The sequence below is a fragment of the Platalea leucorodia genome, assembly GCF_965183815.1.
Source record: "Platalea leucorodia genome assembly, chromosome: 22".
Lineage (NCBI taxonomy): Eukaryota > Metazoa > Chordata > Aves > Pelecaniformes > Threskiornithidae > Platalea > Platalea leucorodia.
Window position 1 is genome coordinate 1,592,055 of NC_138844.1, and position 61,848 is coordinate 1,653,902.

General features: G+C 55.8%; 10 protein-coding genes across 10 annotated transcripts; 5 read left to right on the forward strand and 5 right to left on the reverse strand.

Annotated features, from left to right (window-relative positions):
- Positions 1–1,745: 1,745 nt before the first annotated feature.
- LOC309599962 (feather keratin Cos1-1/Cos1-3/Cos2-1-like) lies at positions 1,746–2,051 on the forward strand (the record flags this gene model as incomplete). The annotated part of the gene is made up of 1 exon (XM_082331905.1): positions 1,746–2,051. The coding sequence occupies one exon, from the start codon at positions 1,746–1,748 to the stop codon at positions 2,049–2,051; it is 306 nt and encodes a 101-aa protein (XP_082188031.1).
- Positions 2,052–10,351: 8,300 nt separating this feature from the next.
- Positions 10,352–10,657, reverse strand: LOC309599859 (feather keratin 1-like; the record flags this gene model as incomplete). The annotated part of the gene is made up of 1 exon (XM_082331725.1): positions 10,352–10,657. The coding sequence occupies one exon, from the start codon at positions 10,655–10,657 to the stop codon at positions 10,352–10,354; it is 306 nt and encodes a 101-aa protein (XP_082187851.1).
- Positions 10,658–16,654: 5,997 nt separating this feature from the next.
- Positions 16,655–16,960, forward strand: LOC309599964 (feather keratin Cos1-2-like; the record flags this gene model as incomplete). Its single annotated transcript, XM_082331907.1, has 1 exon — positions 16,655–16,960. One exon carries the CDS (start codon positions 16,655–16,657, stop codon positions 16,958–16,960), a length of 306 nt encoding a protein of 101 aa, XP_082188033.1.
- Positions 16,961–20,205: 3,245 nt separating this feature from the next.
- Positions 20,206–20,511, reverse strand: LOC309599813 (feather keratin 1-like; the record flags this gene model as incomplete). Its single annotated transcript, XM_082331645.1, has 1 exon — positions 20,206–20,511. One exon carries the CDS (start codon positions 20,509–20,511, stop codon positions 20,206–20,208), a length of 306 nt encoding a protein of 101 aa, XP_082187771.1.
- Positions 20,512–26,507: 5,996 nt separating this feature from the next.
- Positions 26,508–26,813, forward strand: LOC309599783 (feather keratin Cos1-1/Cos1-3/Cos2-1; the record flags this gene model as incomplete). The annotated part of the gene is made up of 1 exon (XM_082331586.1): positions 26,508–26,813. The coding sequence occupies one exon, from the start codon at positions 26,508–26,510 to the stop codon at positions 26,811–26,813; it is 306 nt and encodes a 101-aa protein (XP_082187712.1).
- Positions 26,814–30,059: 3,246 nt separating this feature from the next.
- On the reverse strand, positions 30,060–30,365 carry LOC309599931 (feather keratin 1-like; the record flags this gene model as incomplete). Its single annotated transcript, XM_082331834.1, has 1 exon — positions 30,060–30,365. One exon carries the CDS (start codon positions 30,363–30,365, stop codon positions 30,060–30,062), a length of 306 nt encoding a protein of 101 aa, XP_082187960.1.
- Positions 30,366–36,362: 5,997 nt separating this feature from the next.
- Positions 36,363–36,668, forward strand: LOC309599775 (feather keratin Cos1-2-like; the record flags this gene model as incomplete). The annotated part of the gene is made up of 1 exon (XM_082331577.1): positions 36,363–36,668. The coding sequence occupies one exon, from the start codon at positions 36,363–36,365 to the stop codon at positions 36,666–36,668; it is 306 nt and encodes a 101-aa protein (XP_082187703.1).
- A 3,246-nt stretch (positions 36,669–39,914) lies between these two features.
- On the reverse strand, positions 39,915–40,220 carry LOC309599860 (feather keratin 1-like; the record flags this gene model as incomplete). Its single annotated transcript, XM_082331726.1, has 1 exon — positions 39,915–40,220. The coding sequence occupies one exon, from the start codon at positions 40,218–40,220 to the stop codon at positions 39,915–39,917; it is 306 nt and encodes a 101-aa protein (XP_082187852.1).
- A 9,549-nt stretch (positions 40,221–49,769) lies between these two features.
- On the reverse strand, positions 49,770–50,075 carry LOC309599850 (feather keratin 1-like; the record flags this gene model as incomplete). The annotated part of the gene is made up of 1 exon (XM_082331706.1): positions 49,770–50,075. One exon carries the CDS (start codon positions 50,073–50,075, stop codon positions 49,770–49,772), a length of 306 nt encoding a protein of 101 aa, XP_082187832.1.
- Positions 50,076–60,403: 10,328 nt separating this feature from the next.
- On the forward strand, positions 60,404–60,709 carry LOC309599816 (feather keratin Cos1-2-like; the record flags this gene model as incomplete). Its single annotated transcript, XM_082331648.1, has 1 exon — positions 60,404–60,709. The coding sequence occupies one exon, from the start codon at positions 60,404–60,406 to the stop codon at positions 60,707–60,709; it is 306 nt and encodes a 101-aa protein (XP_082187774.1).
- Positions 60,710–61,848: the final 1,139 nt, after the last annotated feature.

Below are 61,848 nucleotides of genomic sequence, written 5' to 3' on the forward strand. Positions count from 1 at the left end.
GTTAAACACTGTTGGCCTCAGTCTGGACGCCTGCAGTGCACTAGGCAAACTCTCTGCCAGCTGGACTTCGTGCCACTCATTGCAGCCCTTGGAGAGCAGCACCCACTGCAGATTTCAATCCCCTGCACTGCCCTCTTCCCTAGCCTGTATTTCGTCAGTTAGCCTCTAAGGATTGTGACAGGAGACAGCGTCAAAAGCTTTGGTTAGAGGAAACTAACAACATTTGCTGCACATCCCTCACCCACCGGAGGCAGGCACATCATCAAAGAAGGCTGTGAGGTCGGTCAGGCCTGCTTTCCCCTCCATAAATCCATGCTGACCACTCACAAGCACCTTCTTGTCCTTTCCTTTTGGGAAAGGGCTTCCGGGATGATTTGCTCCATCACCATTGCTGGGATCGAGATAAGGCCGACCAGCCCATCATTCCCTGGCTCCTCCTTCGTGCCCTTCTTGAAGACAGGAGGCCCACTGGCTTTCTTCCAGTCCTCAGAACCATTCCCTGACTGCGGTGACTTTCAAAGGGAGCTGAGAGCATCCTTGTAGTGACACCAGCTAAGTCCCTTGGCTTCATGGCATCAGGTTGCATGCACTCATGTCAGTCCAATCGGTTTAAATGTTCCCCGGCCTGATGCTCTCCTAGTGCAGGTAAGTCTTTCCTGATCCAGACTTTCGAGGAATTTCAGAAGCCCAATCGCTCGACAGCAAATCCTGCCAATAAAGACCAAGGCCAAGAAGCCTTGGAGTGCCTCCCCCTTTCCTGTAAGCCCTGTCCCCAGGGAAGCTGCCCCATTCAGCCTTTCGCCAAGCCTCCCTTTTGCTGCTGACCCACCTGGGAGAAAACTTTCTTGTTGCCCTCCACATGCTTTGCCTGGTTCAGTGCCAGGTGGGCTTTGGCTTTCCCTGCATACTCAGACAGCCTGGCAAATAGTATTCCCAGAGCAAAGGGCATCAGGAGGAAGACAGCTGAAACCTCTTCCTGCAAAGGGAGCTGCAAACAATTGCCCCAAGCCAACATCCCCTGCCTGCACGGGACCCCTCCACCACCTGGGGGCATATCTTCTGTCTGCCCAGACACGATCTTACGCGGGATATCCTTGGGCCTCTCATCCCAGCGCAGGAAAGGAGCCTACATGGCAGACCAGGCACATCAGAAGCAAGGAAATGAAACAGCGGCGTTGACGGAAACCAAAACCCAACCTGTGCCATTAGGTAGGACAGTTTGCTTTGGAGGTGAGTCTGCTGGAAAATTACTGCCCGCGTGCAGTGACTGTGGGCCTGGGGCGGTGCAGGAGCAGTATAAAAGCGGGCCCTTCTCCTCACTCTCTCATCCACTCCTCTCGCCTCCATCTGCTTGGCAAGAAGGTGGGTCTGAAGCCCTTTCTCCTCCTCCTCCTCGTACTCCTCCAGCATCTCTCAGCTCATACCTGCCCCTTTGTCCTACGCTGGGTCTTGGAACTGCTTGCCATGGGAGAGGGAAGGGGGCAGAAGGTGTGGCATGGATAGAGGTGGAGGCTTGGCTGAGTGTCTCCTGAGCTATGGGCTAGGAAGGGATGTCCCTGGGCTTGGTTGCTCTTTGCAGGGCGCTTTTGGGCTGAGGGGAAGGGCAATGCCTGGGCCTCCCTACAACACCTCCAGCTCTCAGCTCCAGCTCGTGGCTTTTCTCCCTCACGTAGGGGTGACAGACCATTCCTTATCCACTGCTTCTGCTCTACTCTCTCTCCCAGGTGCACCTCCAGCCCCAAGACATGTCCTGCTACAACCCGTGCCTGCCCTGCCAGCCCTGCGGCCCCACCCCGCTGGCCAACAGCTGCAATGAGCCCTGTGTCAGGCAGTGCCAGGACTCCACCGTTGTCATCGAGCCCTCCCCCGTGGTGGTGACCCTGCCCGGACCCATCCTCAGCTCCTTCCCGCAGAGCACCGCCGTGGGATCCTCCACCTCCGCTGCCGTTGGCAGCATCCTCAGCTCTCAGGGAGTGCCCATCTCCTCCGGGGGCTTTGGCCTCTCGGGCTTCGGCAGCCGCTACTGTGGCAGGAGTTGCCTCCCCTGCTAAAGCTGCTGGCGATGGCCCTGGGGAAGGCCCCCAGGGACCCACAAGATGGTACCAGACTGGGGACAGAGCATTGGCTTCTTGCTTCCAGAGGGGCTGAGCAACCCCAGCAGCCCTTGTAAAGGGACAGGGCCAGCCTGGGCTCTCCGAAAGCATGGCCCATGCCTGCCTTTCCCCTCTTCCGCTCTCTCCTTTCCCTCCCATGTACTTGTTCTCTTGTGCTCCCCCAGGCCGTGAGCCCCACAAAGCCAGCCTAGGGCAGAACTGCTGGCCCTGCTCCCTCTCTGGGTCAGGCCAATGCACACATGGCGGGAGCTCTGCCACAGCCATGGGGTTCAGACTCTTACCTGCCCCAGTGCTCCCTCCACTGGGACCTCCACTCAGAGCAAGCTCTTTCCCTCTTTTGCCTCATTAAAGTTCTGCTGCATCCCAGCCTATGCCTCTGTGTCATCCTTTGCCCTGCAGCCGCTTTCCCCAGATGCCCAGAAAGAGAGAGATGTTGCTCAGAGGTAATTCTGGCAGGGTGCTCTTCGGGATGGTTGTGCAGTGCTTGTTAACACAATTGTGTTGGGTCTGTCTGGGATGAAGTTAACTTTCCCCATAGCAGCCTTCATAGTGCTGTGCTTTGAAGCTGTAGCTAGAACAGTTCTGATACAACACATAAATGTTTTGGCTTTTGCTGAGCAGATCTTGCACAGCAGCAAGGCTGTCTCTCCAACCCCACTCCCAAAGGCCCGTAGGCTGCAGTTAGGCAAGAGGCTGGGAGAGGACATAGGCAGGACAGCTGACTCAGACTGACCAAAGGGATATTCCATATCATATGACGCTGTGCTCAGCAACAAAAGTCATGAGAAATAAGGAGGAGGCAGAGGGGGCATTCAATATGAAGGCGTTCGTCTTCCAAAGCAACCACTAGAGGTACTCTGGCCCTGCTCTGCAGGAAGTGTCTGAAAATCACTTGCTGATGGAAGGCAGGGAATACTTCCCCCCAGTCTTTTTGTTGCTTAACGTGGGGCTCGAGATAATGGTGGTTTTGAATTGAGCACGCCGTTGCTGTATTAGCAGTTACGAACTGGCAGGCTTCTGTGCAGTTCAGGGAGTTTGCTTGCTGCACTGCTTGTCTCTTTATTTGGCTGAGCTCGAGAACGTGTTAATAGAAGCAAAGGCTACGTGCTTTGCCCTGGCATTGAGGCCCTTGCTGTGCTGTCTTGTGGAGAGGATGAGGGAACACACCTGCCTCTTCCCATCCAGGACTGATGTGGGTTGTTCCGTTGCGTAGGCTCCTGAGGTCCTTGTTCACCCTTACGTGAGGTGTTGAATACTGCTAGTTAACACTGCTGGCTTAATGTGGGCTTTGTGGCATCTGGTGTCATGCTGGCATAAGAGGAGACACCTTTTAGGTGCAGCGACAGTGAAACATGCCCTGAGGCGGCTGGTCCCTGCGTGGCAGCTTGTGGCACCATACTGGAGCTTGACCTGTGCCTATCGAGCCACGATTCAGTACTATCAGAGGACCGTGGTTAAGACAGGGACCCAAACCACCTCTGAGAATGCCATGATTGAGCCAGGCATCCAAAGTACATCTAAGAACATGGTAGTTGAGGCAGAGACCCAAACCACATGTGAGGACACCATGGCTGAGATAGATAGGCACCCAAACACCACCTACAGTAATCGCCCCAGTAGGGAAAAAGAAATAGCGGGCCATGAGGTGGACGGGTCCATCTCATCGATTAGTAAGGGAGTGAGGAGGAGGAGGTGGAGGAGAAGGTGGAGAAGAAGGAGGAGGAGGAGGAGGAGGAGGAGGGGGAGGAGGAGGAGGAAGAGTCTGGTTGGTAAGCCAGTCCTTCAGCAAAGAAATGGGAGGCAGAAGTGAGAGAAATCACTCGAGACAGAAAGCACGCAGTCCGTGACCTCGAGAGATCTTGGAGACGTGTGTAAAGATTACAGGCACCAGCCAGGTAAGCGGATTACTGCCTGGCAAGTCTGATGCTGGGAGAGCAGGGCCAACAGTCAGGAACCGGAAGGAAAGGAAGCCCAACAGCTGGGATCCCTCACTAGGGACTGGGGAGTTGACAGCGGAATTGGAAAAGAGGCAATGAGCTGCAGTCTCTGGAGGCGTCACCTGGCAAGTGTGAGGGCAAGATAGCTGTTCAAGGAAGACCTTGTGATTTGGCGAGGCAAGTGGACTACCGCTTAGGAAGGCATCCAGTACCTGAGAGAATTAGCGGTGCCAGAAGTCATCTACGGTGACCTCGATGAAAATGAGGGCTCCAAAGGTCTGGAGAATGCCCTGTGTACATGGGCCATGTGAAAAAGGTTGTCCAAAATGCACCAGTGTCATATTCTAATGGCTTGGCAACAACGCATTGCCCAGGCGTGGATACACCAACTGTGGGGAGAGCATCTTCCTGTCTCTGAAATTTGAAAGAAAATCTCTCTCCTTCCTTGTCACCACAGGCCAGCACCTGAGCTGTGAGGGGCAACCCATGGAGACAGCCCTCTCCCACCACGGTCAGTGGGAAAGGGAACCCCCAGAGCACGCTGCGTGGCTCTCTCTGGTTCTTCCTGCAGGACCGGGGGAGAACTGAGGAAGTGGGATGGGGAGCCCACCTTTAATCTGGAAGCCTGTGTACGCGAACTGAGGGGAAAGACAGCTGCTAAGAAGGGGCCACGCAAGAAGGCTGTCAGTTTAGTTGCCCCATCCTGTGGGGCAAGAACGGAGAAGAAGGGTGTGAGAAGGGCAAAAGAATAATTCTGACTCTTCTTGAAGGTGGATTGGCCATAAAAAGAAGCAAGGCCAAAGGACCTGCACAGGAGAGGCGTTTCTTGGGAGTAAAATGGCAGGGTGGATGTCGTCACATCCCTATGGGTGTGATCAATAAGACAACAACTATGTCTCCACCACCTGGTAGAGGTGTGCCCTGGGGAAGTTAGGGGTGAGCGGGGCACCTGGGGAGCCTTCAGCATTCACAAAAGGAAGGGAGGGTGGGACACAGTGCAGCGGGTCCCCTTTGGGTACTATCACTGGCAGGTTTGGAGGGCATCCAGGACTCCTGCAGAGCCCCTGCTCATCAGAGCCAGCTTTGCTGACCCTCTGCCTAGACGTTCTCTCTTGGCCTCGGTGCACATGCTACGGAAGGGGCATGCGGCCACTGCTGGTGGTGGTTGAGGGGCCTGGGCTGTGGGAGGCCCTGGGAGGGCAGCAGCCCCACAGATTCCTGGGACATGTCCAGGAGGGGAGAGGAGGAGAGGGGAGAGGAGGGGCGGCAGTTCCTCTTGCCCTGGCTGCCACTGTGCTGGGGAGGGAGGATCAAGCAGGACATGGCCTCGAATGGTTTACCCAAGTGGACGAAAGAGCTGTTCCATGCCATCGTGCTCAGCAGTAAAATTGTGGGCAGTCTTTCCACAGTAGCAGCTCTTTTGAGAATACCTGGGCATCGGTCTGCTGGTGCTAGGGAGTGGAGGATTGCCTTTGCACCACTTCTTTTTTTCTCTTTTGTCCCTTCCTCTCTTAGACCGTCCTGGTTTTGACCCAAGGGTATTTTGCTGTCTTGCTCTTCCAATTCTGCCCCCATCCCACTGGGACAGCAGAGCGAGTGAGAAGGGCCCGTGGGTGCTTAGTGCCGGCCGGGGTCAATGTACCACACAGACCCACAGGCAGTGCACATCTCATTCTCACCTTGTTCCTTCCCTGTCTGTGGCCAGGGCTTCCTGGGAAAATGTCTGGAGAGAGGGAGGCAGGGAGAAACTCAGGGCAGTAAGAGAGGCAGCAGGTGTGGGCTGAGTGCCTCGAAGGGCTGTCCAGGAGCTCTCCAAAGCAGTGTGGAGACCAGCTGCAAAGGCTGCAGAGAGGCTTGCAGCTGAACTGCAGCGGAACACAGCTGGGCACGATGACACATGCCTGCCCAGAGCCCTGACTGGACGCTGGCTTGGTAGCAGCCAGCCATCCTTCAGCCCCTGACAAGTAGCAGCCCAAAAGCAGGGCCAAGAAAGGTAGTTTTTGCGGCAACCCCATCAAAACAGGTGCGACTCCCAGCACTGTTCCCGCACACCAAGCACTGTCATCAACATCTGGGGCTATATGAGCAGGAGTGTAGCCAGGAGATCGACGGGAGCGACACAGGGACTCTGCTCAGCACTCACCTGACGGCATCTAGAACACTGTTTCACGTTTTGGGCTCTAATGCAAGAAAGATGCATCTACAAGTAGGGCTGGAAGGAGGCTGCATGAACTCCAGGCCCATCAGTCTGACCTTGGTGCCGGGGAAGGTTACAGAGCCCATCATCTTGAGCGCCATCATGTGGCATGTGCAGGAAAACCAGGTGATCAGGCCCAGTCAGCATGGGTTTTGTGCAAGGCAGGTCCTGGTTGACTGACCTGACCTCCTTCAATGATGAGGTGACCCGCTTAGTGGATGAGGGAAAGGCTGTGGGTGTTGTTTACCTGGACTTTAGTAAAGCCTTTGACACCGTTTCCCATAGCATTCTCCTGGAGAAACTGGGTGTTCCTCGCTTGGATGGGTGTACTCTTTGCTGGGTAAAAAATTGGCTGGATGGCCAAGCCCAAAAACTTGTGGTGAATGGAGCCAAATCCAGTTGGCGGCCAGTCACAAGTGCTGCTCCCCAGGGCTCAGCATGGGGACGGTTCTGTTTACTGCCTTTATCAACGATCTGGAGGACGGGATTGAGTGCACCCTTAGTCAGTTTGCAGACGACACCAAGTTGGGCGGGCGTGTTGATCTGCTGGAGGGTAGAAAGTCTCGACAGAGGGACCTGGCCAGGCTGGATCGATGGGCCGAGGCCAGCTGTATGAGGTTCAACAAGGCAAAGTGCCAGGTCCTGCACTTGGGTCACAACAAGCCCATGCAACGCTACAGGCTGGGGGAGGAGTGGCTGGAGAGCTGCCTGGCGGAAAAGGAGCTGGAGGTGTTGGTCGACAGCCGGCTGAATATGAGCCGGCAGTGTGCCCGGGCATCCCAGAAGTCCAAGAGCACCTGGCTTGTATCAGAAAGAGCGTGGCCAGCAGGACTGGGGAAGTGATCGTTCCCCTGTATCAGCACTGGTGAGGCCGCACCTCGAATCCTGTGTTCAGTTTTGAGCCCCTCACCACAAGAAGGACATTGAGGTGCTGGAGCATGTCCAAAGAAGGGCAACGAAGCTGGTGAAGGGTGTAGAGCACAAGTCTTAGGAGGAGCAGCTGAGGGAGCTGGGGTTGTGTAGCCTGGAGAAAAGGAGGCTGAGGGGAGACCTTATTGCTCTCTACAACTACCTGAAAGGAGGTTGCAGCGAGGCGGGTGTCGGTCTTTTTTCACAAGTAGCAAATGATAGGAGGAGAGGAAACGGCCTCAACTTGTGCCAGGGCAGGTTTAGATTGGATATTAGGAAAAGTTTCTTCACCGAAAGGGTAGTCAGTCATTGGAACAGGCTGCCCAGGGCAGTGGTTGAGTCCCCATCCCTGGAGGTATTTAAAAGACGTGTAGATGTGGTACTTAGGGACATGGTATAGTGGGACTTGGCCATGCTAGGTTTATGGTTGGACTTGATGATCGTAAAGGTCTTTTCCAACCTAAATGATGCTATCATTCTATGCAAGACCTTGACCAAGTGGAGCAAGTTCAGCAGAGGGGGGCCAGGATAGTGAGGGGGCTGGAGCACTTGGTTGGGGGGGAGATGCTGAGGGCGTGGGGCTTGCTGAGCATGGAATAGAGAATGCTTTGGTGGGAGACCTAAAAGCATCTCTGGAATAGCTATGGTCATTGAACTGCGTTGGATAATTCTATCCATCCCCAGAAGGGCAGAGAAGTGTAGAAAGCAGAGGGTCACCCTAAGCGTAACTAAGCACGCTCAAAGCACGCCTGCGTAAACAGTCACTGCAAAACCACTCCAAACTCTCCCAACACCTGAGCAACATCTGTGTCCCTGGGCGTCTCGGGAAAGCATGTGCAGGGGAAAGGATGACACAGAGGCGTGGGTTGGGATACAGCAGAACTTTAATGAGGCAAAAGAGGGAAACGAGGTCACTCTGAGTGCAGGGAGCACCAGGGACAGGTGGGAGTCTGAACCCCATGGCTGTGACAGAGATCCCACCAGGTGTCCAAGTCCTTCTTTGCAGGACTGATATGGAGGATTACCCCAACGCAGGTGCAGGACCTTGCACTTGGCCTTGTCCAAGTTCCTGAATTTCACATCGGACCATTCCTCAAGCCTGTCAAGATCCCTCTGGACAGCATCCCTTCCCTCAAGCGTACCAGTTGCACCCCTCACCCTGGTGTCATGCACAAACTTGATGAGGGTGCACTCAGTCGCACTATCCATGTCATTGGTGAAGGCAGGAAACAGTCTTGGTCCCAGGACGGACCCCCGAAGGACACCAGTCGTCACTGGTTTCCACTTGGACCTGGAGACGTTGACTGTAACTCTTGGGATGCAGCCAAAGTGCTGTGCTTCAAATGTGTGCAGAAACAGCGCAGACAACACACCAAAGCTTTAGCTAGTTCTGCACAGTGCTTGCTCACCATCAAGGCCGTCTCTCTTTCTCACTCTGCACCCCCCACAGCAGAGGCTAGGGGTGGGCAAGCACCGGGGAGGGGACACCACCAGGACAGCTGACCTGAATTGACCACAAGGCTATTGCATGCCACATAACATCACGCTCAGCAATAAAATCTTGCGCAGTCTTTCCGAAGGAGCAGCTCTTGGGAGAATGCATGGGCATGAGTCTGCTGCTGCTAGGTGGTGGGTGATTGCCTTTGCACCACTTGGTTTTCTCCCTTCTTTCCCCTTCCCCTCTTAGACTGGCCTGATCTCAGCCCGAGGGTATTTCGCTTTCTTGCTCTTCCAATTCTCCCCCCATCCAAATGGGACAACGGATTGAGAGAGCTGCTGCGGGGTGCTTAGTACTAGTCAGGGGCAGCACACCACACAGGCCCACGGGCAGCGCATGCCCTCCTTGCCCTGCTCCTTCCCTCTCTGTGCCCAGGCTTTCCTGGGAATGTTTCTGCAGAGAGGGGAGCAGGGAGAGACCCGCGCCAGGAAGAGAGGCAGCGGGTGTGGGCTGAGTGTCTCAAAGGGCTGTCCAAGAGCTCTCCAAAGCAGTGCGCAGACCAGCAGCAAAGGCTGCGGAGAGACTTGCCGCCGACAAAGGGGAGCAGCTGAACTGCTGCAGGACACAGCCGCGCGAGATGATACTTCTCCACCCAGAGCCCTGATCAGAAGCTGCCTTGGTAGTAACCAGCCCTGTCTCCCCACGAATCCTTCGGCCCCTGACAAGCAGGGCCACGAAAGGTGCTTTTGCGGCAACCCCATCAAAACAGGTGCGACTCCCAGCACTCTTCCCGCACACCAAGGACTGTCATCAACATCCTGGGCTATATGAGCAGGCGTGCAGACAGCAGAGCGATGGGAGTGGTGATCGCCCTCTGCTCAGCACTCACCTGACGCCATCTAGAACACTGTTTCGCGTTTTGGGCTCTAATGCAAGAAAGACCTTGACTGAATGGAGGGAGTTCAGCGGAGGGTGGGCTGGATGGTGAGGGGGCTGGAGCACTTGGTTGGGGAGGAGAGGCTGAGGGCACAGGGCTCGCTGAGCACGGAGAAGAGAAGGCTTTGGTGGGAGACCTAAAATCATCTCTGCAGTAGCTATGGTCATTCAACTGCCTCGGGTCACTCTGTCCAGCCCCAGAGAGGCACAGAAGTTCAGAAAGCAGATGGTCACACTGAGCATGGCTAAGCATATTCGAAGCAAGCCTGTGTTAACAATCACGGCAGAACCACCTCTAATGACCTCCTCCCAGACCCACCCCTGAGCAACATCTCTCTTCCTGGGCACCTTGGCAAAGTGTCTGCAGGGGAAAGGACGAGGCAAAGGCATGGGCTGGCATGCAGCAGAACTTTAATGAGGCAAGAGGGAAATGAGGTCAAGACGGGTGCAGGTCCCCGTGCAGGGAGCACCAGGGGCATATATGAATCGGCGCCCCATGGCTGTGGCAGAGGTCCCGCCAGGTCTCCATCTGCCTGCCCCAGAGACAGAGCAGGGCCAGCAGTTCTGCCCTAGGCTGGCTTTGTGGGGCTCACAGCCCACGGGAGCGCAACAGAACAAGGACACAGGAGGGAAAGGAGAGAGCGGAAGAGGGGAAAGGCAGGCATGGGCCGTGCTTTCGGAGAGCCCAGGCTGGCCCCGTCCTTTTGCAAGGGGTGCTGGCGTTGCTCAGTTCCTCAGAAAACAAGTCGATGCTCTGTCCCCAGTCCGGTACCATCTTGTGGGTCCCTGGGGGCCTTCCCCAGGGCCATCGCCAGCAGCTTTAGCAGGGGAGGCAACTCCTGCCACAGTAGCGGCTGCCGAAGCCCGAGAGGCCAAAGCCCCCGGAGGAGATGGGCACTCCCTGAGAGCTGAGGATGCTGCCAACGGCAGCGGAGGTGGAGGATCCCACGGCGGTGCTCTGCGGGAAGGAGCTGAGGATGGGTCCGGGCAGGGTCACCACCACGGGGGAGGGCTGGATGACGACGGTGGAGTCCTGGCACTGCCTGACACAGGGCTCATTGCAGCTGTTGGCCAGCGGGGTGGGGCCGCAGGGCTGGCAGGGCAGGCACGGGTTGTAGCAGGACATGTCTTGGGGCTGGAGGTGCACCTGGAAGAGAGGGCAGGGGGAAGCAGGGCAGGGGCGATGGGTGAGGAGCAGCCTGTCACCCCACTGCGAGGGAGAAAAACCATGAGCTGGAGACAAGAGCTAGAGGCATTTTAGGGAGGCTCACGGGCTTCACCTTCCCCTCAGCCCAAAACAGCCCTGCCAAGAGCATTCAAGCTCATCGAGGTCCCCGTCTAGCCCATCGCCCACTTCAGCCAAGCATCAGCCTCTCTCCATGCCACACCTTCTCTTCCCTTCCCTCTCCCATCATAGGTAGCCCCACGACCCAGTGTAGGACAAACGGCAGGTACACACTGAGAAAACCCAAAGGAAAACGCAGAGGAGGAAGAGAAAGGGCTTCAGACTCACCTTCTTCCCAAGGAGATGGAGGTGAGAAGAGTGGATGAGAGAGTGAGGAGAAGGGCCCGCTTTTATACTGCTCCTGCACCGCCCCAGGCCCACAGTCACTGCACGCGGGCAGTAATTTTCCAACAGACTCACCTCCCAAGCAAAATAGCCTACCTAGTGCCACAGGTTGTGGTTTGGTTTCCATCGGTGCTGCCATTTCATTTCCTCATTGCTGACATGCTTGGTGTGCCATGCAGGCTCCTTTCATGTGCTGGGATGAGAGGCCCAAGGATACCCCGGGCAGGGTCATGTCTAACTGCTGGACAGGTCCACCTGGCATTGAATCAGGCAAAGCATGTGGAGGGCAACAAGAAGGTCTTCTTCCACGTAGGTCAGCAGCAAAAGCAAGCCTTGGTCAAAGGCAGCCCCAACCCTGAAGGGGGCAGCTTCCCTGGGGACAGGGCTTACAGCAAAGGTGGAGGTAACTCCAAGGTTTCCTTGCCTTGGTCTTGCTCTGGCAGGGTTTGCCGTCAAGAGATCGCTCTCCTGACATTCCTAGGAATATCTGGAACAGGAAAGACCTGCAGCAGTGGAGGATCGGGTCTGGGAGCATTTAAACCGATTGGACTGCCATGACTGCAAGCGACCTGCTGGGAGGCACCCGAGGGAGTCGGTTGGTGTCACTACAAGGTCGCTCTCAAGTCCCTTTGAAAGTCACAGCAGTCAGGGAATGCATCTGAGGACTGGAGGGAAGCCAGTGAGACTCTTACCAATGGGTAAAAGAGCTGACGGGAGGGAGTCAAGAACGTAGAGCCAGACTCTTCCGAGTCCTATCCAGTGAAGGAACAAGAGGTAACGGGCACATATTGAAATAGGGGAAATTCCAGGAAAACAGAAGAAACCACATTGTTAGTGTGAGCATGGTCAAGCACCGGCTGGGGGTGCCCGGATAAATTGTGGCTTCTCCATCCTTGTAGATATTCAGAGCTTGACAGGACTTGGCCCTAAGAACCTTCCAAAGGCTGACCGTGCTTTGAGCAGGGGCGGTTGGACTAGACGATCTCCAGAGGTCCCTTCCAACCTCAAGGATCCTGTGATTCTGTCATGGGCAAAAGAGAGGTGATGCACAGCTGCCACTGACAAGGATAAATTGCTTAGGAACATTGGAATCAAGGGCAGCCTTGGCTGTCACACCTGAGAAGCAGCGGAGTTCACGATGTGAACACAGGAAGGAAAGCCAGTAGCAGAGTGCTGTCCCTGGCTTTCAGGCATGCCAAATTGGGCCTAGTCAGGCAGCTGGTAGGTAGAATGCCATGGAGGCAGCTGTGAAGGGCAAAGGAGCTCAGAAAAGCTGGCAGCGCCTTAGGCACCTCATGGTCCAAGAGCAAGAAGGGTCCAGCCCGATACTCAGGAAAACAAATTCAATGTCTCAGCAGATCACCTTTGCCTAAGGTGGGACTCAAGGTGGGGAAGCAATGTCAAAAGGCAGCATCCTGGAGGTGGAAGGAGGAACGAGCTGCAAAGGAGGAATTTGGAAATAATTCCTAGGCATGTTGGGATGCTGTTAGGAAAGCCAACTCAGCCTGCATTGAGTCTTGCAAGGGGCATGAAGAGCAACAGGCAACAACCATCAAGAGCAACACAGAATCATAGAATCCTAGAATCGTTTAGGTTGAAAAAGACCTTTAAGATCATCGAGTCCAACCGTTAACCTAGCACTGCCAAGTCCACCACTAAACCATGTCCCTTAGCACTATATCTACCCATCTTTGAAATACCTCCAGGGATGAGGACTCAACCACTGCCCTGGGCAGCCTGTGCCAGTGCCTGACTACCCTTTCAGTGAAGAACTTTTTCCTAACGTCCAACCTAAACCTGCCCTGGCGCAACTTGAGGCCATTTCCTCTCGTCCTATAGCTTGTTACTGGGGAGAAGAGACCGACCCCCCACCTCGCTGCAACCTCCTTTCAGGCAGTTGTAGAGAGCGATAACATCTCCCCTCAGCCTCCTTTTCTCCAGGCTAAACAACCCCAGCTCCCTCAGCTGCTCCTCCTAAGACTTGTGCTCTACACCCTTCACCAGCTTCGTTGCCCTTCTCTGGCCACGCTCCAGCACCTCAATGTCCTTCCTGTAGTGAGGGCCCAACACTGAACCCAGTACTCGTGGTGCAGCCTCACCAGTGCCAAGTACAAGGGGATGATCACGTCCCCAGTCCTGCTGGCCACACTATTTCTGACGCAAGCCAGGATGCCCTTGGCCTTCTGGGCCACCTGGGCACACTGCCGGCTCATATTCAGCCGGCTGTCGACCAACACCCCCAGCTCCTTTTCCGCCAGGCAGCTCTCCAGACATTCTTCCCCAAGCCTGTAGCGTTGCATGGGCTTGTTGTGACCCAAGTGCAGGACCCAGCACTTTGCCTTGTTGAACCTCATACAGCTGGCCTCGGCCCATCGATCCAGCCTGGCCAGGTCCCTCTGTCGAGACTTTCTACCCTCCAGCAGATCAACACGCCCGCCCAACTTGGTGTCATCTGCAAACTGACTGAGGGTGCACTCAATCGCCTCCTCCAGATCCTTGATAAAGACAGTAAACAGAACTGGCCCCATACTGAGCCCTGGGGAGCAGCACTTGTGACTGGCCGCCAACTGGATTTGGCTCCATTCACCACAAGTTTTTGGGCCTGGCCATCCAGACAGTTTTTCACTGGATACGAAGAGTATCCAAGCCATGAATACCCAGTTTCTCCAGGACAATGCCACAGGAAACAGTGTCAAAGACCTTACTAAAGTCCAGATAGACATCCACAGCCTTTCCCTCATCCGCTAAGCGGGTCACCTCATCATTGAAGGAGGTCAGGTCAGTCAAGCAGGACCTGCCTTTCATAAACCCATGCTGACTGGGCCTGATCCCCAGTTGTCCTGTACGTGCCGCGTGAAGGCACTCAGGATGATCTGCTCCAGAGCCTTCCCCAGCACTGCTCCAGTGCTCCCCCACCCTCTGGGTGAAGAACCTTTTCCTAATATCCAACCTAAACTGGGACCTCCCTGGTTAGCCAGGACTGCTGATAGACGATGGAAAGTGGCCTGGTGAGCACCTCCGCCAGCTCCCTCAGTACGTCTGGCTGGATCCCATCCGGCCCCATAGACTTGTCCGTGTCTAAGTGGTGTAGCAGGTCACTAACCATTTCCCTGGGGATTACGGGGGCTTCATTCTGCTCCCTGTCCCTATCTTCTAGCTCAGGGGGCTGGGTACCCCGAGCACAACTGGTCCGACTATTAAAGACTGAGGCAAAGAAGGCATTAAGTACCTCAGTCTTTTCCTTCTCCTCTGTCACTAGGCTTCCCCCCGCATCCAATAAAGGATGGAGATTCTCCTTAGCTCTCCTTTTGCTGCTAATGCATTTGGAGAAACAATTTTTGTTGTCTTTTCCAGCAGTAGCCAGTTGGCAGCAGCCAAAGATTGACAGAGGAACCTGTGGGCCCGCTGCTGACGTGGGTAGCTGATTTCCTGAAGAGTGGACAGAGAGCAGGTTGGGGGGAGTCAATGCCTTCTCGCTCTCAGTATTCACCTACAAGGGCTCCCAGGCCGCTGTGCCCTCTGAAAGAGTTGAAGGAAGGAGGGGGAGGCCTCCCAGCAGTGGGCGGGCTTCAAATCAAGGACTGCCTGAGTCAAGTCAACCCGTACAAGCCAGCTGATGCACTGCAAGGCAGGGCTGCTGTAAAGGGCGACTTAGATGTGCTGGAGGACTGGGCCAAAGGAGTCTCAAAGACCTCACCTTCCTAGCCAAAGAGACCAGGCTGTGGTGAGGAGCTCTCTTGAATACTCCGTGGAGGGAAAGAAAGAGTTGCAAAAAACACCTCCCCACTGTCTGGGAATCATCCCCAGGTCTCAGGCGATACATCTTCTCCTGGCAGTAGTGCTTCAGCATGCCTTCTTTCCCATGCCCCAAAGGCCTCCTCAGCCAGGAGCACAACCCAGCACCATTGGAGAGGCAAGGAAACTTGCCCCAACTCCCTGAGCAGCGAGGGCTGGCGGGACCCTGCAGTGCCACGTGCCTGAGGATGCTCAGGCAGGGGATGTGCTCACAAGGGCCCTGGCTACAAAACCAGCTCTCAGACTACATCAAGGAGGCAATGCACTTCCCTGCCCTGCAGACATGGAGGCAGCTGGGACACGGCCCAGGAGGGCAAGGCAATGCCTTCAGTAGGCAAGCTTCCTGGGACAGACTCTCCCTCCCCATGGCGAGTCACACTCTAATTTCGGAATGGCCATGTGTCAGCCTTTTGGCGTGAGGCCAAGCCAGGAGTGCGTGTTGTCTGCAGGCCCGTGTCCCACGCACAGCTGAATTCCCCTCCGGCCAGGGCTGTTCCCTCCCTGCCTCAGGAAAATGAGCTCTGAGCACTGGGCTGTAGTCGAGTACACAGCTCCAGGCCAGGCCATTATGTATCATGCAGGTCAGGGTCCAAAGCGTGTGAACAAAACACATGGTGGGGTGAGGAGAGTGGGAGGAACAAGGCGCTGTCCCGACCCCCAGCACACCCTTCTGGTAGTGAGAGGGGAGGAACCCAACTCCACAGGGCTTGCTGAGGAACCAGGGTTTTGGGGAGGGCAATGGTCTCCTTCCACAAGCCTGCTGATTGCACTGCTTGGGGACCCCCAGAGACTGCCACGAGAGGGGACGCCTTTGCCAAAGAAACCAGCAAAAGTCTTCCCAGAAGGAGAAGCTTTCCTTGGGCGCAGGCGTTTGAAACCAGTAGCGCAGCCCACCTGCCTTTCAGGACGCTGCCAGGCAGTGCTCAGGGACTGCTGGAGCAAGCAAGGAGGCAGGCAGGGAGGGGGAAGGATGCAGCATGTCCTCATTCGCAGAAGCCTCTGGGCACCCAGGAGAGCACTGCATTGGTGGGAAGACATGCCCACCTTCCTGCACAGGCGTTGGAAAACAACCTCACCAGATTTCTCCAGACCCATGTCTTCCATCTGCACAGACACCTCCAGCACTTGCGGGCACATCTTCTGCCTGTACACCCATGATGCTGCTCAGGAAATCCTTGGGCCTCTCATCCCAATACTTCAAAAGAGCGTCCCTGGCCTACTGGTCATGGCAGAAATGAGGAAATGAAATGACGGTGTTGATGGAAACCAAAACACAACCTGTGCCATTAGGTAGCATATTTTGCTTGGGAGGTGAGTCTGTTGGAAAATTAGTGCCCGCGTGCAGTGACTGTGGGCCTGGGGCGGTGCAGGAGCAGTATAAAAGCGGGCCCTTCGCCTCACTCTCTCATCCACTCTTCTTGCCTCCACCTCCCTGGGAAGAAGGTGAGTTTGGAGCCCTTTCTCTTCTTCCTCCTCCTCAGCCTGCTCCTCCTTCTGCTGGGTCCTGAGGCTGCTTGCCATGGGAGAGGGAAGGGAGCAGAAGGTGGGACATGCAGAGAGGCTGATGCTTGGCTGAGGTATCTCCTGAGCTATGCGCTAGGTGAAGACCTCCCTGGGCTTAGTCACTTTTGGTGAAGCTCTTTTGGGCTGACGGAAAGGGGCGGCCTTGTGCTGGGGGGATAGGCTGCTCTTCAACCACCCCTCCTCCTCTCATTCCCCCTGCCCTCTCTCTCCCAGGCGCACCTCCAGCCCCAAGACATGTCCTGCTACAACCCGTGCCTGCCCTGCCAGCCCTGCGGCCCCACCCCGCTGGCCAACAGCTGCAATGAGCCCTGTGTCAGGCAGTGCCAGGACTCCACCGTCGTCATCCAGCCCTCCCCCGTGGTGGTGACCCTGCCCGGACCCATCCTCAGCTCCTTCCCGCAGAGCACCGCCGTGGGATCCTCCACCTCCGCTGCCGTTGGCAGCATCCTCAGCTCTCAGGGAGTGCCCATCTCCTCCGGGGGCTTTGGCCTCTCGGGCTTCGGCAGCCGCTACTGTGGCAGCCGGTGCCTCCCCTGCTAAAGCTGCTGCCTGCACTGAGGCCTCCACTCGGATCGACCTCGTTTCCCCCTTTTCACTCATTAAACTGCTGCTGCATCCCAGCCTGCGCTTCTCTCTCATCCTTTCCCCTAAAGATGCTCTCCCATGATGCCCACGCAGAGACATGTTCCTCAGGGCTGGTTCTGGGAGGGGCGTGTTGGGGATGATTTTGCACTGATTGTCAACCCAGGCTTGCAGTCAGCATGTTTAGTTGCGCACCGGGTGATCCTCTGGTTTCTAAAATTGTCTGCCTTTCTGCATCGCGGTGGAATTACCCGACATCGTTCAGTCACTACCATCCACTTTGTTGTGCACACCTCTTCTTTTTCCTTGGAAAGCTCAACACTGTGATGCGAGTAGTCAGCAGGGAATGTGGTATTGACAAGACATAGGCACTAGCTTCCCAGGAGAGGCCAGGACAACCCATCCTCACCATAGCATTCTCAAAGGAACAGAGGAACACAGTGCAGTGGGCTGCCTTGACAGCCGACCATAGTAGAATACAATCAGAGAATGGTTGTGCTTGGAAGAGACCTTGAAAGATCATCTAGTCCAAGCCCCCTGCCATGGGCAGGGATATCTGGCACTACCTCACGTCCCTCAAAGTTCCGTTGAACCTCACTTTCAACACTGCCAGTGATGGGGCAGCCCATCATTCTCGGGGCAACCTTTTCCAGTGTCTCACCACCCTCATCGTAATCCATTTCTTCCTTACGTCCAAGCTGCATCTACCCGATTTCAGTTTAAAACCTTCTCCTGTCCCTACAGGCCTTGATAAAATGTCTCTCTCCAACTTCCTTATAAGTCCCCTTTATATATTGAAAGGCTGCAATAAGGTCTCCCCAGAGCCTTCTCTTCTCCAGGCTCAACAACCCCACCTCCCTCAGCCTTTCTTCATAGGACAGCTCTTACATCCCCCAGATCATTTTTGTAGGCCTTCTCTGGACCTCAACTGGCATGCTCATGCACAATTTTTCAACCACCAGTGTCTCCAAGTCCTTCTTTGCAGGGCTGCTCTCAGCCGTTTATCCTCCAGTCTGTATTGATATGGAGGATTGCCCCAACGCAGGTGCAGGACCTTGCACTTGGCCTTGTCCAAGTTCCTGAATTTCACATCGGACCATTCCTCAAGCCTGTCAAGATCCCTCTGGACAGCATCCCTTCCCTCAAGCGTACCAGTTGCACCCCTCACCCTGGTGTCATGCACAAACTTGATGAGGGCGCACTCAGTCGCACTATCCATGTCATTGGTGAAGGCAGGAAACAGTCTTGGTCCCAGGACGGACCCCCGAAGGACACCAGTCGTCACTGGTTTCCACTTGGACCTGGAGACGTTGACTGTAACTCTTGGGATGCAGCCAAAGTGCTGTGCTTCAAATGTGTGCAGAAACAGTGCAGACAACACACCAAAGCTTTAGCTAGTTCTGCACAGTGCTTGCTCACCATCAAGGCCGTCTCTCTTTCTCACTCTGCACCCCCCACAGCAGAGGCTAGGGGTGGGCAAGCACCGGGGAGGGGACACCACCAGGACGGCTGACCTGAATTGACCACAAGGCTATTGCATGCCACATAACATCACGCTCAGCAATAAAATCTTGCGCAGTCTTTCCAAAGGAGCAGCTCTTGGGAGAATGCATGGGCCTGAGTCTGCTGCTGCTAGGTGGTGGGTGATTGCCTTTGCACCACTTGGTTTTCTCCCTTCTTTCCCCTTCCCCTCTTAGACTGGCCTGATCTCAGCCCGAGGGTATTTCGCTTTCTTGCTCTTCCAATTCTCCCCCCATCCAAATGGGACAACGGATTGAGAGAGCTGCTGCGGGGTGCTTAGTACTAGTCAGGGGCAGCACACCACACAGGCCCACGGGCAGCGCATGCCCTCCTTGCCCTGCTCCTTCCCGCTCTGTGCCCAGGCTTTCCTGGGAATGTTTCTGCAGAGAGGGGAGCAGGGAGAGACCCGCGCCAGGAAGAGAGGCAGCGGGTGTGGGCTGAGTGTCTCAAAGGGCTGTCCAAGAGCTCTCCAAAGCAGTGCGCAGACCAGCAGCAAAGGCTGCGGAGAGACTTGCCGCCGACAAAGGGGAGCAGCTGAACTGCTGCAGGACACAGCCGCGCGAGATGATACTTCTCCACCCAGAGCCCTGATCAGAAGCTGCCTTGGTAGTAACCAGCCCTGTCTCCCCACGAATCCTTCGGCCCCTGACAAGCAGGGCCACGAAAGGTGCTTTTGCGGCAACCCCATCAAAACAGGTGCGACTCCCAGCACTCTTCCCGCACACCAAGGACTGTCATCAACATCCTGGGCTATATGAGCAGGCGTGCAGACAGCAGAGCGATGGGAGTGGTGATCGCCCTCTGCTCAGCACTCACCTGACGCCATCTAGAACACTGTTTCGCGTTTTGGGCTCTAATGCAAGAAAGACCTTGACTGAATGGAGGGAGTTCAGCGGAGGGTGGGCTGGATGGTGAGGGGGCTGGAGCACTTGGTTGGGGAGGAGAGGCTGAGGGCACAGGGCTCGCTGAGCACGGAGAAGAGAAGGCTTTGGTGGGAGACCTAAAATCATCTCTGCAGTAGCTATGGTCATTCAACTGCCTCGGGTCACTCTGTCCAGCCCCAGAGAGGCACAGAAGTTCAGAAAGCAGATGGTCACACTGAGCATGGCTAAGCATATTCGAAGCAAGCCTGTGTTAACAATCACGGCAGAACCACCTCTAATGACCTCCTCCCAGACCCACCCCTGAGCAACATCTCTCTTCCTGGGCACCTTGGCAAAGTGTCTGCAGGGGAAAGGACGAGGCAAAGGCATGGGCTGGCATGCAGCAGAACTTTAATGAGGCAAGAGGGAAATGAGGTCAAGACGGGTGCAGGTCCCCGTGCAGGGAGCACCAGGGGCATATATGAATCGGCGCCCCATGGCTGTGGCAGAGATCCCGCCAGGTCTCCATCTGCCTGCCCCAGAGACAGAACAGGGCCAGCAGTTCTGCCCTAGGCTGGCTTTGTGGGGCTCACAGCCCACGGGAGTGCAACAGAACAAGGACACAGGAGGGAAAGGAGAGAGCGGAAGAGGGAAAGGGAGGCATGGGCCATGCTTTCGGAGAGCCCAGGCTGGCCCCGTCCTTTTGCAAGGGGTGCTGGCGTTGCTCAGTTCCTCAGGAAACAAGTCGATGCTCTGTCCCCAGTCCGGTACCATCTTGTGGGTCCCTGGGGGCCTTCCCCAGGGCCATCGCCAGCAGCTTTAGCAGGGGAGGCAACTCCTGCCACAGTAGCGGCTGCCGAAGCCCGAGAGGCCAAAGCCCCCGGAGGAGATGGGCACTCCCTGAGAGCTGAGGATGCTGCCAACGGCAGCGGAGGTGGAGGATCCCACGGCGGTGCTCTGCGGGAAGGAGCTGAGGATGGGTCCGGGCAGGGTCACCACCACGGGGGAGGGCTGGATGACAACGGTGGAGTCCTGGCACTGCCTGACACAGGGCTCATTGCAGCTGTTGGCCAGCGGGGTGGGGCCGCAGGGCTGGCAGGGCAGGCACGGGTTGTAGCAGGACATGTCTTGGGGCTGGAGGTGCACCTGGAAGAGAGGGCAGGGGGAAGCAGGGCAGGGGCGATGGGTGAGGAGCAGCCTGTCACCCCACCGCGAGGGAGAAAAACCATGAGCTGGAGACAAGAGCTAGAGGCATTTTAGGGAGGCTCACGGGCTTCACCTTCCCCTCAGCCCAAAACAGCCCTGCCAAGAGCATTCAAGCTCATCGAGGTCCCCGTCTAGCCCATCGCCCACTTCAGCCAAGCATCAGCCTCTCTCCATGCCACACCTTCTCTTCCCTTCCCTCTCCCATCATAGGTAGCCCCACGACCCAGTGTAGGACAAACGGCAGGTACACACTGAGAAAACCCAAAGGAAAACGCAGAGGAGGAAGAGAAAGGGCTTCAGTCTCACCTTCTTCCCAAGGAGATGGAGGTGAGAAGAGTGGATGAGAGAGTGAGGCGAAGGGCCCGCTTTTATACTGCTCCTGCACCGCCCCAGGCCCACAGTCACTGCACGCGGGCAGTAATTTTCCAACAGACTCGCCTCCCAAGCAAAATAGCCTACCTAATGCCACAGGTTGTGGTTTGGTTTCCATCGGTGCTGCCATTTCATTTCCTCATTGCTGACATGCTTGGTGTGCCATGCAGGCTCCTTTCATGTGCTGGGATGAGAGGCCCAAGGATACCCCGGGCAGGGTCATGTCTAACTGCTGGACAGGTCCACCTGGCATTGAATCAGGCAAAGCATGTGGAGGGCAACAAGAAGGTCTTCTTCCACGTAGGTCAGCAGCAAAAGCAAGCCTTGGTCAAAGGCAGCCCCAACCCTGAAGGGGGCAGCTTCCCTGGGGACAGGGCTTACAGCAAAGGTGGAGGTAACTCCAAGGTTTCCTTGCCTTGGTCTTGCTCTGGCAGGGTTTGCCGTCAAGAGATCGCTCTCCTGACATTCCTAGGAATATCTGGAACAGGAAAGACCTGCAGCAGTGGAGGATCGAGTCTGGGAGCATTTAAACCGATTGGACTGCCATGACTGCAAGCGACCTGCTGGGAGGCACCCGAGGGAGTCGGTTGGTGTCACTACAAGGTCGCTCTCAAGTCCCTTTGAAAGTCACAGCAGTCAGGGAATGCATCTGAGGACTGGAGGGAAGCCAGTGAGACTCTTACCAATGGGTAAAAGAGCTGACGGGAGGGAGTCAAGAACGTAGAGCCAGACTCTTCCGAGTCCTATCCAGTGAAGGAACAAGAGGTAACGGGCACATATTGAAATAGGGGAAATTCCAGGAAAACAGAAGAAACCACATTGTTAGTGTGAGCATGGTCAAGCACCGGCTGGGGGTGCCCGGATAAATTGTGGCTTCTCCATCCTTGTAGATATTCAGAGCTTGACAGGACTTGGCCCTAAGAACCTTCCAAAGGCTGACCGTGCTTTGAGCAGGGGCGGTTGGACTAGACGATCTCCAGAGGTCCCTTCCAACCTCAAGGATCCTGTGATTCTGTCATGGGCAAAAGAGAGGTGATGCACAGCTGCCACTGACAAGGATAAATTGCTTAGGAACACTGGAATCAAGGGCAGCCTTGGCTGTCACACCTGAGAAGCAGCGGAGTTCACGATGTGAACACAGGAAGGAAAGCCAGTAGCAGAGTGCTGTCCCTGGCTTTCAGGCATGCCAAATTGGGCCTAGTCAGGCAGCTGGTAGGTAGAATGCCATGGAGGCAGCTGTGAAGGGCAAAGGAGCTCAGAAAAGCTGGCAGCGCCTTAGGCACCTCATGGTCCAAGAGCAAGAAGGGTCCAGCCCGATACTCAGGAAAACAAATTCAATGTCTCAGCAGATCACCTTTGCCTAAGGTGGGACTCAAGGTGGGGAAGCAATGTCAAAAGGCAGCATCCTGGAGGTGGAAGGAGGAACGAGCTGCAAAGGAGGAATTTGGAAATAATTCCTAGGCATGTTGGGATGCTGTTAGGAAAGCCAACTCAGCCTGCATTGAGTCTTGCAAGGGGCATGAAGAGCAACAGGCAACAACCATCAAGAGCAACACAGAATCATAGAATCCTAGAATCGTTTAGGTTGAAAAAGACCTTTAAGATCATCGAGTCCAACCGTTAACCTAGCACTGCCAAGTCCACCACTAAACCATGTCCCTTAGCACTATATCTACCCATCTTTGAAATACCTCCAGGGATGAGGACTCAACACTGCCCTGGGCAGCCTGTGCCAGTGCCTGACTACCCTTTCAGTGAAGAACTTTTTCCTAACATCCAACCTAAACCTGCCCTGGCGCAACTTGAGGCCATTTCCTCTCGTCCTATAGCTTGTTACTGGGGAGAAGAGACCGACCCCCCACCTCGCTGCAACCTCCTTTCAGGCAGTTGTAGAGAGCGATAACATCTCCCCTCAGCCTCCTTTTCTCCAGGCTAAACAACCCCAGCTCCCTCAGCTGCTCCTCCTAAGACTTGTGCTCTACACCCTTCACCAGCTTCGTTGCCCTTCTCTGGCCACGCTCCAGCACCTCAATGTCCTTCCTGTAGTGAGGGCCCAACACTGAACCCAGTACTCGAGGTGCAGCCTCACCAGTGCCAAGTACAAGGGGATGATCACGTCCCCAGTCCTGCTGGCCACACTATTTCTGACGCAAGCCAGGATGCCCTTGGCCTTCTGGGCCACCTGGGCACACTGCCGGCTCATATTCAGCCGGCTGTCGACCAACACCCCCAGCTCCTTTTCCGCCAGGCAGCTCTCCAGACATTCTTCCCCAAGCCTGTAGCGTTGCATGGGCTTGTTGTGACCCAAGTGCAGGACCCAGCACTTTGCCTTGTTGAACCTCATACAGCTGGCCTCGGCCCATCGATCCAGCCTGGCCAGGTCCCTCTGTCGAGACTTTCTACCCTCCAGCAGATCAACACGCCCGCCCAACTTGGTGTCATCTGCAAACTGACTGAGGGTGCACTCAATCGCCTCCTCCAGATCCTTGATAAAGACAGTAAACAGAACTGGCCCCATACTGAGCCCTGGGGAGCAGCACTTGTGACTGGCCGCCAACTGGATTTGGCTCCATTCACCACAAGTTTTTGGGCCTGGCCATCCAGACAGTTTTTCACTGGATACGAAGAGTATCCAAGCCATGAATACCCAGTTTCTCCAGGACAATGCCACAGGAAACAGTGTCAAAGACCTTACTAAAGTCCAGATAGACATCCACAGCCTTTCCCTCATCCACTAAGCGGGTCACCTCATCATTGAAGGAGGTCAGGTCAGTCAAGCAGGACCTGCCTTTCATAAACCCATGCTGACTGGGCCTGATCCCCAGTTGTCCTGTACGTGCCGCGTGAAGGCACTCAGGATGATCTGCTCCAGAGCCTTCCCCAGCACTGCTCCAGTGCTCCCCCACCCTCTGGGTGAAGAACCTTTTCCTAATATCCAACCTAAACTGGGACCTCCCTGGTTAGCCAGGACTGCTGATAGACGATGGAAAGTGGCCTGGTGAGCACCTCCGCCAGCTCCCTCAGTACGTCTGGCTGGATCCCATCCGGCCCCATAGACTTGTCCGTGTCTAAGTGGTGTAGCAGGTCACTAACCATTTCCCTGGGGATTACGGGGGCTTCATTCTGCTCCCTGTCCCTATCTTCTAGCTCAGGGGGCTGGGTACCCCGAGCACAACTGGTCTGACTATTAAAGACTGAGGCAAAGAAGGCATTAAGTACCTCAGTCTTTTCCTTCTCCTCTGTCACTAGGCTTCCCCCCGCATCCAATAAAGGATGGAGATTCTCCTTAGCTCTCCTTTTGCTGCTAATGCATTTGGAGAAACAATTTTTGTTGTCTTTTCCAGCAGTAGCCAGTTGGCAGCAGCCAAAGATTGACAGAGGAACCTGTGGGCCCGCTGCTGACGTGGGTAGCTGATTTCCTGAAGAGTGGACAGAGAGCAGGTTGGGGGGAGTCAATGCCTTCTCGCTCTCAGTATTCACCTACAAGGGCTCCCAGGCCGCTGTGCCCTCTGAAAGAGTTGAAGGAAGGAGGGGGAGGCCTCCCAGCAGTGGGCGGGCTTCAAATCAAGGACTGCCTGAGTCAAGTCAACCCGTACAAGCCAGCTGATGCACTGCAAGGCAGGGCTGCTGTAAAGGGCGACTTAGATGTGCTGGAGGACTGGGCCAAAGGAGTCTCAAAGACCTCACCTTCCTAGCCAAAGAGACCAGGCTGTGGTGAGGAGCTCTCTTGAATACTCCGTGGAGGGAAAGAAAGAGTTGCAAAAAACACCTCCCCACTGTCTGGGAATCATCCCCAGGTCTCAGGCGATACATCTTCTCCTGGCACTAGTGCTTCAGCATGCCTTCTTTCCCATGCCCCAAAGGCCTCCTCAGCCAGGAGCACAACCCAGCACCATTGGAGAGGCAAGGAAACTTGCCCCAACTCCCTGAGCAGCGAGGGCTGGCGGGACCCTGCAGTGCCACGTGCCTGAGGATGCTCAGGCAGGGGATGTGCTCACAAGGGCCCTGGCTACAAAACCAGCTCTCAGACTACATCAAGGAGGCAATGCACTTCCCTGCCCTGCAGACATGGAGGCAGCTGGGACACGGCCCAGGAGGGCAAGGCAATGCCTTCAGTAGGCAAGCTTCCTGGGACAGACTCTCCCTCCCCATGGCGAGTCACACTCTAATTTCGGAATGGCCATGTGTCAGCCTTTTGGCGTGAGGCCAAGCCAGGAGTGCGTGTTGTCTGCAGGCCCGTGTCCCACGCACAGCTGAATTCCCCTCCGGCCAGGGCTGTTCCCTCCCTGCCTCAGGAAAATGAGCTCTGAGCACTGGGCTGTAGTCGAGTACACAGCTCCAGGCCAGGCCATTATGTATCATGCAGGTCAGGGTCCAAAGCGTGTGAACAAAACACATGGTGGGGTGAGGAGAGTGGGAGGAACAAGGCGCTGTCCCGACCCCCAGCACACCCTTCTGGTAGTGAGAGGGGAGGAACCCAACTCCACAGGGCTTGCTGAGGAACCAGGGTTTTGGGGAGGGCAATGGTCTCCTTCCACAAGCCTGCTGATTGCACTGCTTGGGGACCCCCAGAGACTGCCACGAGAGGGGACGCCTTTGCCAAAGAAACCAGCAAAAGTCTTCCCAGAAGGAGAAGCTTTCCTTGGGCGCAGGCGTTTGAAACCAGTAGCGCAGCCCACCTGCCTTTCAGGACGCTGCCAGGCAGTGCTCAGGGACTGCTGGAGCAAGCAAGGAGGCAGGCAGGGAGGGGGAAGGATGCAGCATGTCCTCATTCGCAGAAGCCTCTGGGCACCCAGGAGAGCACTGCATTGGTGGGAAGACATGCCCACCTTCCTGCACAGGCGTTGGAAAACAACCTCACCAGATTTCTCCAGACCCATGTCTTCCATCTGCACAGACACCTCCAGCACTTGCGGGCACATCTTCTGCCTGTACACCCATGATGCTGCTCAGGAAATCCTTGGGCCTCTCATCCCAATACTTCAAAAGAGCGTCCCTGGCCTACTGGTCATGGCAGAAATGAGGAAATGAAATGACGGTGTTGATGGAAACCAAAACACAACCTGTGCCATTAGGTAGCATATTTTGCTTGGGAGGTGAGTCTGTTGGAAAATTACTGCCCGCGTGCAGTGACTGTGGGCCTCGGGCGGTGCAGGAGCAGTATAAAAGCGGGCCCTTCTCCTCACTCTCTCATCCACTCTTCTTGCCTCCACCTCCCTGGGAAGAAGGTGAGTTTGGAGCCCTTTCTCTTCTTCCTCCTCCTCAGCCTGCTCCTCCTTCTGCTGGGTCCTGAGGCTGCTTGCCATGGGAGAGGGAAGGGAGCAGAAGGTGGGACATGCAGAGAGGCTGATGCTTGGCTGAGGTATCTCCTGAGCTATGCGCTAGGTGAAGACCTCCCTGGGCTTAGTCACTTTTGGTGAAGCTCTTTTGCGCTGACGGAAAGGGGCGGCCTTGTGCTGGGGGGATAGGCTGCTCTTCAGCCACCCCTCCTCCTCTCATTCCCCCTGCCCTCTCTCTCCCAGGCGCACCTCCAGCCCCAAGACATGTCCTGCTACAACCCGTGCCTGCCCTGCCAGCCCTGCGGCCCCACCCCGCTGGCCAACAGCTGCAATGAGCCCTGTGTCAGGCAGTGCCAGAACTCCACCGTCGTCATCCAGCCCTCCCCCGTGGTGGTGACCCTGCCCGGACCCATCCTCAGCTCCTTCCCGCAGAGCACCGCCGTGGGATCCTCCACCTCCGCTGCCGTTGGCAGCATCCTCAGCTCTCAGGGAGTGCCCATCTCCTCCGGGGGCTTTGGCCTCTCGGGCTTCGGCAGCCGCTACTGTGGCAGCCGGTGCCTCCCCTGCTAAAGCTGCTGCCTGCACTGAGGCCTCCACTCGGATCGACCTCGTTTCCCCCTTTTCACTCATTAAACTGCTGCTGCATCCCAGCCTGCGCTTCTCTCTCATCCTTTCCCCTAAAGATGCTCTCCCATGATGCCCACGCAGAGACATGTTCCTCAGGGCTGGTTCTGGGAGGGGCGTGTTGGGGATGATTTTGCACTGATTGTCAACCCAGGCTTGCAGTCAGCATGTTTAGTTGCGCACCGGGTGATCCTCTAGTTTCTAAAATTGTCTGCCTTTCTGCATCGCGGTGGAATTACCCGACATCGTTCAGTCACTACCATCCACTTTGTTGTGCACACCTCTTCTTTTTCCTTGGAAAGCTCAACACTGTGATGCGAGTAGTCAGCAGGGAATGTGGTATTGACAAGACATAGGCACTAGCTTCCCAGGAGAGGCCAGGACAACCCATCCTCACCATAGCATTCTCAAAGGAACAGAGGAACACAGTGCAGTGGGCTGCCTTGACAGCCGACCATAGTAGAATACAATCAGAGAATGGTTGTGCTTGGAAGAGACCTTGAAAGATCATCTAGTCCAAGCCCCCTGCCATGGGCAGGGATATCTGGCACTACCTCACGTCCCTCAAAGTTCCGTTGAACCTCACTTTCAACACTGCCAGTGATGGGGCAGCCCATCATTCTCGGGGCAACCTTTTCCAGTGTCTCACCACCCTCATCGTAATCCATTTCTTCCTTACGTCCAAGCTGCATCTACCCGATTTCAGTTTAAAACCTTCTCCTGTCCCTACAGGCCTTGATAAAATGTCTCTCTCCAACTTCCTTATAAGTCCCCTTTATATATTGAAAGGCTGCAATAAGGTCTCCCCAGAGCCTTCTCTTCTCCAGGCTCAACAACCCCACCTCCCTCAGCCTTTCTTCATAGGACAGCTCTTACATCCCCCAGATCATTTTTGTAGGCCTTCTCTGGACCTCAACTGGCATGCTCATGCACAATTTTTCAACCACCAGTGTCTCCAAGTCCTTCTTTGCAGGGCTGCTCTCAGCCGTTTATCCTCCAGTCTGTATTGATATGGAGGATTGCCCCAACGCAGGTGCAGGACCTTGCACTTGGCCTTGTCCAAGTTCCTGAATTTCACATCGGACCATTCCTCAAGCCTGTCAAGATCCCTCTGGACAGCATCCCTTCCCTCAAGCGTACCAGTTGCACCCCTCACCCTGGTGTCATGCACAAACTTGATGAGGGTGCACTCAGTCGCACTATCCATGTCGTTGGTGAAGGCAGGAAACAGTCTTGGTCCCAGGACGGACCCCCGAAGGACACCAGTCGTCACTGGTTTCCACTTGGACCTGGAGACGTTGACTGTAACTCTTGGGATGCAGCCAAAGTGCTGTGCTTCAAATGTGTGCAGAAACAGTGCAGACAACACACCAAAGCTTTAGCTAGTTCTGCACAGTGCTTGCTCACCATCAAGGCCGTCTCTCTTTCTCACTCTGCACCCCCCACAGCAGAGGCTAGGGGTGGGCAAGCACCGGGGAGGGGACACCACCAGGACAGCTGACCTGAATTGACCACAAGGCTATTGCATGCCACATAACATCACGCTCAGCAATAAAATCTTGCGCAGTCTTTCCGAAGGAGCAGCTCTTGGGAGAATGCATGGGCATGAGTCTGCTGCTGCTAGGTGGTGGGTGATTGCCTTTGCACCACTTGGTTTTCTCCCTTCTTTCCCCTTCCCCTCTTAGACTGGCCTGATCTCAGCCCGAGGGTATTTCGCTTTCTTGCTCTTCCAATTCTCCCCCCATCCAAATGGGACAACGGATTGAGAGAGCTGCTGCGGGGTGCTTAGTACTAGTCAGGGGCAGCACACCACACAGGCCCACGGGCAGCGCATGCCCTCCTTGCCCTGCTCCTTCCCTCTCTGTGCCCAGGCTTTCCTGGGAATGTTTCTGCAGAGAGGGGAGCAGGGAGAGACCCGCGCCAGGAAGAGAGGCAGCGGGTGTGGGCTGAGTGTCTCAAAGGGCTGTCCAAGAGCTCTCCAAAGCAGTGCGCAGACCAGCAGCAAAGGCTGCGGAGAGACTTGCCGCCGACAAAGGGGAGCAGCTGAACTGCTGCAGGACACAGCCGCGCGAGATGATACTTCTCCACCCAGAGCCCTGATCAGAAGCTGCCTTGGTAGTAACCAGCCCTGTCTCCCCACGAATCCTTCGGCCCCTGACAAGCAGGGCCACGAAAGGTGCTTTTGCGGCAACCCCATCAAAACAGGTGCGACTCCCAGCACTCTTCCCGCACACCAAGGACTGTCATCAACATCCTGGGCTATATGAGCAGGCGTGCAGACAGCAGAGCGATGGGAGTGGTGATCGCCCTCTGCTCAGCACTCACCTGACGCCATCTAGAACACTGTTTCGCGTTTTGGGCTCTAATGCAAGAAAGACCTTGACTGAATGGAGGGAGTTCAGCGGAGGGTGGGCTGGATGGTGAGGGGGCTGGAGCACTTGGTTGGGGAGGAGAGGCTGAGGGCACAGGGCTCGCTGAGCACGGAGAAGAGAAGGCTTTGGTGGGAGACCTAAAATCATCTCTGCAGTAGCTATGGTCATTCAACTGCCTCGGGTCACTCTGTCCAGCCCCAGAGAGGCACAGAAGTTCAGAAAGCAGATGGTCACACTGAGCATGGCTAAGCATATTCGAAGCAAGCCTGTGTTAACAATCACGGCAGAACCACCTCTAATGACCTCCTCCCAGACCCACCCCTGAGCAACATCTCTCTTCCTGGGCACCTTGGCAAAGTGTCTGCAGGGGAAAGGACGAGGCAAAGGCATGGGCTGGCATGCAGCAGAACTTTAATGAGGCAAGAGGGAAATGAGGTCAAGACGGGTGCAGGTCCCCGTGCAGGGAGCACCAGGGGCATATATGAATCGGCGCCCCATGGCTGTGGCAGAGGTCCCGCCAGGTCTCCATCTGCCTGCCCCAGAGACAGAGCAGGGCCAGCAGTTCTGCCCTAGGCTGGCTTTGTGGGGCTCACAGCCCACGGGAGCGCAACAGAACAAGGACACAGGAGGGAAAGGAGAGAGCGGAAGAGGGGAAAGGCAGGCATGGGCCGTGCTTTTGGAGAGCCCAGGCTGGCCCCGTCCTTTTGCAAGGGGTGCTGGCGTTGCTCAGTTCCTCAGAAAACAAGTCGATGCTCTGTCCCCAGTCCGGTACCATCTTGTGGGTCCCTGGGGGCCTTCCCCAGGGCCATCGCCAGCAGCTTTAGCAGGGGAGGCAACTCCTGCCACAGTAGCGGCTGCCGAAGCCCGAGAGGCCAAAGCCCCCGGAGGAGATGGGCACTCCCTGAGAGCTGAGGATGCTGCCAACGGCAGCGGAGGTGGAGGATCCCACGGCGGTGCTCTGCGGGAAGGAGCTGAGGATGGGTCCGGGCAGGGTCACCACCACGGGGGAGGGCTGGATGACAACGGTGGAGTCCTGGCACTGCCTGACACAGGGCTCATTGCAGCTGTTGGCCAGCGGGGTGGGGCCGCAGGGCTGGCAGGGCAGGCACGGGTTGTAGCAGGACATGTCTTGGGGCTGGAGGTGCACCTGGAAGAGAGGGCAGGGGGAAGCAGGGCAGGGGCGATGGGTGAGGAGCAGCCTGTCACCCCACCGCGAGGGAGAAAAACCATGAGCTGGAGACAAGAGCTAGAGGCATTTTAGGGAGGCTCACGGGCTTCACCTTCCCCTCAGCCCAAAACAGCCCTGCCAAGAGCATTCAAGCTCATCGAGGTCCCCGTCTAGCCCATCGCCCACTTCAGCCAAGCATCAGCCTCTCTCCATGCCACACCTTCTCTTCCCTTCCCTCTCCCATCATAGGTAGCCCCACGACCCAGTGTAGGACAAACGGCAGGTACACACTGAGAAAACCCAAAGGAAAACGCAGAGGAGGAAGAGAAAGGGCTTCAGACTCACCTTCTTCCCAAGGAGATGGAGGTGAGAAGAGTGGATGAGAGAGTGAGGCGAAGGGCCCGCTTTTATACTGCTCCTGCACCGCCCCAGGCCCACAGTCACTGCACGCGGGCAGTAATTTTCCAACAGACTCGCCTCCCAAGCAAAATAGCCTACCTAATGCCACAGGTTGTGGTTTGGTTTCCATCGGTGCTGCCATTTCATTTCCTCATTGCTGACATGCTTGGTGTGCCATGCAGGCTCCTTTCATGTGCTGGGATGAGAGGCCCAAGGATACCCCGGGCAGGGTCATGTCTAACTGCTGGACAGGTCCACCTGGCATTGAATCAGGCAAAGCATGTGGAGGGCAACAAGAAGGTCTTCTTCCACGTAGGTCAGCAGCAAAAGCAAGCCTTGGTCAAAGGCAGCCCCAACCCTGAAGGGGGCAGCTTCCCTGGGGACAGGGCTTACAGCAAAGGTGGAGGTAACTCCAAGGTTTCCTTGCCTTGGTCTTGCTCTGGCAGGGTTTGCCGTCAAGAGATCGCTCTCCTGACATTCCTAGGAATATCTGGACCAGGAAAGACCTGCAGCAGTGGAGGATCGGGTCTGGGAGCATTTAAACCGATTGGACTGCCATGACTGCAAGCGACCTGCTGGGAGGCACCCGAGGGAGTCGGTTGGTGTCACTACAAGGTCGCTCTCAAGTCCCTTTGAAAGTCACAGCAGTCAGGGAATGCATCTGAGGACTGGAGGGAAGCCAGTGAGACTCTTACCAATGGGTAAAAGAGCTGACGGGAGGGAGTCAAGAACGTAGAGCCAGACTCTTCCGAGTCCTATCCAGTGAAGGAACAAGAGGTAACGGGCACATATTGAAATAGGGGAAATTCCAGGAAAACAGAAGAAACCACATTGTTAGTGTGAGCATGGTCAAGCACCGGCTGGGGGTGCCCGGATAAATTGTGGCTTCTCCATCCTTGTAGATATTCAGAGCTTGACAGGACTTGGCCCTAAGAACCTTCCAAAGGCTGACCGTGCTTTGAGCAGGGGCGGTTGGACTAGACGATCTCCAGAGGTCCCTTCCAACCTCAAGGATCCTGTGATTCTGTCATGGGCAAAAGAGAGGTGATGCACAGCTGCCACTGACAAGGATAAATTGCTTAGGAACACTGGAATCAAGGGCAGCCTTGGCTGTCACACCTGAGAAGCAGCGGAGTTCACGATGTGAACACAGGAAGGAAAGCCAGTAGCAGAGTGCTGTCCCTGGCTTTCAGGCATGCCAAATTGGGCCTAGTCAGGCAGCTGGTAGGTAGAATGCCATGGAGGCAGCTGTGAAGGGCAAAGGAGCTCAGAAAAGCTGGCAGCGCCTTAGGCACCTCATGGTCCAAGAGCAAGAAGGGTCCAGCCTGATACTCAGGAAAACAAATTCAATGTCTCAGCAGATCACCTTTGCCTAAGGTGGGACTCAAGGTGGGGAAGCAATGTCAAAAGGCAGCATCCTGGAGGTGGAAGGAGGAACGAGCTGCAAAGGAGGAATTTGGAAATAATTCCTAGGCATGTTGGGATGCTGTTAGGAAAGCCAACTCAGCCTGCATTGAGTCTTGCAAGGGGCATGAAGAGCAACAGGCAACAACCATCAAGAGCAACACAGAATCATAGAATCCTAGAATCGTTTAGGTTGAAAAAGACCTTTAAGATCATCGAGTCCAACCGTTAACCTAGCACTGCCAAGTCCACCACTAAACCATGTCCCTTAGCACTATATCTACCCATCTTTGAAATACCTCCAGGGATGAGGACTCAACCACTGCCCTGGGCAGCCTGTGCCAGTGCCTGACTACCCTTTCAGTGAAGAACTTTTTCCTAACATCCAACCTAAACCTGCCCTGGCGCAACTTGAGGCCATTTCCTCTCGTCCTATAGCTTGTTACTGGGGAGAAGAGACCGACCCCCCACCTCGCTGCAACCTCCTTTCAGGCAGTTGTAGAGAGCGATAACATCTCCCCTCAGCCTCCTTTTCTCCAGGCTAAACAACCCCAGCTCCCTCAGCTGCTCCTCCTAAGACTTGTGCTCTACACCCTTCACCAGCTTCGTTGCCCTTCTCTGGCCACGCTCCAGCACCTCAATGTCCTTCCTGTAGTGAGGGCCCAACACTGAACCCAGTACTCGAGGTGCAGCCTCACCAGTGCCAAGTACAAGGGGATGATCACGTCCCCAGTCCTGCTGGCCACACTATTTCTGACGCAAGCCAGGATGCCCTTGGCCTTCTGGGCCACCTGGGCACACTGCCGGCTCATATTCAGCCGGCTGTCGACCAACACCCCCAGCTCCTTTTCCGCCAGGCAGCTCTCCAGACATTCTTCCCCAAGCCTGTAGCGTTGCATGGGCTTGTTGTGACCCAAGTGCAGGACCCAGCACTTTGCCTTGTTGAACCTCATACAGCTGGCCTCGGCCCATCGATCCAGCCTGGCCAGGTCCCTCTGTCGAGACTTTCTACCCTCCAGCAGATCAACACGCCCGCCCAACTTGGTGTCATCTGCAAACTGACTGAGGGTGCACTCAATCGCCTCCTCCAGATCCTTGATAAAGACAGTAAACAGAACTGGCCCCATACTGAGCCCTGGGGAGCAGCACTTGTGACTGGCCGCCAACTGGATTTGGCTCCATTCACCACAAGTTTTTGGGCCTGGCCATCCAGACAGTTTTTCACTGGATACGAAGAGTATCCAAGCCATGAATACCCAGTTTCTCCAGGACAATGCCACAGGAAACAGTGTCAAAGACCTTACTAAAGTCCAGATAGACATCCACAGCCTTTCCCTCATCCGCTAAGCGGGTCACCTCATCATTGAAGGAGGTCAGGTCAGTCAAGCAGGACCTGCCTTTCATAAACCCATGCTGACTGGGCCTGATCCCCAGTTGTCCTGTACGTGCCGCGTGAAGGCACTCAGGATGATCTGCTCCAGAGCCTTCCCCAGCACTGCTCCAGTGCTCCCCCACCCTCTGGGTGAAGAACCTTTTCCTAATATCCAACCTAAACTGGGACCTCCCTGGTTAGCCAGGACTGCTGATAGACGATGGAAAGTGGCCTGGTGAGCACCTCCGCCAGCTCCCTCAGTACGTCTGGCTGGATCCCATCCGGCCCCATAGACTTGTCCGTGTCTAAGTGGTGTAGCAGGTCACTAACCATTTCCCTGGGGATTACGGGGGCTTCATTCTGCTCCCTGTCCCTATCTTCTAGCTCAGGGGGCTGGGTACCCCGAGCACAACTGGTCTGACTATTAAAGACTGAGGCAAAGAAGGCATTAAGTACCTCAGTCTTTTCCTTCTCCTCTGTCACTAGGCTTCCCCCCGCATCCAATAAAGGATGGAGATTCTCCTTAGCTCTCCTTTTGCTGCTAATGCATTTGGAGAAACAATTTTTGTTGTCTTTTCCAGCAGTAGCCAGTTGGCAGCAGCCAAAGATTGACAGAGGAACCTGTGGGCCCGCTGCTGACGTGGGTAGCTGATTTCCTGAAGAGTGGACAGAGAGCAGGTTGGGGGGAGTCAATGCCTTCTCGCTCTCAGTATTCACCTACAAGGGCTCCCAGGCCGCTGTGCCCTCTGAAAGAGTTGAAGGAAGGAGGGGGAGGCCTCCCAGCAGTGGGCGGGCTTCAAATCAAGGACTGCCTGAGTCAAGTCAACCCGTACAAGCCAGCTGATGCACTGCAAGGCAGGGCTGCTGTAAAGGGCGACTTAGATGTGCTGGAGGACTGGGCCAAAGGAGTCTCAAAGACCTCACCTTCCTAGCCAAAGAGACCAGGCTGTGGTGAGGAGCTCTCTTGAATACTCCGTGGAGGGAAAGAAAGAGTTGCAAAAAACACCTCCCCACTGTCTGGGAATCATCCCCAGGTCTCAGGCGATACATCTTCTCCTGGCAGTAGTGCTTCAGCATGCCTTCTTTCCCATGCCCCAAAGGCCTCCTCAGCCAGGAGCACAACCCAGCACCATTGGAGAGGCAAGGAAACTTGCCCCAACTCCCTGAGCAGCGAGGGCTGGCGGGACCCTGCAGTGCCACGTGCCTGAGGATGCTCAGGCAGGGGATGTGCTCACAAGGGCCCTGGCTACAAAACCAGCTCTCAGACTACATCAAGGAGGCAATGCACTTCCCTGCCCTGCAGACATGGAGGCAGCTGGGACACGGCCCAGGAGGGCAAGGCAATGCCTTCAGTAGGCAAGCTTCCTGGGACAGACTCTCCCTCCCCATGGCGAGTCACACTCTAATTTCGGAATGGCCATGTGTCAGCCTTTTGGCGTGAGGCCAAGCCAGGAGTGCGTGTTGTCTGCAGGCCCGTGTCCCACGCACAGCTGAATTCCCCTCCGGCCAGGGCTGTTCCCTCCCTGCCTCAGGAAAATGAGCTCTGAGCACTGGGCTGTAGTCGAGTACACAGCTCCAGGCCAGGCCATTATGTATCATGCAGGTCAGGGTCCAAAGCGTGTGAACAAAGCACATGGTGGGGTGAGGAGAGTGGGAGGAACAAGGCGCTGTCCCGACCCCCAGCACACCCTTCTGGTAGTGAGAGGGGAGGAACCCAACTCCACAGGGCTTGCTGAGGAACCAGGGTTTTGGGGAGGGCAATGGTCTCCTTCCACAAGCCTGCTGATTGCACTGCTTGGGGACCCCCAGAGACTGCCACGAGAGGGGACGCCTTTGCCAAAGAAACCAGCAAAAGTCTTCCCAGAAGGAGAAGCTTTCCTTGGGCGCAGGCGTTTGAAACCAGTAGCGCAGCCCACCTGCCTTTCAGGACGCTGCCAGGCAGTGCTCAGGGACTGCTGGAGCAAGCAAGGAGGCAGGCAGGGAGGGGGAAGGATGCAGCATGTCCTCATTCGCAGAAGCCTCTGGGCACCCAGGAGAGCACTGCATTGGTGGGAAGACATGCCCACCTTCCTGCACAGGCGTCGGAAAACAACCTCACCAGATTTCTCCAGACCCATGTCTTCCATCTGCACAGACACCTCCAGCACTTGCGGGCACATCTTCTGCCTGTACACCCATGATGCTGCTCAGGAAATCCTTGGGCCTCTCATCCCAATACTTCAAAAGAGCGTCCCTGGCCTACTGGTCATGGCAGAAATGAGGAAATGAAATGACGGTGTTGATGGAAACCAAAACACAACCTGTGCCATTAGGTAGCATATTTTGCTTGGGAGGTGAGTCTGTTGGAAAATTACTGCCCGCGTGCAGTGACTGTGGGCCTGGGGCGGTGCAGGAGCAGTATAAAAGCGGGCCCTTCTCCTCACTCTCTCATCCACTCTTCTTGCCTCCACCTCCCTGGGAAGAAGGTGAGTTTGGAGCCCTTTCTCTTCTTCCTCCTCCTCAGCCTGCTCCTCCTTCTGCTGGGTCCTGAGGCTGCTTGCCATGGGAGAGGGAAGGGAGCAGAAGGTGGGACATGCAGAGAGGCTGATGCTTGGCTGAGGTATCTCCTGAGCTATGCGCTAGGTGAAGACCTCCCTGGGCTTACTCACTTTTGGTGAAGCTCTTTTGGGCTGACGGAAAGGGGCGGCCTTGTGCTGGGGGGATAGGCTGCTCTTCAGCCACCCCTCCTCCTCTCATTCCCCCTGCCCTCTCTCTCCCAGGCGCACCTCCAGCCCCAAGACATGTCCTGCTACAACCCGTGCCTGCCCTGCCAGCCCTGCGGCCCCACCCCGCTGGCCAACAGCTGCAATGAGCCCTGTGTCAGGCAGTGCCAGGACTCCACCGTCGTCATCCAGCCCTCCCCCGTGGTGGTGACCCTGCCTGGACCCATCCTCAGCTCCTTCCCGCAGAGCACCGCCGTGGGATCCTCCACCTCCGCTGCCGTTGGCAGCATCCTCAGCTCTCAGGGAGTGCCCATCTCCTCCGGGGGCTTTGGCCTCTCGGGCTTCGGCAGCCGCTACTGTGGCAGCCGGTGCCTCCCCTGCTAAAGCTGCTGCCTGCACTGAGGCCTCCACTCGGATCGACCTCGTTTCCCCCTTTTCACTCATTAAACTGCTGCTGCATCCCAGCCTGCGCTTCTCTCTCATCCTTTCCCCTAAAGATGCTCTCCCATGATGCCCACGCAGAGACATGTTCCTCAGGGCTGGTTCTGGGAGGGGCGTGTTGGGGATGATTTTGCACTGATTGTCAACCCAGGCTTGCAGTCAGCATGTTTAGTTGCGCACCGGGTGATCCTCTAGTTTCTAAAATTGTCTGCCTTTCTGCATCGCGGTGGAATTACCCGACATCGTTCAGTCACTACCATCCACTGTGTTGTGCACACCTCTTCTTTTTCCTTGGAAAGCTCAACACTGTGATGCGAGTAGTCAGCAGGGAATGTGGTATTGACAAGACATAGGCACTAGCTTCCCAGGAGAGGCCAGGACAACCCATCCTCACCATAGCATTCTCAAAGGAACAGAGGAACACAGTGCAGTGGGCTGCCTTGACAGCCGACCATAGTAGAATACAATCAGAGAATGGTTGTGCTTGGAAGAGACCTTGAAAGATCATCTAGTCCAAGCCCCCTGCCATGGGCAGGGATATCTGGCACTACCTCACGTCCCTCAAAGTTCCGTTGAACCTCACTTTCAACACTGCCAGTGATGGGGCAGCCCATCATTCTCGGGGCAACCTTTTCCAGTGTCTCACCACCCTCATCGTAATCCATTTCTTCCTTACGTCCAAGCTGCATCTACCCGATTTCAGTTTAAAACCTTCTCCTGTCCCTACAGGCCTTGATAAAATGTCTCTCTCCAACTTCCTTATAAGTCCCCTTTATATATTGAAAGGCTGCAATAAGGTCTCCCCAGAGCCTTCTCTTCTCCAGGCTCAACAACCCCACCTCCCTCAGCCTTTCTTCATAGGACAGCTCTTACATCCCCCAGATCATTTTTGTAGGCCTTCTCTGGACCTCAACTGGCATGCTCATGCACAATTTTTCAACCACCAGTGTCTCCAAGTCCTTCTTTGCAGGGCTGCTCTCAGCCGTTTATCCTCCAGTCTGTATTGATATGGAGGATTGCCCCAACGCAGGTGCAGGACCTTGCACTTGGCCTTGTCCAAGTTCCTGAATTTCACATCGGACCATTCCTCAAGCCTGTCAAGATCCCTCTGGACAGCATCCCTTCCCTCAAGCGTACCAGTTGCACCCCTCACCCTGGTGTCATGCACAAACTTGATGAGGGCGCACTCAGTCGCACTATCCATGTCATTGGTGAAGGCAGGAAACAGTCTTGGTCCCAGGACGGACCCCCGAAGGACACCAGTCGTCACTGGTTTCCACTTGGACCTGGAGACGTTGACTGTAACTCTTGGGATGCAGCCAAAGTGCTGTGCTTCAAATGTGTGCAGAAACAGCGCAGACAACACACCAAAGCTTTAGCTAGTTCTGCACAGTGCTTGCTCACCATCAAGGCCGTCTCTCTTTCTCACTCTGCACCCCCCACAGCAGAGGCTAGGGGTGGGCAAGCACCGGGGAGGGGACACCACCAGGACAGCTGACCTGAATTGACCACAAGGCTATTGCATGCCACATAACATCACGCTCAGCAATAAAATCTTGCGCAGTCTTTCCGAAGGAGCAGCTCTTGGGAGAATGCATGGGCATGAGTCTGCTGCTGCTAGGTGGTGGGTGATTGCCTTTGCACCACTTGGTTTTCTCCCTTCTTTCCCCTTCCCCTCTTAGACTGGCCTGATCTCAGCCCGAGGGTATTTCGCTTTCTTGCTCTTCCAATTCTCCCCCCATCCAAATGGGACAACGGATTGAGAGAGCTGCTGCGGGGTGCTTAGTACTAGTCAGGGGCAGCACACCACACAGGCCCACGGGCAGCGCATGCCCTCCTTGCCCTGCTCCTTCCCTCTCTGTGCCCAGGCTTTCCTGGGAATGTTTCTGCAGAGGGGGGAGCAGGGAGAGACCCGCGCCAGGAAGAGAGGCAGCGGGTGTGGGCTGAGTGTCTCAAAGGGCTGTCCAAGAGCTCTCCAAAGCAGTGCGCAGACCAGCAGCAAAGGCTGCGGAGAGACTTGCCGCCGACAAAGGGGAGCAGCTGAACTGCTGCAGGACACAGCCACGCGAGATGATACTTCTCCACCCAGAGCCCTGATCAGAAGCTGCCTTGGTAGTAACCAGCCCTGTCTCCCCACGAATCCTTCGGCCCCTGACAAGCAGGGCCACGAAAGGTGCTTTTGCGGCAACCCCATCAAAACAGGTGCGACTCCCAGCACTCTTCCCGCACACCAAGGACTGTCATCAACATCCTGGGCTATATGAGCAGGCGTGCAGACAGGAGAGCGATGGGAGTGGTGATCGCCCTCTGCTCAGCACTCACCTGACGCCATCTAGAACACTGTTTCGCGTTTTGGGCTCTAATGCAAGAAAGACCTTGACTGAATGGAGGGAGTTCAGCGGAGGGTGGGCTGGATGGTGAGGGGGCTGGAGCACTTGGTTGGGGAGGAGAGGCTGAGGGCACAGGGCTCGCTGAGCACGGAGAAGAGAAGGCTTTGGTGGGAGACCTAAAATCATCTCTGCAGTAGCTATGGTCATTCAACTGCCTCGGGTCACTCTGTCCAGCCCCAGAGAGGCACAGAAGTTCAGAAAGCAGATGGTCACACTGAGCATGGCTAAGCATATTCGAAGCAAGCCTGTGTTAACAATCACGGCAGAACCACCTCTAATGACCTCCTCCCAGACCCACCCCTGAGCAACATCTCTCTTCCTGGGCACCTTGGCAAAGTGTCTGCAGGGGAAAGGACGAGGCAAAGGCATGGGCTGGCATGCAGCAGAACTTTAATGAGGCAAGAGGGAAATGAGGTCAAGACGGGTGCAGGTCCCCGTGCAGGGAGCACCAGGGGCATATATGAATCGGCGCCCCATGGCTGTGGCAGAGGTCCCGCCAGGTCTCCATCTGCCTGCCCCAGAGACAGAGCAGGGCCAGCAGTTCTGCCCTAGGCTGGCTTTGTGGGGCTCACAGCCCACGGGAGCGCAACAGAACAAGGACACAGGAGGGAAAGGAGAGAGCGGAAGAGGGGAAAGGCAGGCATGGGCCGTGCTTTTGGAGAGCCCAGGCTGGCCCCGTCCTTTTGCAAGGGGTGCTGGCGTTGCTCAGTTCCTCAGAAAACAAGTCGATGCTCTGTCCCCAGTCCGGTACCATCTTGTGGGTCCCTGGGGGCCTTCCCCAGGGCCATCGCCAGCAGCTTTAGCAGGGGAGGCAACTCCTGCCACAGTAGCGGCTGCCGAAGCCCGAGAGGCCAAAGCCCCCGGAGGAGATGGGCACTCCCTGAGAGCTGAGGATGCTGCCAACGGCAGCGGAGGTGGAGGATCCCACGGCGGTGCTCTGCGGGAAGGAGCTGAGGATGGGTCCGGGCAGGGTCACCACCACGGGGGAGGGCTGGATGACGACGGTGGAGTCCTGGCACTGCCTGACACAGGGCTCATTGCAGCTGTTGGCCAGCGGGGTGGGGCCGCAGGGCTGGCAGGGCAGGCACGGGTTGTAGCAGGACATGTCTTGGGGCTGGAGGTGCACCTGGAAGAGAGGGCAGGGGGAAGCAGGGCAGGGGCGATGGGTGAGGAGCAGCCTGTCACCCCACCGCGAGGGAGAAAAACCATGAGCTGGAGACAAGAGCTAGAGGCATTTTAGGGAGGCTCACGGGCTTCACCTTCCCCTCAGCCCAAAACAGCCCTGCCAAGAGCATTCAAGCTCATCGAGGTCCCCGTCTAGCCCATCGCCCACTTCAGCCAAGCATCAGCCTCTCTCCATGCCACACCTTCTCTTCCCTTCCCTCTCCCATCATAGGTAGCCCCACGACCCAGTGTAGGACAAACGGCAGGTACACACTGAGAAAACCCAAAGGAAAACGCAGAGGAGGAAGAGAAAGGGCTTCAGACTCACCTTCTTCCCAAGGAGATGGAGGTGAGAAGAGTGGATGAGAGAGTGAGGAGAAGGGCCCGCTTTTATACTGCTCCTGCACCGCCCCAGGCCCACAGTCACTGCACGCGGGCAGTAATTTTCCAACAGACTCACCTCCCAAGCAAAATAGCCTACCTAGTGCCACAGGTTGTGGTTTGGTTTCCATCGGTGCTGCCATTTCATTTCCTCATTGCTGACATGCTTGGTGTGCCATGCAGGCTCCTTTCATGTGCTGGGATGAGAGGCCCAAGGATACCCCGGGCAGGGTCATGTCTAACTGCTGGACAGGTCCACCTGGCATTGAATCAGGCAAAGCATGTGGAGGGCAACAAGAAGGTCTTCTTCCACGTAGGTCAGCAGCAAAAGCAAGCCTTGGTCAAAGGCAGCCCCAACCCTGAAGGGGGCAGCTTCCCTGGGGACAGGGCTTACAGCAAAGGTGGAGGTAACTCCAAGGTTTCCTTGCCTTGGTCTTGCTCTGGCAGGGTTTGCCGTCAAGAGATCGCTCTCCTGACATTCCTAGGAATATCTGGACCAGGAAAGACCTGCAGCAGTGGAGGATCGGGTCTGGGAGCATTTAAACCGATTGGACTGCCATGACTGCAAGCGACCTGCTGGGAGGCACCCGAGGGAGTCGGTTGGTGTCACTACAAGGTCGCTCTCAAGTCCCTTTGAAAGTCACAGCAGTCAGGGAATGCATCTGAGGACTGGAGGGAAGCCAGTGAGACTCTTACCAATGGGTAAAAGAGCTGACGGGAGGGAGTCAAGAACGTAGAGCCAGACTCTTCCGAGTCCTATCCAGTGAAGGAACAAGAGGTAACGGGCACATATTGAAATAGGGGAAATTCCAGGAAAACAGAAGAAACCACATTGTTAGTGTGAGCATGGTCAAGCACCGGCTGGGGGTGCCCGGATAAATTGTGGCTTCTCCATCCTTGTAGATATTCAGAGCTTGACAGGACTTGGCCCTAAGAACCTTCCAAAGGCTGACCGTGCTTTGAGCAGGGGCGGTTGGACTAGACGATCTCCAGAGGTCCCTTCCAACCTCAAGGATCCTGTGATTCTGTCATGGGCAAAAGAGAGGTGATGCACAGCTGCCACTGACAAGGATAAATTGCTTAGGAACACTGGAATCAAGGGCAGCCTTGGCTGTCACACCTGAGAAGCAGCGGAGTTCACGATGTGAACACAGGAAGGAAAGCCAGTAGCAGAGTGCTGTCCCTGGCTTTCAGGCATGCCAAATTGGGCCTAGTCAGGCAGCTGGTAGGTAGAATGCCATGGAGGCAGCTGTGAAGGGCAAAGGAGCTCAGAAAAGCTGGCAGCGCCTTAGGCACCTCATGGTCCAAGAGCAAGAAGGGTCCAGCCTGATACTCAGGAAAACAAATTCAATGTCTCAGCAGATCACCTTTGCCTAAGGTGGGACTCAAGGTGGGGAAGCAATGTCAAAAGGCAGCATCCTGGAGGTGGAAGGAGGAACGAGCTGCAAAGGAGGAATTTGGAAATAATTCCTAGGCATGTTGGGATGCTGTTAGGAAAGCCAACTCAGCCTGCATTGAGTCTTGCAAGGGGCATGAAGAGCAACAGGCAACAACCATCAAGAGCAACACAGAATCATAGAATCCTAGAATCGTTTAGGTTGAAAAAGACCTTTAAGATCATCGAGTCCAACCGTTAACCTAGCACTGCCAAGTCCACCACTAAACCATGTCCCTTAGCACTATATCTACCCATCTTTGAAATACCTCCAGGGATGAGGACTCAACCACTGCCCTGGGCAGCCTGTGCCAGTGCCTGACTACCCTTTCAGTGAAGAACTTTTTCCTAACATCCAACCTAAACCTGCCCTGGCGCAACTTGAGGCCATTTCCTCTCGTCCTATAGCTTGTTACTGGGGAGAAGAGACCGACCCCCCACCTCGCTGCAACCTCCTTTCAGGCAGTTGTAGAGAGCGATAACATCTCCCCTCAGCCTCCTTTTCTCCAGGCTAAACAACCCCAGCTCCCTCAGCTGCTCCTCCTAAGACTTGTGCTCTACACCCTTCACCAGCTTCGTTGCCCTTCTCTGGCCACGCTCCAGCACCTCAATGTCCTTCCTGTAGTGAGGGCCCAACACTGAACCCAGTACTCGAGGTGCAGCCTCACCAGTGCCAAGTACAAGGGGATGATCACGTCCCCAGTCCTGCTGGCCACACTATTTCTGACGCAAGCCAGGATGCCCTTGGCCTTCTGGGCCACCTGGGCACACTGCCGGCTCATATTCAGCCGGCTGTCGACCAACACCCCCAGCTCCTTTTCCGCCAGGCAGCTCTCCAGACATTCTTCCCCAAGCCTGTAGCGTTGCATGGGCTTGTTGTGACCCAAGTGCAGGACCCAGCACTTTGCCTTGTTGAACCTCATACAGCTGGCCTCGGCCCATCGATCCAGCCTGGCCAGGTCCCTCTGTCGAGACTTTCTACCCTCCAGCAGATCAACACGCCCGCCCAACTTGGTGTCATCTGCAAACTGACTGAGGGTGCACTCAATCGCCTCCTCCAGATCCTTGATAAAGACAGTAAACAGAACTGGCCCCATACTGAGCCCTGGGGAGCAGCACTTGTGACTGGCCGCCAACTGGATTTGGCTCCATTCACCACAAGTTTTTGGGCCTGGCCATCCAGACAGTTTTTCACTGGATACGAAGAGTATCCAAGCCATGAATACCCAGTTTCTCCAGGACAATGCCACAGGAAACAGTGTCAAAGACCTTACTAAAGTCCAGATAGACATCCACAGCCTTTCCCTCATCCACTAAGCAGGTCACCTCATCATTGAAGGAGGTCAGGTCAGTCAAGCAGGACCTGCCTTTCATAAACCCATGCTGACTGGGCCTGATCCCCAGTTGTCCTGTACGTGCCGCGTGAAGGCACTCAGGATGATCTGCTCCAGAGCCTTCCCCAGCACTGCTCCAGTGCTCCCCCACCCTCTGGGTGAAGAACCTTTTCCTAATATCCAACCTAAACTGGGACCTCCCTGGTTAGCCAGGACTGCTGATAGACGATGGAAAGTGGCCTGGTGAGCACCTCCGCCAGCTCCCTCAGTACGTCTGGCTGGATCCCATCCGGCCCCATAGACTTGTCCGTGTCTAAGTGGTGTAGCAGGTCACTAACCATTTCCCTGGGGATTACGGGGGCTTCATTCTGCTCCCTGTCCCTATCTTCTAGCTCAGGGGGCTGGGTACCCCGAGCACAACTGGTCTGACTATTAAAGACTGAGGCAAAGAAGGCATTAAGTACCTCAGTCTTTTCCTTCTCCTCTGTCACTAGGCTTCCCCCCGCATCCAATAAAGGATGGAGATTCTCCTTAGCTCTCCTTTTGCTGCTAATGCATTTGGAGAAACAATTTTTGTTGTCTTTTCCAGCAGTAGCCAGTTGGCAGCAGCCAAAGATTGACAGAGGAACCTGTGGGCCCGCTGCTGACGTGGGTAGCTGATTTCCTGAAGAGTGGACAGAGAGCAGGTTGGGGGGAGTCAATGCCTTCTCGCTCTCAGTATTCACCTACAAGGGCTCCCAGGCCGCTGTGCCCTCTGAAAGAGTTGAAGGAAGGAGGGGGAGGCCTCCCAGCAGTGGGCGGGCTTCAAATCAAGGACTGCCTGAGTCAAGTCAACCCGTACAAGCCAGCTGATGCACTGCAAGGCAGGGCTGCTGTAAAGGGCGACTTAGATGTGCTGGAGGACTGGGCCAAAGGAGTCTCAAAGACCTCACCTTCCTAGCCAAAGAGACCAGGCTGTGGTGAGGAGCTCTCTTGAATACTCCGTGGAGGGAAAGAAAGAGTTGCAAAAAACACCTCCCCACTGTCTGGGAATCATCCCCAGGTCTTAGGCGATACATCTTCTCCTGGCAGTAGTGCTTCAGCATGCCTTCTTTCCCATGCCCCAAAGGCCTCCTCAGCCAGGAGCACAACCCAGCACCATTGGAGAGGCAAGGAAACTTGCCCCAACTCCCTGAGCAGCGAGGGCTGGCGGGACCCTGCAGTGCCACGTGCCTGAGGATGCTCAGGCAGGGGATGTGCTCACAAGGGCCCTGGCTACAAAACCAGCTCTCAGACTACATCAAGGAGGCAATGCACTTCCCTGCCCTGCAGACATGGAGGCAGCTGGGACACGGCCCAGGAGGGCAAGGCAATGCCTTCAGTAGGCAAGCTTCCTGGGACAGACTCTCCCTCCCCATGGCGAGTCACACTCTAATTTCGGAATGGCCATGTGTCAGCCTTTTGGCGTGAGGCCAAGCCAGGAGTGCGTGTTGTCTGCAGGCCCGTGTCCCACGCACAGCTGAATTCCCCTCCGGCCAGGGCTGTTCCCTCCCTGCCTCAGGAAAATGAGCTCTGAGCACTGGGCTGTAGTCGAGTACACAGCTCCAGGCCAGGCCATTATGTATCATGCAGGTCAGGGTCCAAAGCGTGTGAACAAAGCACATGGTGGGGTGAGGAGAGTGGGAGGAACAAGGCGCTGTCCCGACCCCCAGCACACCCCTCTGGTAGTGAGAGGGGAGGAACCCAACCCCACAGGGCTTGCTGAGGAACCAGGGTTTTGGGGAGGGCAATGGTCTCCTTCCACAAGCCTGCTGATTGCACTGCTTGGGGACCCCCAGAGACTGCCACGAGAGGGGACGCCTTTGCCAAAGAAACCAGCAAAAGTCTTCCCAGAAGGAGAAGCTTTCCTTGGGCGCAGGCGTTTGAAACCAGTAGCGCAGCCCACCTGCCTTTCAGGACGCTGCCAGGCAGTGCTCAGGGACTGCTGGAGCAAGCAAGGAGGCAGGCAGGGAGGGGGAAGGATGCAGCATGTCCTCATTCGCAGAAGCCTCTGGGCACCCAGGAGAGCACTGCATTGGTGGGAAGACATGCCCACCTTCCTGCACAGGCGTTGGAAAACAACCTCACCAGATTTCTCCAGACCCATGTCTTCCATCTGCACAGACACCTCCAGCACTTGCGGGCACATCTTCTGCCTGTACACCCATGATGCTGCTCAGGAAATCCTTGGGCCTCTCATCCCAATACTTCAAAAGAGCGTCCCTGGCCTACTGGTCATGGCAGAAATGAGGAAATGAAATGACGGTGTTGATGGAAACCAAAACACAACCTGTGCCATTAGGTAGCATATTTTGCTTGGGAGGTGAGTCTGTTGGAAAATTACTGCCCGCGTGCAGTGACTGTGGGCCTGGGGCGGTGCAGGAGCAGTATAAAAGCGGGCCCTTCTCCTCACTCTCTCATCCACTCTTCTTGCCTCCACCTCCCTGGGAAGAAGGTGAGTTTGGAGCCCTTTCTCTTCTTCCTCCTCCTCAGCCTGCTCCTCCTTCTGCTGGGTCCTGAGGCTGCTTGCCATGGGAGAGGGAAGGGAGCAGAAGGTGGGACATGCAGAGAGGCTGATGCTTGGCTGAGGTATCTCCTGAGCTATGCGCTAGGTGAAGACCTCCCTGGGCTTAGTCACTTTTGGTGAAGCTCTTTTGGGCTGACGGAAAGGGGCGGCCTTGTGCTGGGGGGATAGGCTGCTCTTCAGCCACCCCTCCTCCTCTCATTCCCCCTGCCCTCTCTCTCCCAGGCGCACCTCCAGCCCCAAGACATGTCCTGCTACAACCCGTGCCTGCCCTGCCAGCCCTGCGGCCCCACCCCGCTGGCCAACAGCTGCAATGAGCCCTGTGTCAGGCAGTGCCAGGACTCCACCGTCGTCATCCAGCCCTCCCCCGTGGTGGTGACCCTGCCCGGACCCATCCTCAGCTCCTTCCCGCAGAGCACCGCCGTGGGATCCTCCACCTCCGCTGCCGTTGGCAGCATCCTCAGCTCTCAGGGAGTGCCCATCTCCTCCGGGGGCTTTGGCCTCTCGGGCTTCGGCAGCCGCTACTGTGGCAGCCGGTGCCTCCCCTGCTAAAGCTGCTGCCTGCACTGAGGCCTCCACTCGGATCGACCTCGTTTCCCCCTTTTCACTCATTAAACTGCTGCTGCATCCCAGCCTGCGCTTCTCTCTCATCCTTTCCCCTAAAGATGCTCTCCCATGATGCCCACGCAGAGACATGTTCCTCAGGGCTGGTTCTGGGAGGGGCGTGTTGGGGATGATTTTGCACTGATTGTCAACCCAGGCTTGCAGTCAGCATGTTTAGTTGCGCACCGGGTGATCCTCTGGTTTCTAAAATTGTCTGCCTTTCTGCATCGCGGTGGAATTACCCGACATCGTTCAGTCACTACCATCCACTTTGTTGTGCACACCTCTTCTTTTTCCTTGGAAAGCTCAACACTGTGATGCGAGTAGTCAGCAGGGAATGTGGTATTGACAAGACATAGGCACTAGCTTCCCAGGAGAGGCCAGGACAACCCATCCTCACCATAGCATTCTCAAAGGAACAGAGGAACACAGTGCAGTGGGCTGCCTTGACAGCCGACCATAGTAGAATACAATCAGAGAATGGTTGTGCTTGGAAGAGACCTTGAAAGATCATCTAGTCCAAGCCCCCTGCCATGGGCAGGGATATCTGGCACTACCTCACGTCCCTCAAAGTTCCGTTGAACCTCACTTTCAACACTGCCAGTGATGGGGCAGCCCATCATTCTCGGGGCAACCTTTTCCAGTGTCTCACCACCCTCATCGTAATCCATTTCTTCCTTACGTCCAAGCTGCATCTACCCGATTTCAGTTTAAAACCTTCTCCTGTCCCTACAGGCCTTGATAAAATGTCTCTCTCCAACTTCCTTATAAGTCCCCTTTATATATTGAAAGGCTGCAATAAGGTCTCCCCAGAGCCTTCTCTTCTCCAGGCTCAACAACCCCACCTCCCTCAGCCTTTCTTCATAGGACAGCTCTTACATCCCCCAGATCATTTTTGTAGGCCTTCTCTGGACCTCAACTGGCATGCTCATGCACAATTTTTCAACCACCAGTGTCTCCAAGTCCTTCTTTGCAGGGCTGCTCTCAGCCGTTTATCCTCCAGTCTGTATTGATATGGAGGATTGCCCCAACGCAGGTGCAGGACCTTGCACTTGGCCTTGTCCAAGTTCCTGAATTTCACATCGGACCATTCCTCAAGCCTGTCAAGATCCCTCTGGACAGCATCCCTTCCCTCAAGCGTACCAGTTGCACCCCTCACCCTGGTGTCATGCACAAACTTGATGAGGGTGCACTCAGTCGCACTATCCATGTCGTTGGTGAAGGCAGGAAACAGTCTTGGTCCCAGGACGGACCCCCGAAGGACACCAGTCGTCACTGGTTTCCACTTGGACCTGGAGACGTTGACTGTAACTCTTGGGATGCAGCCAAAGTGCTGTGCTTCAAATGTGTGCAGAAACAGCGCAGACAACACACCAAAGCTTTAGCTAGTTCTGCACAGTGCTTGCTCACCATCAAGGCCGTCTCTCTTTCTCACTCTGCACCCCCCACAGCAGAGGCTAGGGGTGGGCAAGCACCGGGGAGGGGACACCACCAGGACAGCTGACCTGAATTGACCACAAGGCTATTGCATGCCACATAACATCACGCTCAGCAATAAAATCTTGCGCAGTCTTTCCGAAGGAGCAGCTCTTGGGAGAATGCATGGGCATGAGTCTGCTGCTGCTAGGTGGTGGGTGATTGCCTTTGCACCACTTGGTTTTCTCCCTTCTTTCCCCTTCCCCTCTTAGACTGGCCTGATCTCAGCCCGAGGGTATTTCGCTTTCTTGCTCTTCCAATTCTCCCCCCATCCAAATGGGACAACGGATTGAGAGAGCTGCTGCGGGGTGCTTAGTACTAGTCAGGGGCAGCACACCACACAGGCCCACGGGCAGCGCATGCCCTCCTTGCCCTGCTCCTTCCCTCTCTGTGCCCAGGCTTTCCTGGGAATGTTTCTGCAGAGAGGGGAGCAGGGAGAGACCCGCGCCAGGAAGAGAGGCAGCGGGTGTGGGCTGAGTGTCTCAAAGGGCTGTCCAAGAGCTCTCCAAAGCAGTGCGCAGACCAGCAGCAAAGGCTGCGGAGAGACTTGCCGCCGACAAAGGGGAGCAGCTGAACTGCTGCAGGACACAGCCGCGCGAGATGATACTTCTCCACCCAGAGCCCTGATCAGAAGCTGCCTTGGTAGTAACCAGCCCTGTCTCCCCACGAATCCTTCGGCCCCTGACAAGCAGGGCCACGAAAGGTGCTTTTGCGGCAACCCCATCAAAACAGGTGCGACTCCCAGCACTCTTCCCGCACACCAAGGACTGTCATCAACATCCTGGGCTATATGAGCAGGCGTGCAGACAGCAGAGTGATGGGAGTGGTGATCGCCCTCTGCTCAGCACTCACCTGACGCCATCTAGAACACTGTTTCGCGTTTTGGGCTCTAATGCAAGAAAGACCTTGACTGAATGGAGGGAGTTCAGCGGAGGGTGGGCTGGATGGTGAGGGGGCTGGAGCACTTGGTTGGGGAGGAGAGGCTGAGGGCACAGGGCTCGCTGAGCACGGAGAAGAGAAGGCTTTGGTGGGAGACCTAAAATCATCTCTGCAGTAGCTATGGTCATTCAACTGCCTCGGGTCACTCTGTCCAGCCCCAGAGAGGCACAGAAGTTCAGAAAGCAGATGGTCACACTGAGCATGGCTAAGCATATTCGAAGCAAGCCTGTGTTAACAATCACGGCAGAACCACCTCTAATGACCTCCTCCCAGACCCACCCCTGAGCAACATCTCTCTTCCTGGGCACCTTGGCAAAGTGTCTGCAGGGGAAAGGACGAGGCAAAGGCATGGGCTGGCATGCAGCAGAACTTTAATGAGGCAAGAGGGAAATGAGGTCAAGACGGGTGCAGGTCCCCGTGCAGGGAGCACCAGGGGCATATATGAATCGGCGCCCCATGGCTGTGGCAGAGGTCCCGCCAGGTCTCCATCTGCCTGCCCCAGAGACAGAGCAGGGCCAGCAGTTCTGCCCTAGGCTGGCTTTGTGGGGCTCACAGCCCACGGGAGCGCAACAGAACAAGGACACAGGAGGGAAAGGAGAGAGCGGAAGAGGGGAAAGGCAGGCATGGGCCGTGCTTTCGGAGAGCCCAGGCTGGCCCCGTCCTTTTGCAAGGGGTGCTGGCGTTGCTCAGTTCCTCAGAAAACAAGTCGATGCTCTGTCCCCAGTCCGGTACCATCTTGTGGGTCCCTGGGGGCCTTCCCCAGGGCCATCGCCAGCAGCTTTAGCAGGGGAGGCAACTCCTGCCACAGTAGCGGCTGCCGAAGCCCGAGAGGCCAAAGCCCCCGGAGGAGATGGGCACTCCCTGAGAGCTGAGGATGCTGCCAACGGCAGCGGAGGTGGAGGATCCCACGGCGGTGCTCTGCGGGAAGGAGCTGAGGATGGGTCCAGGCAGGGTCACCACCACGGGGGAGGGCTGGATGACGACGGTGGAGTCCTGGCACTGCCTGACACAGGGCTCATTGCAGCTGTTGGCCAGCGGGGTGGGGCCGCAGGGCTGGCAGGGCAGGCACGGGTTGTAGCAGGACATGTCTTGGGGCTGGAGGTGCGCCTGGGAGAGAGAGGGCAGGGGGAATGAGAGGAGGAGGGGTGGCTGAAGAGCAGCCTATCCCCCCAGCACAAGGCCGCCCCTTTCCGTCAGCCCAAAAGAGCTTCACCAAAAGTGAGTAAGCCCAGGGAGGTCTTCACCTAGCGCATAGCTCAGGAGATACCTCAGCCAAGCATCAGCCTCTCTGCATGTCCCACCTTCTGCTCCCTTCCCTCTCCCATGGCAAGCAGCCTCAGGACCCAGCAGAAGGAGGAGCAGGCTGAGGAGGAGGAAGAAGAGAAAGGGCTCCAAACTCACCTTCTTCCCAGGGAGGTGGAGGCAAGAAGAGTGGATGAGAGAGTGAGGAGAAGGGCCCGCTTTTATACTGCTCCTGCACCGCCCCAGGCCCACAGTCACTGCACGCGGGCAGTAATTTTCCAACAGACTCACCTCCCAAGCAAAATATGCTACCTAATGGCACAGGTTGTGTTTTGGTTTCCATCAACACCGTCATTTCATTTCCTCATTTCTGCCATGACCAGTAGGCCAGGGACGCTCTTTTGAAGTATTGGGATGAGAGGCCCAAGGATTTCCTGAGCAGCATCATGGGTGTACAGGCAGAAGATGTGCCCGCAAGTGCTGGAGGTGTCTGTGCAGATGGAAGACATGGGTCTGGAGAAATCTGGTGAGGTTGTTTTCCAACGCCTGTGCAGGAAGGTGGGCATGTCTTCCCACCAATGCAGTGCTCTCCTGGGTGCCCAGAGGCTTCTGCGAATGAGGACATGCTGCATCCTTCCCCCTCCCTGCCTGCCTCCTTGCTTGCTCCAGCAGTCCCTGAGCACTGCCTGGCAGCGTCCTGAAAGGCAGGTGGGCTGCGCTACTGGTTTCAAACGCCTGCGCCCAAGGAAAGCTTCTCCTTCTGGGAAGACTTTTGCTGGTTTCTTTGGCAAAGGCGTCCCCTCTCGTGGCAGTCTCTGGGGGTCCCCAAGCAGTGCAATCAGCAGGCTTGTGGAAGGAGACCATTGCCCTCCCCAAAACCCTGGTTCCTCAGCAAGCCCTGTGGAGTTGGGTTCCTCCCCTCTCACTACCAGAGGGGTGTGCTGGGGGTCGGGACAGCGCCTTGTTCCTCCCACTCTCCTCACCCCACCATGTGTTTTGTTCACACGCTTTGGACCCTGACCTGCATGATACATAATGGCCTGGCCTGGAGCTGTGTACTCGACTACAGCCCAGTGCTCAGAGCTCATTTTCCTGAGGCAGGGAGGGAACAGCCCTGGCCGGAGGGGAATTCAGCTGTGCGTGGGACACGGGCCTGCAGACAACACGCACTCCTGGCTTGGCCTCACGCCAAAAGGCTGACACATGGCCATTCCGAAATTAGAGTGTGACTCGCCATGGGGAGGGAGAGTCTGTCCCAGGAAGCTTGCCTACTGAAGGCATTGCCTTGCCCTCCTGGGCCGTGTCCCAGCTGCCTCCATGTCTGCAGGGCAGGGAAGTGCATTGCCTCCTTGATGTAGTCTGAGAGCTGGTTTTGTAGCCAGGGCCCTTGTGAGCACATCCCCTGCCTGAGCATCCTCAGGCACGTGGCACTGCAGGGTCCCGCCAGCCCTCGCTGCTCAGGGAGTTGGGGCAAGTTTCCTTGCCTCTCCAATGGTGCTGGGTTGTGCTCCTGGCTGAGGAGGCCTTTGGGGCATGGGAAAGAAGGCATGCTGAAGCACTACTGCCAGGAGAAGATGTATCGCCTGAGACCTGGGGATGATTCCCAGACAGTGGGGAGGTGTTTTTTGCAACTCTTTCTTTCCCTCCACGGAGTATTCAAGAGAGCTCCTCACCACAGCCTGGTCTCTTTGGCTAGGAAGGTGAGGTCTTTGAGACTCCTTTGGCCCAGTCCTCCAGCACATCTAAGTCGCCCTTTACAGCAGCCCTGCCTTGCAGTGCATCAGCTGGCTTGTACGGGTTGACTTGACTCAGGCAGTCCTTGATTTGAAGCCCGCCCACTGCTGGGAGGCCTCCCCCTCCTTCCTTCAACTCTTTCAGAGGGCACAGCGGCCTGGGAGCCCTTGTAGGTGAATACTGAGAGCGAGAAGGCATTGACTCCCCCCAACCTGCTCTCTGTCCACTCTTCAGGAAATCAGCTACCCACGTCAGCAGCGGGCCCACAGGTTCCTCTGTCAATCTTTGGCTGCTGCCAACTGGCTACTGCTGGAAAAGACAACAAAAATTGTTTCTCCAAATGCATTAGCAGCAAAAGGAGAGCTAAGGAGAATCTCCATCCTTTATTGGATGCGGGGGGAAGCCTAGTGACAGAGGAGAAGGAAAAGACTGAGGTACTTAATGCCTTCTTTGCCTCAGTCTTTAATAGTCAGACCAGTTGTGCTCGGGGTACCCAGCCCCCTGAGCTAGAAGATAGGGACAGGGAGCAGAATGAAGCCCCCGTAATCCCCAGGGAAATGGTTAGTGACCTGCTACACCACTTAGACACGGACAAGTCTATGGGGCCGGATGGGATCCAGCCAGACGTACTGAGGGAGCTGGCGGAGGTGCTCACCAGGCCACTTTCCATCGTCTATCAGCAGTCCTGGCTAACCAGGGAGGTCCCAGTTTAGGTTGGATATTAGGAAAAGGTTCTTCACCCAGAGGGTGGGGGAGCACTGGAGCAGTGCTGGGGAAGGCTCTGGAGCAGATCATCCTGAGTGCCTTCACGCGGCACGTACAGGACAACTGGGGATCAGGCCCAGTCAGCATGGGTTTATGAAAGGCAGGTCCTGCTTGACTGACCTGACCTCCTTCAATGATGAGGTGACCCGCTTAGTGGATGAGGGAAAGGCTGTGGATGTCTATCTGGACTTTAGTAAGGTCTTTGACACTGTTTCCTGTGGCATCGTCCTGGAGAAACTGGGTATTCATGGCTTGGATACTCTTCGTATCCAGTGAAAAACTGTCTGGATGGCCAGGCCCAAAAACTTGTGGTGAATGGAGCCAAATCCAGTTGGCGGCCAGTCACAAGTGCTGCTCCCCAGGGCTCAGTATGGGGCCAGTTCTGTTTACTGTCTTTATCAAGGATCTGGAGGAGGCGATTGAGTGCACCCTCAGTCAGTTTGCAGATGACACCAAGTTGGGCGGGCGTGTTGATCTGCTGGAGGGTAGAAAGTCTCGACAGAGGGACCTGGCCAGGCTGGATCGATGGGCCGAGGCCAGCTGTATGAGGTTCAACAAGGCAAAGTGCTGGGTCCTGCACTTGGGTCACAACAAGCCCATGCAACGCTACAGGCTTGGGGAAGAATGTCTGGAGAGCTGCCTGGCGGAAAAGGAGCTGGGGGTGTTGGTCGACAGCCGGCTGAATATGAGCCGGCAGTGTGCCCAGGTGGCCCAGAAGGCCAAGGGCATCCTGGCTTGCGTCAGAAATAGTGTGGCCAGCAGGACTGGGGACGTGATCATCCCCTTGTACTTGGCACTGGTGAGGCTGCACCTCGAGTACTGGGTTCAGTGTTGGGCCCTCACTACAGGAAGGACATTGAGGTGCTGGAGCGTGGCCAGAGAAGGGCAACGAAGCTGGTGAAGGGTGTAGAGCACAAGTCTTAGGAGGAGCAGCTGAGGGAGCTGGGGTTGTTTAGCCTGGAGAAAAGGAGGCTGAGGGGAGATGTTATCGCTCTCTACAACTGCCTGAAAGGAGGTTGCAGCGAGGTGGGGGGTCGGTCTCTTCTCCCCAGTAACAAGCTATAGGACGAGAGGAAATGGCCTCAAGTTGCGCCAGGGCAGGTTTAGGTTGGACGTTAGGAAAAAGTTCTTCACTGAAAGGGTAGTCAGGCACTGGCACAGGCTGCCCAGGGCAGTGGTTGAGTCCTCATCCCTGGAGGTATTTCAAAGATGGGTAGATATAGTGCTAAGGGACATGGTTTAGTGGTGGACTTGGCAGTGCTAGGTTAACGGTTGGACTCGATGATCTTAAAGGTCTTTTTCAACCTAAACGATTCTAGGATTCTATGATTCTGTGTTGCTCTTGATGGTTGTTGCCTGTTGCTCTTCATGCCCCTTGCAAGACTCAATGCAGGCTGAGTTGGCTTTCCTAACAGCATCCCAACATGCCTAGGAATTATTTCCAAATTCCTCCTTTGCAGCTCGTTCCTCCTTCCACCTCCAGGATGCTGCCTTTTGACATTGCTTCCCCACCTTGAGTCCCACCTTAGGCAAAGGTGATCTGCTGAGACATTGAATTTGTTTTCCTGAGTATCGGGCTGGACCCTTCTTGCTCTTGGACCATGAGGTGCCTAAGGCGCTGCCAGCTTTTCTGAGCTCCTTTGCCCTTCACAGCTGCCTCCATGGCATTCTACCTACCAGCTGCCTGACTAGGCCCAATTTGGCATGCCAAAGGGCAGGGCAGGGCAGGGGCGATGGGTGAGGAGCAGCCTGTCACCCCACCGCGAGGGAGAAAAACCATGAGCTGGAGACAAGAGCTAGAGGCATTTTAGGGAGGCTCACGGGCTTCACCTTCCCCTCAGCCCAAAACAGCCCTGCCAAGAGCATTCAAGCTCATCGAGGTCCCCGTCTAGCCCATCGCCCACTTCAGCCAAGCATCAGCCTCTCTCCATGCCACACCTTCTCTTCCCTTCCCTCTCCCATCATAGGTAGCCCCACGACCCAGTGTAGGACAAACGGCAGGTACACACTGAGAAAACCCAAAGGAAAACGCAGAGGAGGAAGAGAAAGGGCTTCAGACTCACCTTCTTCCCAAGGAGATGGAGGTGAGAAGAGTGGATGAGAGAGTGAGGAGAAGGGCCCGCTTTTATACTGCTCCTGCACCGCCCCAGGCCCACAGTCACTGCACGCGGGCAGTAATTTTCCAACAGACTCACCTCCCAAGCAAAATAGCCTACCTAGTGCCACAGGTTGTGGTTTGGTTTCCATCGGTGCTGCCATTTCATTTCCTCATTGCTGACATGCTTGGTGTGCCATGCAGGCTCCTTTCATGTGCTGGGATGAGAGGCCCAAGGATACCCCGGGCAGGGTCATGTCTAACTGCTGGACAGGTCCACCTGGCATTGAATCAGGCAAAGCATGTGGAGGGCAACAAGAAGGTCTTCTTCCACGTAGGTCAGCAGCAAAAGCAAGCCTTGGTCAAAGGCAGCCCCAACCCTGAAGGGGGCAGCTTCCCTGGGGACAGGGCTTACAGCAAAGGTGGAGGTAACTCCAAGGTTTCCTTGCCTTGGTCTTGCTCTGGCAGGGTTTGCCGTCAAGAGATCGCTCTCCTGACATTCCTAGGAATATCTGGACCAGGAAAGACCTGCAGCAGTGGAGGATCGGGTCTGGGAGCATTTAAACCGATTGGACTGCCATGACTGCAAGCGACCTGCTGGGAGGCACCCGAGGGAGTCGGTTGGTGTCACTACAAGGTCGCTCTCAAGTCCCTTTGAAAGTCACAGCAGTCAGGGAATGCATCTGAGGACTGGAGGGAAGCCAGTGAGACTCTTACCAATGGGTAAAAGAGCTGACGGGAGGGAGTCAAGAACGTAGAGCCAGACTCTTCCGAGTCCTATCCAGTGAAGGAACAAGAGGTAACGGGCACATATTGAAATAGGGGAAATTCCAGGAAAACAGAAGAAACCACATTGTTAGTGTGAGCATGGTCAAGCACCGGCTGGGGGTGCCCGGATAAATTGTGGCTTCTCCATCCTTGTAGATATTCAGAGCTTGACAGGACTTGGCCCTAAGAACCTTCCAAAGGCTGACCGTGCTTTGAGCAGGGGCGGTTGGACTAGACGATCTCCAGAGGTCCCTTCCAACCTCAAGGATCCTGTGATTCTGTCATGGGCAAAAGAGAGGTGATGCACAGCTGCCACTGACAAGGATAAATTGCTTAGGAACATTGGAATCAAGGGCAGCCTTGGCTGTCACACCTGAGAAGCAGCGGAGTTCACGATGTGAACACAGGAAGGAAAGCCAGTAGCAGAGTGCTGTCCCTGGCTTTCAGGCATGCCAAATTGGGCCTAGTCAGGCAGCTGGTAGGTAGAATGCCATGGAGGCAGCTGTGAAGGGCAAAGGAGCTCAGAAAAGCTGGCAGCGCCTTAGGCACCTCATGGTCCAAGAGCAAGAAGGGTCCAGCCCGATACTCAGGAAAACAAATTCAATGTCTCAGCAGATCACCTTTGCCTAAGGTGGGACTCAAGGTGGGGAAGCAATGTCAAAAGGCAGCATCCTGGAGGTGGAAGGAGGAACGAGCTGCAAAGGAGGAATTTGGAAATAATTCCTAGGCATGTTGGGATGCTGTTAGGAAAGCCAACTCAGCCTGCATTGAGTCTTGCAAGGGGCATGAAGAGCAACAGGCAACAACCATCAAGAGCAACACAGAATCATAGAATCCTAGAATCGTTTAGGTTGAAAAAGACCTTTAAGATCATCGAGTCCAACCGTTAACCTAGCACTGCCAAGTCCACCACTAAACCATGTCCCTTAGCACTATATCTACCCATCTTTGAAATACCTCCAGGGATGAGGACTCAACCACTGCCCTGGGCAGCCTGTGCCAGTGCCTGACTACCCTTTCAGTGAAGAACTTTTTCCTAACGTCCAACCTAAACCTGCCCTGGCACAACTTGAGGCCATTTCCTCTCGTCCTATAGCTTGTTACTGGGGAGAAGAGACCGACCCCCCACCTCGCTGCAACCTCCTTTCAGGCAGTTGTAGAGAGCGATAACATCTCCCCTCAGCCTCCTTTTCTCCAGGCTAAACAACCCCAGCTCCCTCAGCTGCTCCTCCTAAGACTTGTGCTCTACACCCTTCACCAGCTTCGTTGCCCTTCTCTGGCCACGCTCCAGCACCTCAATGTCCTTCCTGTAGTGAGGGCCCAACACTGAACCCAGTACTCGAGGTGCAGCCTCACCAGTGCCAAGTACAAGGGGATGATCACGTCCCCAGTCCTGCTGGCCACACTATTTCTGACGCAAGCCAGGATGCCCTTGGCCTTCTGGGCCACCTGGGCACACTGCCGGCTCATATTCAGCCGGCTGTCGACCAACACCCCCAGCTCCTTTTCCGCCAGGCAGCTCTCCAGACATTCTTCCCCAAGCCTGTAGCGTTGCATGGGCTTGTTGTGACCCAAGTGCAGGACCCAGCACTTTGCCTTGTTGAACCTCATACAGCTGGCCTCGGCCCATCGATCCAGCCTGGCCAGGTCCCTCTGTCGAGACTTTCTACCCTCCAGCAGATCAACACGCCCGCCCAACTTGGTGTCATCTGCAAACTGACTGAGGGTGCACTCAATCGCCTCCTCCAGATCCTTGATAAAGACAGTAAACAGAACTGGCCCCATACTGAGCCCTGGGGAGCAGCACTTGTGACTGGCCGCCAACTGGATTTGGCTCCATTCACCACAAGTTTTTGGGCCTGGCCATCCAGACAGTTTTTCACTGGATACGAAGAGTATCCAAGCCATGAATACCCAGTTTCTCCAGGACAATGCCACAGGAAACAGTGTCAAAGACCTTACTAAAGTCCAGATAGACATCCACAGCCTTTCCCTCATCCACTAAGCGGGTCACCTCATCATTGAAGGAGGTCAGGTCAGTCAAGCAGGACCTGCCTTTCATAAACCCATGCTGACTGGGCCTGATCCCCAGTTGTCCTGTACGTGCCGCGTGAAGGCACTCAGGATGATCTGCTCCAGAGCCTTCCCCAGCACTGCTCCAGTGCTCCCCCACCCTCTGGGTGAAGAACCTTTTCCTAATATCCAACCTAAACTGGGACCTCCCTGGTTAGCCAGGACTGCTGATAGACGATGGAAAGTGGCCTGGTGAGCACCTCCGCCAGCTCCCTCAGTACGTCTGGCTGGATCCCATCCGGCCCCATAGACTTGTCCGTGTCTAAGTGGTGTAGCAGGTCACTAACCATTTCCCTGGGGATTACGGGGGCTTCATTCTGCTCCCTGTCCCTATCTTCTAGCTCAGGGGGCTGGGTACCCCGAGCACAACTGGTCTGACTATTAAAGACTGAGGCAAAGAAGGCATTAAGTACCTCAGTCTTTTCCTTCTCCTCTGTCACTAGGCTTCCCCCCGCATCCAATAAAGGATGGAGATTCTCCTTAGCTCTCCTTTTGCTGCTAATGCATTTGGAGAAACAATTTTTGTTGTCTTTTCCAGCAGTAGCCAGTTGGCAGCAGCCAAAGATTGACAGAGGAACCTGTGGGCCCGCTGCTGACGTGGGTAGCTGATTTCCTGAAGAGTGGACAGAGAGCAGGTTGGGGGGAGTCAATGCCTTCTCGCTCTCAGTATTCACCTACAAGGGCTCCCAGGCCGCTGTGCCCTCTGAAAGAGTTGAAGGAAGGAGGGGGAGGCCTCCCAGCAGTGGGCGGGCTTCAAATCAAGGACTGCCTGAGTCAAGTCAACCCGTACAAGCCAGCTGATGCACTGCAAGGCAGGGCTGCTGTAAAGGGCGACTTAGATGTGCTGGAGGACTGGGCCAAAGGAGTCTCAAAGACCTCACCTTCCTAGCCAAAGAGACCAGGCTGTGGTGAGGAGCTCTCTTGAATACTCCGTGGAGGGAAAGAAAGAGTTGCAAAAAACACCTCCCCACTGTCTGGGAATCATCCCCAGGTCTCAGGCGATACATCTTCTCCTGGCAGTAGTGCTTCAGCATGCCTTCTTTCCCATGCCCCAAAGGCCTCCTCAGCCAGGAGCACAACCCAGCACCATTGGAGAGGCAAGGAAACTTGCCCCAACTCCCTGAGCAGCGAGGGCTGGCGGGACCCTGCAGTGCCACGTGCCTGAGGATGCTCAGGCAGGGGATGTGCTCACAAGGGCCCTGGCTACAAAACCAGCTCTCAGACTACATCAAGGAGGCAATGCACTTCCCTGCCCTGCAGACATGGAGGCAGCTGGGACACGGCCCAGGAGGGCAAGGCAATGCCTTCAGTAGGCAAGCTTCCTGGGACAGACTCTCCCTCCCCATGGCGAGTCACACTCTAATTTCGGAATGGCCATGCGTCAGCCTTTTGGCGTGAGGCCAAGCCAGGAGTGCGTGTTGTCTGCAGGCCCGTGTCCCATGCACAGCTGAATTCCCCTCCGGCCAGGGCTGTTCCCTCCCTGCCTCAGGAAAATGAGCTCTGAGCACTGGGCTGTAGTCGAGTACACAGCTCCAGGCCAGGCCATTACGTATCATGCAGGTCAGGGTCCAAAGCGTGTGAACAAAACACATGGTGGGGTGAGGAGAGTGGGAGGAACAAGGCGCTGTCCCGACCCCCAGCACACCCTTCTGGTAGTGAGAGGGGAGGAACCCAACTCCACAGGGCTTGCTGAGGAACCAGGGTTTTGGGGAGGGCAATGGTCTCCTTCCACAAGCCTGCTGATTGCACTGCTTGGGGACCCCCAGAGACTGCCACGAGAGGGGACGCCTTTGCCAAAGAAACCAGCAAAAGTCTTCCCAGAAGGAGAAGCTTTCCTTGGGCGCAGGCGTTTGAAACCAGTAGCGCAGCCCACCTGCCTTTCAGGACGCTGCCAGGCAGTGCTCAGGGACTGCTGGAGCAAGCAAGGAGGCAGGCAGGGAGGGGGAAGGATGCAGCATGTCCTCATTCGCAGAAGCCTCTGGGCACCCAGGAGAGCACTGCATTGGTGGGAAGACATGCCCACCTTCCTGCACAGGCGTTGGAAAACAACCTCACCAGATTTCTCCAGACCCATGTCTTCCATCTGCACAGACACCTCCAGCACTTGCGGGCACATCTTCTGCCTGTACACCCATGATGCTGCTCAGGAAATCCTTGGGCCTCTCATCCCAATACTTCAAAAGAGCGTCCCTGGCCTACTGGTCATGGCAGAAATGAGGAAATGAAATGACGGTGTTGATGGAAACCAAAACACAACCTGTGCCATTAGGTAGCATATTTTGCTTGGGAGGTGAGTCTGTTGGAAAATTAGTGCCCGCGTGCAGTGACTGTGGGCCTGGGGCGGTGCAGGAGCAGTATAAAAGCGGGCCCTTCGCCTCACTCTCTCATCCACTCTTCTTGCCTCCACCTCCCTGGGAAGAAGGTGAGTTTGGAGCCCTTTCTCTTCTTCCTCCTCCTCAGCCTGCTCCTCCTTCTGCTGGGTCCTGAGGCTGCTTGCCATGGGAGAGGGAAGGGAGCAGAAGGTGGGACATGCAGAGAGGCTGATGCTTGGCTGAGGTATCTCCTGAGCTATGCGCTAGGTGAAGACCTCCCTGGGCTTAGTCACTTTTGGTGAAGCTCTTTTGCGCTGACGGAAAGGGGCGGCCTTGGGCTGGGGGGATAGGCTGCTCTTCAGCCACCCCTCCTCCTCTCATTCCCCCTGCCCTCTCTCTCCCAGGCGCACCTCCAGCCCCAAGACATGTCCTGCTACAACCCGTGCCTGCCCTGCCAGCCCTGCGGCCCCACCCCGCTGGCCAACAGCTGCAATGAGCCCTGTGTCAGGCAGTGCCAGGACTCCACCGTCGTCATCCAGCCCTCCCCCGTGGTGGTGACCCTGCCCGGACCCATCCTCAGCTCCTTCCCGCAGAGCACCGCCGTGGGATCCTCCACCTCCGCTGCCGTTGGCAGCATCCTCAGCTCTCAGGGAGTGCCCATCTCCTCCGGGGGCTTTGGCCTCTCGGGCTTCGGCAGCCGCTACTGTGGCAGCCGGTGCCTCCCCTGCTAAAGCTGCTGCCTGCACTGAGGCCTCCACTCGGATCGACCTCGTTTCCCCCTTTTCACTCATTAAACTGCTGCTGCATCCCAGCCTGCGCTTCTCTCTCATCCTTTCCCCTAAAGATGCTCTCCCATGATGCCCACGCAGAGACATGTTCCTCAGGGCTGGTTCTGGGAGGGGCGTGTTGGGGATGATTTTGCACTGATTGTCAACCCAGGCTTGCAGTCAGCATGTTTAGTTGCGCACCGGGTGATCCTCTAGTTTCTAAAATTGTCTGCCTTTCTGCATCGCGGTGGAATTACCCGACATCGTTCAGTCACTACCATCCACTTTGTTGTGCACACCTCTTCTTTTTCCTTGGAAAGCTCAACACTGTGATGCGAGTAGTCAGCAGGGAATGTGGTATTGACAAGACATAGGCACTAGCTTCCCAGGAGAGGCCAGGACAACCCATCCTCACCATAGCATTCTCAAAGGAACAGAGGAACACAGTGCAGTGGGCTGCCTTGACAGCCGACCATAGTAGAATACAATCAGAGAATGGTTGTGCTTGGAAGAGACCTTGAAAGATCATCTAGTCCAAGCCCCCTGCCATGGGCAGGGATATCTGGCACTACCTCACGTCCCTCAAAGTTCCGTTGAACCTCACTTTCAACACTGCCAGTGATGGGGCAGCCCATCATTCTCGGGGCAACCTTTTCCAGTGTCTCACCACCCTCATCGTAATCCGTTTCTTCCTTGTACATGTCCAAGCTGCATCTACCCGATTTCAGTTTAAAACCTTCTCCTGTCCCTACAGGCCTTGATAAAATGTCTCTCTCCAACTTCCTTATAAGTCCCCTTTATATATTGAAAGGCTGCAATAAGGTCTCCCCAGAGCCTTCTCTTCTCCAGGCTCAACAACCCCACCTCCCTCAGCCTTTCTTCATAGGACAGCTCTTACATCCCCCAGATCATTTTTGTAGGCCTTCTCTGGACCTCAACTGGCATGCTCATGCACAATTTTTCAACCACCAGTGTCTCCAAGTCCTTCTTTGCAGGGCTGCTCTCAGCCGTTTATCCTCCAGTCTGTATTGATATGGAGGATTGCCCCAGCGCAGGTGCAGGACCTTGCACTTGGCCTTGTCCAAGTTCCTGAATTTCACATC